The 72,089-nt window shown below is 40.6% G+C and overlaps 1 long non-coding RNA gene and 1 pseudogene across 1 annotated transcript; both read right to left on the bottom strand.

The window, feature by feature from the left end:
* Positions 1-17,131: 17,131 nt before the first annotated feature.
* On the bottom strand, positions 17,132-24,185 carry LOC136333242 (putative N-acetyltransferase 8B; annotated as a pseudogene).
* Positions 24,186-35,327: 11,142 nt separating this feature from the next.
* On the bottom strand, positions 35,328-50,843 carry LOC136333288 (uncharacterized). Its single transcript, XR_010731001.1, has 3 exons — positions 50,729-50,843; positions 48,622-48,682; positions 35,328-35,374 (listed from the first exon to the last, which is right to left on the bottom strand). It is a non-coding gene; the product is annotated as an uncharacterized lncRNA (long non-coding RNA).
* Positions 50,844-72,089: the final 21,246 nt, after the last annotated feature.

Genomic DNA, 72,089 nt, shown 5'->3' with positions numbered 1-72,089 from the left:
TGGAGCTATAGCAGAGCGAGTGACCCTTGCTCAAGCCAGCGACCCCTTGCTCGAGCCAACGACCTTGGGTCCAAGCTAGTGAGTTTTGCTCAAACCAGATGAGCCCGCACTCAAGCTGGCGACCTCGGGGTCTTGAACCTGGTCCTCCACACTCTATCTACTGCACCGCTGCCTGGTCAGGCTAAAATAAAATAATTTTTAAAATAAGCTTTAATTCTTTAAAAGGAAAAAAGAAGTAGCTGTTTAAAAATGTGCCATGTGAGAAAAAATAAAGGTTATGCTATAGAGAAGGGCAGTTGAGGGGAGGGCTGGCTTGTGTGACCTTTCCAGACAGGAGTGTGCATGGCAGGCTGGTTTGTCCTGCTCACCCTTTGTCTCACCAGGCAGTTAAAGTTCAAAGACCTCCAGATTGCCAACATCAGGGCACTAGCTGCCTCTTTGTGCTTCCAAGGAGAAGCCACTCATGTCTTCAGTGGTTGCAGGAAAGGGAATCCCCATGAGGCAACCCAACAGACAACAGACCTCCTCTTCTTTCCCACCCACCTCTCTCCAAATGCCCTATGGTGAGAGCTCTGCTGGTGCCAGTCTTCTTACCTTGAGCCCCAGGCATCTGGCTATGCAGGGCTCCATTCCAGCACCATGGCAGAGTGTTCTGCCTCCTGGTTCCTAGACCCACATGTCTTGGGGATTTCACTGTTATTTGAGATATTTCCACATTGCTTCTTTTTTTATATATATTTTTTTTTCTGAAGCTGGAAATGGGGAGAGACAGTCAGACAGACTCCCGCATGCGCCCGACCAGGATTCACCCGGCACACCCACCAGGGGCACGCTCTGCCCACCAGGGGGCGATGTTCTGCCCCTCCGGGGCGTCGCTCTGCTGTGACCAGAGCCACTCTAGCACCTGGGGAAGAGGCCAAGGAGCCATCCCCAGCGCCCGGGCCATCTTTGCTCCAATGGAGCCTTGGCTGTGGGAGGGGAAGAGAGAGACAGAGAGGAAGGAGAGGGGGAGGGGTGGAGAAGCAGATGGGCGCTTCTCCTATGTGCCCTGGCCGGGAATCGAACCCGGGTCCCCCGCACACCAGGCTGATGCTCTACCGCTCAGCCAACCGACCAGGGCCTCCACATTGCTTCTTTTTTTTTTTTTTTTTTGACCAGAGTAACAGGCTTTATTGAAAGGAAGAAAGGAACCCTGCCGGGCACTCCTCCTGGGGGAGAAGAGCACCGGTTACAGACTAGGGGCGAGTTATATAGTGTTTGGGAGAGCCTGAGGGGATACTGAGGCAAAAGTCCTGGTATTTCTGGAATGCTCCTCCTTGGGGGGCTTCGAGCATGTGGGTGTTGAATCAAAAGTCCTGGTGTGTCCAGAGCCCCTCCTTGGGGTGGCTTCTCAGCTTTTTGGAATTCCTGTCTCAGGGTCAATAGTCCAGTAAGGGTGAGGTCTGACAGATAAGCAGAACATCAAGAGGGCAGTTTGGAATTCACGTATCTATCATTTCTTGACTCGGTGGTTACATATAAAAGAAAGGTAGTTATTAATTTTATAATATATGGTGAGGGGTGATGAGGAGAAAGAGGAGAAACAATTGGAAAATTATTTCTTCTTCTGGAGAGAACTCAAGAAGGGAATCTTGCCAAGCCAAGTCCCTCATCCAGTTAAGGAGGTCGTCAATTTCCATGCTGTAAGGTCTGAACCAGGTGATGTCTCTGAAAACCTGAGTGAGGAAGTAAAAAAAAATTTTGCGGGGTAATAATTGTCAGTTTCTTGCTGCGAGTGCCGAGTGGACAGAGTGACATGGTGATGCATGGTCTCCTGGATGAGCCTCACGAGACATGCTGGTCTGGTTCCTCTCGAATGAGAGGACATGTGGAGATTTTACGAGACAGGAAACTTGTTGGTGTAAGTTTTTTAGAAGGATTGAATATGTGTGGTTAAAAAGGAAGAGGGTTTGGAGAACATTCAGGAGGGAACTTCTCGGGCTGAGGGGCGGCTTCTTCCTGCTGTCATCCCTACCTATTTGATATTTCCTTCATGAAGTTCTCCTTGGGGTACTGGGGAATAGGAGTGTAGGAGCATTTGATTGTAGGTAATCCTAGAGATTTCTCTCATCCCAGCCTGTAGGAACTTAATAAAGAAAGAGGCATGTATTTGGAGATTAGCAATGCAGAGATAAGGAGGGTTGTATAGGGGGGTGTGTGTGTGAAAGTTCTTCCATGGTAAAGTTAGAAATAGTTTTTCCTGGCAGACCTGGAGAGAGCAGTTAGCTTGAGTTAAAATAAATGTTTCATGTCCGTTTGTAGGCTCCAAGAAGACCCAGTGATCTTGTCCTTTTACTATGTGAAGGGAAAAAGACTGAGAAGCGTTAAGAGGTGTTGCTATTTATTCTCCTAGATCTTCAGGAATATGGGAGAGCTTTAGGGTTAGGGGACCTGTAGAGGTTGAAAGATAGAATTTAGGTGCTTTGCTGATACAGGGTTTCAGATTTTTCTGTTTCATGAGGGCAGGTTTCAGGGTTGATGTGTAGGGTTAGGTAGATTTTTCCAGTTGTCTGATTGGCGAAGGTCTGCATGCGGTTCTGAAGAAACTAGTAAACAAATGTAAGAGGCAGGGTTTAAAAGTTAGAAAAGTAAATAGGAGAGTGAGTGGACTAATGAAAGGCAATAGTAAGACGCCCAGTTTGTGTGAAACCACTGATTTCATGTTTACGAATTCACTGGGCTTCAGAGAGAGAGAGAGAGAAAGAGAGAGAGAGAGAGAGAGAGAATAGGAATAAGACAGGGTTAGTGTGGCTAGTCCCCCTGTCCCTAGATCTACTTTTGTAGAGATTTCTAAAGCAATAAGAGGAGAGATTACCTGTATAGCTCGTTTGGTCCTTACATGATGGATAGTGTATTAGGAACTGGAAGAGGCTCATGGGGTGGGATTAGGTTGATATTTAGGGTGAGATAGATTAAGGTACAGGTTTTTGTCTAATTAGTATGGAGACGCAGATAGGTGTTGTTCCCACATGAGTAGAAAGTTCCTGATTTGGTGAGGCAGGCTGAGAGGTGAATAGAGAATAGAAGGACAAGGGGTCGGTTTTGTTTCTCTGTTTCTGAGCTCCAGATGGTCAGGGTGGAGGAATGAATCATCCTAATAAGTGGGGAGGGTAGAGGATTGTTAGCTAGGGTGACTGATTAAACATTCTTTGAAAACCAGTTTTCTGACTGTACAAATTCTTTTTTCTTGGTACAGATCTCCTACAACCTGCACAAACCTTCTACAACTTACATAAACCTTCAACTTTCATGCACTTTCTTATCCAGAAATAACTGGCCTTCATAACAACTTGCTTTTCCTTTTTCTTTCAAAAGTATTTCCATACCTTATACCTTCTATTATCAAAACCATACAGTTCCTTCCTAGTCAGAACTCTTTGATTTAAAAAATTTTAACCTCTAGTGACAATCAAGTTGACTTTCTTTTTATCCTAGTTTCCCTTTTCCCAAAGCCTGAATAAAAGAGTCCTTAGTTTTTTCATATATTTGCCATACATAGACCAACCAGCTTCAGGTTTGTGATTGGAGTAAGGCATTCCGTTTTTCTATTTTAGCAGCAGTGGTAGTTGTCAGGATCATGGTGTGTGGACCTGTCCATGTGAAAGTCAGTCCTTGGGTGATGTAATGCTGGAAGTGCCTCTTGGACAGTGTTTGAACAGTTTGCTGAGTGACCTATAAAACCTGCAAGTACTTAGAGAAAGGGTGTTACATTTCTACACTTTGCAGCTAGAGTTTAAGTCCTAGTGACCACTGCTTCTAGCTGGAATTACCAGCAGGTCCCAGCCTATAATAGGCATGGGGCATTGAGATAGGAGGAACAAAGGAGATACTAAACATTAAATAAAGCAATAAAATCAGACTGTCAATACCCACAGTAGAGATCTTTGAGGGATAAATAAAACTTAAATATTCAGGCAAGGCATAGTAGATGGCCCTTGTGTTTACAAGAAATGAGATAAGTTTATCTGCTACTTGGAAGAAATACCTTAGGCTCGTGAACGATGTCCTTGGGCCGTCAGTGGCAATTCCCAGCATGCTGGGCAAGGTCAGGTCACAGGTAGCTGGAGCAGGGCTAGAAGACACTGAACCCTCCCTCCATGGAGCAAGGGGGCAGCTTACCTTCTCATGTCCCTCTTTCCACAGCACAGGTGTGTCAACCGGTGGGGCCAGGAAGCCTGGCAGGCTTCAGTTCAATGACCTTTCTTTCCACTCTGGAGCAGGGCCTTGATAGAATGCTGTGAAACCCCTTAGGGCGCTGGAGCCAAAAGTTGGTATTTCCTGACTTCTTTTGGGTCTTATTTGCCTTTTCTGTTACTTCCTTGGTCATTATAGACCATAAAAGCCATGCTCAGAAGATCTCACTGAGGGGCTTGACTAAGAGAGCAAAATTGGAAATTCAGTGTTTAAAGAAGCCTATTAGACTGAGGAAAGAAAAGATTTGATCTGTGGTGGTAGGTGGTTGGAGACTGTGGAGGGTCTGAGTTTGATCTAGGGTGAGACTTCAGGTGGTGGGGGTTAAAGTAATGCCTAGATAGACTAGGGACTGAGAATGAAGTTGAGCCTTAGCAGAGAAGACAGGATAACACTTCATAGTGAGGAAGTTAAGAAGGGTGGAGGTGTGTCTCCTTGAGGCAGGCAGGGAGGGGCTGCAGAGGAGTAGGTCATCTACATATTATAAGAGAGTACTAGTTTTGAGATTGCCTGCTACTAAATCCTGAGCTAGTGCCTGCCGAAACAGGTGTGGGCTGTTTTTGATCCCTTGGGGTAAAATAGTCCATGTAAATTGCTGGGCTGCATTAGTGTCTGGGTAAAGGCAAACAGAAAGTAAGAGTCAGGGTGTAGAGGAATGGTAAAGAAGACATTCTTGAGGGCTAGGATTGTGAATGAGTGGTGTTTGAGAAAATGTGTGACAGTAATTTACAGAGATTAGGGACTACTGGATGGAGGGGAATTACTGCCTCATTGATTAGGTATAAGGCTTGTACGAGGTGATAAGCTCCTGAAGGTTTTCGAACAGGAAAGATGGGGGTATTGCAGGGAGATTCCGTGGGGATGAGTAAACCTGGTTTATGAGGTGGGTAATTACTGGTTTAAGACCTTAGAAACAGACACAGTTACACATTAAAGACTTCACATATTATGAATTAAGAAATTTAAATGAGTGCGCTTTACTTGTTTCAATTCACTAGAAATATTTTCTGACAAACAATGAGACAAGACAGATTACATACTCACATAGCTTAATATAATTCTGCTTTTTAAGTTTTTCGAGATAGCAGGGAGTTGCCAGCATAGAGGAGGAAGAGAGAAAGCAGGTGGATGGACACTGTGAGCAGCTGGATGGAAAGAAGGAGGGTCAAAATCTGCAGGAGGAGGAGGAGGAGGTTAAAGTATTGGTGTGGCGCCACATGGTCAGAGGAGTCAAAAGGATTTAGAGCTCTGAGGAGAGAGGGCAAGGAGGAAAGAGGCACAGTAACAGTTTGTAAGGAAGGAGGAAGGGTCGGAGAGGAGACAGAACTGCAGTTTGTAAGGAGGGAAGAGAGGTCAGAGATGAGACAGGCACAGCTTCTAAGGAGGGGGGAGGGGACGAAAAACACAGTGGAGAAGGGAGAGGCCCCTGGCCAGCAGGGGAGGAGAAAGAGACTGGTGAAATGAGAAAACAGGATTCAGTAAAGGGAAGAGCTTTCTGGAGGGAAGAGACTCCAGCAAAAAGATTTGCTGAGAGTCTAGAGAGGGGTCCCGAGAGAGGGGTGTCCCGGCGGTCAGGCAGGAGAAGGAGAGAGTTTGGGAGTCCGCGGAGAAGGAAAGATTAGGAGCAGAGGTTTTTGGTGAGGTTTCTTTGGCCAAAACTGGCCTGCGTGTAGAACAGAAAGTACAGAAATTAAGGACAGGAGAGAAGAGAGAGAAAAAGCTTGCACGTAAGGAACTTCTGATGCCCTCCCCGTCCGGTGGCAGAAATTGTCAAGATGTCTTAGGATATTGTAATCGGATGTCCCATTTTCAGGCCAATGAGAGTCATTGTTTAGTCTGTACTGAGGCCATGCCGTGTTACAGAAGAAGATTAATTTCTTTGGTTTGAGGTCTGAGAGACCGAGTTTGGTGAGGTTTTTGATGAGACATCCTAGAGGTGTCTGGTCGGAAGACTTAGACTCTGAAGAGCCCACAGTGGAGACAGGTGAGCAAGAGGGGGCGTCCCCACCTTTTGTCACTGTCCCAAGAGGAGAGAATCTCCGTGTGGGGGAGTCATCCCTGATAGAGGTCGTCACCACCTGTCAGGGAGTTCCGAGGACGAGAAGTCCGAGAGAGTGGAGAGGTTTGGCTAGGCGCCTAGTCTTCCATGCAGTCCACTGAGACTGAGTCAAACCCCTCAAAACGTGAGGCGTATCAGAGAAAACCGTCCGACCAGAAAGGGGTATTTTTAGAGAGAAATTTAGAGGCCAACCGGGGAAGGGGAAGGGGAAGGGGAAGGGGAAGGGGAAGGGGAAGGGGAAGGGGAAGGGAGAAACTCCTTACCTTCTGGTCCAGCAGGGGTTCAGGACAGGGTTAGACTGCCGGCCAATCAACCTACAATTACATGTCCAAACAGAATCAGGGAGTAAGCCCGGGACAAGCTGCCGCTGCCCATTGCTTCCCTGGTTGTAAGTTTGAACGGCAAAGAGGGATCGTCCAGGCAGTTAGTACCCTGTCCCGGGTTTCGGCACCAAATGTTGGAATCCATGGGATTCCGAAAGACCAGATTAACAGGCTTTATTGAAAGGAAGAAAGGAACCCTGCCGGGCACTCCTCCTGGGGGAGAAGAGCCCACATTGCTTCTTGATTGGCATCCTCACTTGCAATTTTTTTACCTATGGATGGAATGAACATTACTAGGGCACTTAGAATACACTGTTGCCCAGATGAACATTTAAAAAGAGTGAGGAATGTATATTTGCAATTTCCACATTGGGCGGCTGCCCAGGTGCCCACCTTAGATAGAACCCTGGTTACAAGTGCCATTTTAACAACTGGTTCGCCGAACTCACACTCCTGAGCTAAGATTCCTCAGTGGAAGTCATGGGCTGCAGAGTGCAACCTTCAGGTTCTGCTATTTCCTATGGTCCTTTAACCCTGGCCTTAGGGGGTTTGGCTCACAGTGGCAGCGTGCCTGTTCAGTTTCCTCTAATGCTCAAAGTAATTTTCTTACCATTTTGTCCAGTCAGCTACTAGTTTTTTTTTTTTTGTTTTTTTTTTCCTTTTTTTTTTTTTTTTAATATATAAATAAATTTTTATTTTAATGGGGTGACATCAATAAATCAGGGTACATACATTCAAAGAAAACATTTCCAGGTTATCTTGTCATTTAGTTATGTTGCATACCCATCACCCAAAGAGAGATTGTCCTCTGCCACCCTCTATCCAGTTCTCTCTGTACCCCTCCCCCTCCCCTCCCCCTCTCCCTCCTTCCCTCCCCCCACCCCCCATAGCCACCACACTCCTGTTCATGCCTCTCAGTCTCGCTTTTATGTCCCACTAATGTATGGAATCCTGCAGTTCCTGTTTTTTTCTGATTCGCTTATTTCACTCCGCACAATGCTACCAAGACTCCACCCTTCCGCTATAAGTGATCCAATGTCATCATTTCTCCTAGCTGAATAATATACCATGGTGTATATGTGCCCCATCTTCTTCATCTAGTCCTCTATTTTTTTTACAGTGATTAAAAGCCTTTAAGCAAACTCTTGGCCAATACAGCAAGAATCCATAAATGAGTAGTGTCCTTAACATGTTCCCCAAGTCCAAGTTGGCCCCCTCACCATGCCAAATCCCTGAAAAATGCAACCCAACCACAGTTCAGTCTGTTAGGAGCTGTCACAGGGAGCAGGAGTCCAGGAACGTTCCCCACAGGAAAAGTCCGTATGGCACTGGAATTGTTGTCACCATTCTATACTTTGCAGCTCATGTCCAAGTCCCAATGACCGCTGCTTCTAGCTGGTAATGATTCAGGTAGACTGGAAAAAGCCATTTGCAGCATGCGTGGATATGGAGCTTCTGTTCTCCTTTGCCTGGAGAGTTGAGACCAGGTTGCTTTTCCCTGGAGCTCTGTGACTGTGGCCTGGTAAAGAGAACCTTGGGATACACTAAGCTGGGTGGCAAAGGTAAATTCATAATACAAGTTGGCAAAAGGAGGAAAGAGAGCTCTAAATTAAGAGTAGGTCCCAGCCTGAAATATGAGTGGGGCATTGAGGTAGGAGAAATAAAGGAAACACTATATATTAAGCAAAGCAGCAGAAAATAGGACTATCAACACCCACAACAGAGATCTTTGAGGGAAGAATAAAGAACCTGACTATTCAGGCAAAACATAGTTAAGTGGCCCTTGTGCAAATGAGATCAGTTTACCTGCTTCTTGGAAGAAATACCCTAGGCTCGTCCACAGCGTCGTAGATGGGGTCGACGGCCCTGGGCACCTTCAGCCTTCAGTGGCAAACCCCAGCATTCTGGGCAAGGTTAGGTCATAGGTGGCTGGAGCAGGCCTGGAAGAGACTGAACCCTCCCTTAGAGGAGCGAGGGGGAAGCCCACCTTCCAGTGTCCCTGTTTCTTCACAGTAGAGGTGTGTAAGCCTGGCAGGCTTTAGCTCAATGACCTTCCTTTCCACTATTGAAGCAGGACCCAGATGGCATCCTATGAGACCCCTTTGTGGTGCTGGAGCCTTTAAGGGTGTATCCTAAAAGCTGGTAGTTCCCCCTGATCTCTATTGGGCTTTTTCTGCCTCTAGGTATCTTAAAAGCCATTCTCAGAAGATCTCGCTGAGGGGTTTGAGGATCCCCATCCACCTATATAAATCTTTTCCATATATCTGGAGCTATTTGGAAAAAAGACAGAACAGTGTTATTAGCTAGATCTAATAAAGAAGGTAGATTTGGTGTCTCCTGTTCATCAGCTTTCAAAAGAAATGTAAATTTTTTTTTTTAAGTAAAAAGCATGATATGGTAGACCCATCGGAGTCATTGGCCTGGTGTGCAGGATTCCCGGGTTCGATTCCCGGCCAGAGCACACAGGAGAAGCGCCCATCTACCTCTCCACCCCTCCCCCTCTCCCCCCTCCCGGTCCCTCTCCTCCCGCCCACAGCCAAGGCTCCACCGGAGCAAATCCACCCTGGGCACTAAGGATGGCCCCATGGCCTCCGCCCCAGTTGCTAGAATGACTCCGGTTGTAACAGAGCAACATCCCAGATGGGCAGAGCATTCCCCCCGGTAGGCATGCCAGGTGGATCCCAGTCAGGCGCATGCAGGAGTCTGTCTGCTTGCCTCCCCATCCCCATCCTCAGAAATATACAAAAAAATAAATAAATAAAAGAAAAAATACAAAAAAAAAAAAAAAAAAAAAAAAAAAAAAGGGGGGGAGGCATTCCCTTGTGCTAAAGCACCAGGAAGCATGGAGTGAGCTTGAGTATGTCCTATGAAACATGGAGCTCTATGTTTACATATAAGTCTTTGAAGAAGGAGGAACTGCTGAAATAGTTTGTCAGCATTTGTCCCTAAGACAGCAGTCTTTATAGTGGGAACACCATACGTAAATATTTGCTGTCTGTCTATAGATTAAGGGGGGAATATGGCCAATGCTGAAAAGCCATGATCTTTGTGCCCCTCCCCTCCCCCAACCCCCTCCCTCTCCTCCCCCCACCCTGTAACCCCAACACTGTTGTTCATGTCTCTGAGTCTCATCTTTATGTCCCACCTATGTGTGGAAACATATAGTTCTTAGTTTTTTCTGATTTACTTCTTTCACTCAGTATAATGTTATCAAGGCCCATCCATGTTGTTGTAAAAGATCCTATGTCATCATTTCTTATGGCTGAGTAGTATTCCATAGTATATATATACCAAAGCTTTTTAATCCACTCATCCTCTGATGGACACTTGGGCTGTTTCCAAATCTTTGCTATTGTGAACAATGCTGCCATAAACATGGGGGTGCATTTCTTCTTTTCAAACAGTGCTATGGTGTTCTTGGGGTATATTCCTAACAGTGGTATAGCTGGGTCAAAAGGCAGTTCGATTTTTAATTTCTTGAGGTATCTCCATACTGTTTTCCACAGTGGCTGCACCAGTCTGCATTCCCACCAGCAGTGCAGGAGGGTTCCCTTTTCTCCACATCCTCGCCAGCACTTATTCTGTGTTGTTTTATTGATGAGCGCCATTCTGACTGGTGTGAGGTGATATCTCATTGTGGTTTTAATTTGCATTTCTCTAATCATTAATGATGTTGAACATTTTTTCATATGCCTATTGGCCATCTGTGTGTCCTCTTTGGAGAAATGTCTATTCATTTCTTTTGCCCATTTTTGGATTGGATTGTTTGTCTTCCTGGTATTAAGTTTTACAAGTTCTTTATAAATTTTGGTTATTAACCCCTTATCAGACGCTATGTCAAATATATTCTCCCATTGTGTAGTTTGTCTTTTTATTCTGTTCTTATTGTCTTTAGCTGTGCAGAAGCTTTTTAGTTTGATAAAGTCCCATTTGTTTATCCTGTCTTTTATTTCACTTGCCTGTGGAGACAAATCAGCAAATATATTGCTGCGAGAGATATCAGAGAGCTTACTGCCTATGTTTTCTTCTAAAATGCTTATGGTTTCATGGCTTACATTCAAGTCTTTTATCCATTTTGAGTTTATTTTTGTGAGTGGTGTAAGTTGGTGGTCTAGTTTCATTTTTTTGCAGGTAGCTGTCCAGTTTTCCCAACACCATTTGTTGAAGAGGCTGTCTTTACTCCATTGTATTGTCTTACCTCCTTTGTCAAATATCAGTTGTCCATAGAGCTGTGGGTTTATTTCTGAGTTCTCTGTTCTGTTCCATTGATCTATGTGCCTGTTCTTATGCCAGTACCATGCTGTTTTGAGTACAATGGCCTTATAATATAACTTGATATCTGGAAGTGTGATACCTCCCGCTTTTTTCTTCCTTTTCAGAATTGCTGAGGCTATTCGTGTTCTTTTTTGGTTCCATATAAATTTTTGGAATATGTGTTCTATGTCTTTGAAGTAAGTCATTGGTATTTTCATTGGTATTGCATTGAATTTATAAATTGCTTTGGGTAATATAGACATTTTAATGATGTTTATTCTTCCTAACCATGAGCACGGTATATGCCTCCACTTATTCGTATCTTCCCTGATTTCTTTTATCAATGTTTTATAATTTTCTGAGTACAAGTCTTTAATCTCCTTGGTTAGATTTATTCCTAGGTACTTTATTTTTTTGGTTGCAATGGTAAAGGGGATTGATTCCCTGATTTCTCTTTCTGACAGTTCATTATTAGTGTATAAAAATGCCTCTGATTTCTGAGTATTGATTTTATATCCTGCCACCTTGCCAAATTCTTTTATCAGGTCTAGTAGTTTTTTGACTGAAACTTTAGGGTTTTCTATATACAATATCATGTCATCTGCAAATAATGATAGTTTTACTTCTTCTTTTCCAATTTGGATGCCTTTTATTTCTTTTTCTTGTCTGATTGCTGTGGCGAGGACTTCCAGAACTATGTTGAATAAGAGTGGTGAAAGGGGGCAACCCTGCCTTGTTCCTGATCTTAAGGGGATAGCTTTTAATTTTTGCCCATTGAGTATTATGTTGGCTATGGGTTTGTCATAGATGGCCTTTATCATGTTGAGGTATGTTCCCTGTATTCCCACTTTGCTGAGAGTTTTGATCATGAATGGGTGCTGGACTTTATCAAATGCTTTTTCTGCATCTATTGAAATTATCATGTGGTTTTTCTCCTTTCTTTTGTTTATGTGATGAATCACATTGATTGATTTGCGAATATTGTACCAGCCTTGCCTCCCAAGAATAAATCCTACTTGATCATGGTGTATGATTTTTTCCATATATTGCTGGATCCGGTTCGCTAATATTTTATTGAGGATTTTTGCATCTAAGTTCATCAGGGATATTGGCCTATAATTTTCTTTTTTTGTGTTGTCTTTGCCTGGTTTTGGAATCAGAATTATGCTCGCCTCATAAAAGGAGTTTGGAAGTCTTCCTTCCTCTTGAATTTTTTGAAATAGCTTGAGAAGGATAGGAGTTAGTTCTTCTTTGAATATTTGGTAGAATTCACTTGTGAAGCCATCAGGCCCAGGACTTTTCTTTTTTGGGAGTTTTTTGATAGCTGTTTCAATCTCATTTGTTGTAATTGGTCTGTTTAGGTTTTCTGATTCTTCCAGATTGATTTTTGGAAGATTATATGATTCAAGGAATTTGTCCATTTCATCTAGGTTGTCTAGTTTTTTGGCGTACAGTTCTTCATAGTATTTTCTTACAATATTTTGTATTTCTGTTGTGTCAGTTGTTATTTCTCCACTCTCGTTTCTAATTTTATTTATTTGAGTCCTCTCTCTTTTTTTCTTGGTGAGTCTTGTTAAAGGTTCATCGATCTTGTTTACCTTTTCAAAGAACCAGCTCCTGGTTTCATTGATCCTCTGTATTGTTTCTTTAGCCTCTATGTCACTTATTTCTGCTCTGATCTTTATTATTTCCTTCCTTCTACTAGCTCTGGGCTTTACTTGCTGTTCTTTTTCTAGTTCTTTTAGATGCAGGGTTAAGTTGTTAATTTGAGCTTTTTCTAGCTTCTTGAGGTATGCCTGTAATGCTATATACTTCCCTCTCAGGACTGCTTTTGCTGTGTCCCATAAATTTTGAGTTGATGTATGCTCATTATCGTTTGTTTCTAGGAATTTTTTAATTTCTTCTTTGATCTCAATGTTAACCCATTCATTGTTTAATAACGTGCTATTTAGTTTCCAAGTGTTTGAATGTTTTTCAATTTTTCTATTGTGGTTGATTTCTAGTTTAATGCCATTGTGATCAGAGAAAGTGTTCGATATGATTTCAATCTTCTTAAATTTGTTGAGCCCGCTTTTGTGCCCTAACATGTGGTCTATTCTAGAGAATGTCCCATGAGCGCTTGAAAAGAATGTATATTCTGCTCTTTTAGGGTGAAAGGTTCTGAAGATATCTATTAAATCGAGTTCATCTAATATGTCCTTTAAGTCTGCTGTTTCTTTGTTAATTTTCTTTAGCTACTAGTTTTAAAATGTCTGCCACCTGGTCACAAGTCTCTATTTCTTGTATAGTTGTTCCTAAAATAAATTTCTTATGATGGATTGATACTCAGCAAAATCTAAATTGTTATTCCAAGTGTGCAAATCTCAGCATTTCACATTGATTTTTTTTTCAGAAGGTAAATGAGGTTTGTAGTATGTGCAAAAAAGTTATTTATGAACACCATCGCCTCACCATGGCATGATGACTCCTAATTAATAATTAACTATGTCCCTATTTTAGCTTAAATGTAGTTTTTTTTTTCTTGGATGTTTTAAAAAACATCTTTCATCAGCAGATGAATGAATGAACAAAGTATAGTATATACGTACAACAGAATACTACAGAGCCTTCAAAAGTTAATGAAATTCTGACCCATGCTACCACATGGATGAACCTTGAAAACATTATAAATGCAGTAAGCCAGACACAAGAGGACAAATAGTGTATGATTCTACTTAACTGAGGCACCTCAAACAGGCAAATTCTTAGAGACAGAAAGTGGAAGAACAGTGGTCGCCAGGGGCTGTGGAGAGGGTAGAAAGGAAAGTTACTGCTTAGTGGGGATGGACTATTTGCTTCAGGTGTTAAAAATTCTTTGATTGACAACACTGTAATGTAGTTAATGCTACTTAACTATATATTTAACATTTGTTAAAATGGTAAGTTTTATGTATATTTTAGCACAATAAAAAGTACAAGGAGAAAGAGCAGATGAGGCAGAAGGACAGACAGGTAGGCTAAGTGGGCACAGGTGCAGCCCTGGCTGAATGGACCCAGTCCTCACGTGGGCACCCATTAGTGTGCCAGGCAGAGGGCGGTGCGCAAGATGGTAAAAAAAAAAGTCTAGTTTAACCTGTACTCTGCTACATAAAAAGAAACGTCTTTCAGATTTTTTTTTACCAAGTTCATAATAAAACCTCCAAATTGAACATATTACTTATTAACTACAGAAAGTTAAACTCTGGAGTCAGCATTCTAGGTTTTCTCCTTGCTAGGATCAAGTCACTGACCTCCAAAATGATCATGCAACATGCCCCCTCTTACTTACTGTGTTTCTAGAAAACACAGTCTCCTACATCTGCCGAAAGGGGTCCCCTGCACAATCAGAACTGTACGTGGCTGTTCCCTGGGTCCCCTGCCTCATTTTTGTTTGCGACCCACTGCCCGCAGCACTCCCACCAACACGCACACACACCGAGCAACATCCTACCCAGAAGTGGGATTCAAATAATTTAACAACCGGTTTTCTGCCTTAATGACCATTTTAAGTATAAAAAAAGATGTATCAAAAGGTACTTATTATTTCATGTATTTAATACTTAAATAAGAACAATAAAAGAGGTACACAAAAACTAGATAAGTTTTAAAATATTAATAAAAATATTAAATAACACCTGACAAAAACCAATTAAACTGTTATTTAAGATATTTCCACATTGCTTCTTGATTGGCATCCTCACTTGCAATTTTTTTACCTATGGATGGAATGAACATTACTAGGGCACTTAGAATTCACTATTGCCCAGATGAACGTTTAAAAAGAGTGAGGAATGTATATTTGCAATTTCCACATTGGGCGGCTGCCCAGGTGCCCACCTTAGATAGAACCCTGGTTACAAGTGCCATTTTAACAACTGGTTCGCCGAACTCAACAAAAAATTAGGTATCAGTTCTGATGAACCGGTGCGAACTGGCTGAATCCACCACTGATCCTACCTCTTCCCACATTCTGGGCCCATAGGTGCCAACTGACTTCCAGATTCCTCAGGGTCGGGGCTCTTGCCCCACAGCAGAGACACAGGTGCCCTCCGGGCCTCCCCTCCGCGGGCACCCCCTCTCACTTGGCTGCTAAAGGCAGCCTCAGCACCACAGCATCTCCAATAAAAACCTCCCTGCGTCTTTGTTCTCTTTAACCTTTTGTATGTTCTTTGGGATTTTAGAGCCATCTAAACTCTTCCATTCTTTAAAGTTGAATGTCACAAATTATTTTAAAGTGTACAATCAAGTAGTATTTAGTACATTCACCATGTATAGCTGCCTGTTCAGACATTATCATTCCAACCCAATTATCCCTGCGACTCAGCTTGAGTGGAGGAGCTGAAGGAAAAGGATGGGTGGAGGAGGACCTTCCAGACAAAGGGAGCTTCTGTTTATTGAATGACCTAGAGCAGATCAGTGTGGCTGGGCAGTGAGTGCAGGGACTGGAGCAGGTGAGAGACATGCTCATTCCTGGGTTTTTCAGGAGCAGCTCTGGCCTTTCTGGGAAACCCTCCCCAGTGAGAGGGTTTGGTGCCCTCTTGATGTCCTAACATATGGCCAGTCATTCCCCCATGCCCCATTTCTGACAAGGCATCTGCCCTCCCCCCGCGTGGTCTCTCAGACCCTCTGGCCTGGAAGCCCATGGAAGGCACTGACCATGTCTGTCTGGAATCAGTAAAGCCATTTAATCTTTACTTTAAAAACATTTCCAAGCATCAGATTCACTGTGGACTCCCTCATCGGCAGCACCGGTGGTGCCCCTGTGGGTACTGCTCCTGTGGGGCCACCTGACTGGGCCCAGGAGAGCTGATGGGACTGCCTCCTCTGGTCCTCTCTGGGAGGGTGCACCCCAGGCCCACTGTTAAATATTGAAGCTGGAATACAACCTGGGGACAGGCAACAGAAGTTTGGTTTAAAACCCGTTACCTGACCTGTGCTGGTACAGTGGAATGCAGCTTTGACCTGGAATGCTGAGGTGGTTGGTTCGAAATTCTGGGTTGGTCTGGTCAAAGCACATACAGAAGCAAGTTGATGCTTCCTGTACCTTCCCCTTTTTCTCTTTCTAAAATCAATAAATACCTTTAAAACAAAAATAAAACCCAGGAGTAAGGGCACAGCTAAACTAGTGGTTTGGATGGTCACATTTTCTGAGACTCACAGCAGAAGGTGTACCACACAGACCTGGAGGAGGAGGAAGGGCTGGAACCCAAGGCCAGGGAGAAGAGACCTACATGAAGGGACACAGTTGAGGCTGTAGTTTGGGTCAAGAAAAACATGAATTTTGGAGTCACCATATGTTAAAAGTCCCCATGTAGATGTAATGTAATGTACTTGTTACAAGGTGGCAGGATTGGGCCAGAATGTGACCTGGTTGACCCTTCAGAGAAAATAAGTTCTGAGTAGGGGACTGTTGGGTAAGAGAGAGGCCTAGATACTGCTGTTGTCACAACATCCACCTGAAAAGGCACCTAGATTTCCTGGGTCATCAGGGAACTCACGAGCTCCTGAAAATTAGCCTCTGGGTTGGGGGCACCCACTGAACAGCTCCGACCGCATGTGAAACACCCAGGCTGGTGGAGAGCTGGCTGGGAAGGGTAGAGGCAGCGGCACTACCAGCAGGAGGCGTGAGCCCACACCCCATTGATCAAAGGCTCATAGGATGAAGTGGCCTGGCCTGGCCTCAAAATCAGGAGTCTCTGAGCATATGGGGACAGAGGTGGGGTCCTAGGTGTGGCTGATCTGGGAAACTTATCAATCCCTTTTCCTCTTTTAAGATATGAATATCCCAGCCACCCTTCACACATGTTGGGGCCATGTGACAGGGTCTCACGACTTTGAGGTCTAGCCTACATTCTGTTGCCAGCTGCCATTTTCCCCTTCAGCAGAGCACCAGGGGCCAGAGTACTCTGAAGGCATTCCTAGCCCCAATCCTCCTCTCCTGGATCCATCCCACATTCCTTCCAAGCCCCTTGCCCTGGGACTCTGCAGCTCCTCTAACCAAGTAGTGGGTCCCTTTCTTCCTGCTGAGTCGGAGGTTAGCAGATATGAGACCTGCAGAGGATTGAAAAAGCATTTGCTTGTTTCTGCTCTACTTTGGCTGATCTGCAACTCCCTTGAAACCATTTCTGAACAAACTTGCTGAAACAACCCCATGACATGAGAACCAGCCACCCCATAATGTGTGAACAAGCCCAAGACCAAGAGTTGCCCAGCTAAGCCCAATCTGCATTGCTGACCCACACACTCATGAGCCAAGTAAATGTTTATTAATTATTCTTTTGTGATTGATTTTATGCAATACTCTTGAGTCACTGGAGAATGCAAGAGTGGCAACCCAAAAAGATTAAATGAAGCAAAACCAAAACCATCCCCGTGGGGCTTCCATGTTAAGGAACAAAAGCTGTTACTCTGCTGTCACAATGAGATCTCAGGGTTAGCTTGTTACCGCTGCAGAGCCTATTTTGCCCTGACTAATCCACAAGAAAACAGGTCACAAAGCCCCTGTCAGCTGAGGTGCTTGGGCAGCGGGAAGCCAGTAGGTTAACTGAAATATAGGAATAGCGACTAGCCTGCCAATTATGGAAAAGTGCTGGCCAGTCTTCTGCAAGCCCATGTGCTGATAGAGAGCCAAGGCGGAGTGCTGCAGCATGCTGGTACTGAGGACAACTTCACTGTAGCCCTGGTCCCGTGCAAACTGGAGAAGGGTCCTGACCAGGGCTTTCACTATCCCTCCACCCCGGTGCTCCAAGGCCATGCTTAAGTGGAGCAGTTCCAACTGCTCCTTCTTCAGGGTAGGCTTCTCAATGGGCTGAGCTCCCACTGTACCCACCACCTGCCCCCCAGACTCAGCCACCCAGAAGCAGGAGCCGGGCTTGCTGCAGTAGGATTTGGTGATGTCAGACATGTCTGTCTGCAAACTGTAGGCCACATACTGGGTCCAGGGGCATTTGGCAAGTAACCTCAGCGCAGCAAGGAGAGTGAGTCCAGCCATGAGGGCCAGGACCCAGGACCCAGGACCCAGAGACCAGGAAAAGGGCCAGGGCCCCCCCAAGCAAGACCACAACTGTTTGCGGCAGCTTCAGGATGTGGCAGAAGGTGGTGGGGACGTGCTCGAACATGCCCTGGGAGAACAAGTCCAGGACCCTTTGGTGGTCACTCTCCTGGTACTTGCAGATGTGATAAGGAGCCATGGAAGACTTGTGTGTCTGGATCTCCAAGTCCACAGAGCTAGGTTCCCTGCACACCTTTCTGGCAGCCCTGAGGATGAGAAAGGAAGCCATGTGAAAACCCCCATCTCTCCCACCTCCCAGGAACCACAGAGACCCTGCTCAAGGGCTTGTCTTTCTGCTTCTGCCTAGAGGAAGTTGGCCACAGCCCCATGGAGAAGGTATAGGCTCAAGAAGACCTGCATTTGATCCTGAATCCATTCCTGTCTAGCTATGTGACCCTGGGCATGCCACTTAACCTCTCTGAGCCTCTGTTTCTTCATCTGAACAACAGGGTAAAATCAAAACCTGTCTCCTGAGATTGTTTTGAGAATTTGATAAAACAACATACATAAAGTTCTGATACATGAAGGGCCCTCCCCTCTCCCCGTTTTTCCTGGCTGTATGCTCAGCTTCTTGGTACATTGGGGTGACACTGTACAGCAGCCAGAGCATGTGTCCCCCACACTTGTCCCCTCTGCCAGGGTCCACACATTGCAAGGTCCTGTGTCCCCAGCACAGGTGTCAGTACAGGTTCTTCCCCTTGATTGTGCACTCAGGTTGCTGTGGTGACATAGGAGCCAAACTCCAACACTGGCCCTGCCATGTCAGGGCTATGGGCACCCTCAGAGCGCGGTCCTCTCACCTGTGACCACAGTGCCTCCAATGTCCTGGGAAGCCTCAGCTTAGCCTTCTCCCTCATTCTCTCCTCTGTCCTGCATCCAACATTGTGAAGGGCCTGCCCTACCTATGGGGGCCAGGTCCTGGAGGCCACCTCATTAGCTGGTTCTAGACATTTGTTAATCATAAGCCCCAGTGTCAAGGAGCTGGGCCAGAATAGGGCAAGGAGTCTGTTCTCCATCCACCTCTGTGATTTACAGGAGTTTGTGTGTGTCAGTGTGTGTGTAGGGGGAGACAGAGGTTTAGCGCGGTTATGAACAGACTAAAGAAGGCACAGGGATTCTGCTGTCTCTGTAGTTTTGTGTTGGTGGATAGATGTAGGGAAATGCTGGGAAGTAGACTGTGGTCCTGAGACAAGTCTTTGGTGTGGACTCCCAGCAAACACTAATAAGACTGTTTAAAGGAAACAGCTGATCTCTATGGCCTTTTCCCTACATGCCTGAAAAGTATTAGTTAATTACCCTTCTCTGCACCTGAACCCTGGCTCTGCTAATTTGCTTGATGAGCAGAGACCAATAAATATGATGAGGCTGCAGAGATCTGGGCTCTCAGTCCCAGAGGCTGGGAGTCCCCACCACCCATCTTTTCTCTATGTTGTGTCTTGTTTTTTCTTAAGTCCTGCAGCGCCTTCCTCTCATGCACCCTCATTGTTGAGCTGGTCGCAGCAGGTAGAGAATGCGGGATTAAGACCCTTTTCCTGAGGTGACTCAGTGAACACTGGGGAGATGTGGAGCACAGTGATCATCAGGGTGACAGAGCCCCCCCCCCCCCCCATTCCAGAGCACAGGGAGACAGCTTTTTGCTTTAATACTGACTTCGGATCACAACCATGTAGCCTACGAAACTGCATCCCTTCCCTCCCAGCAACAGATGTGCTCTAATAACAGGCTGCTTCTGCTGGAGGAGCATTTGGGCTCTGGAGCTACCTGGTTAATGTAACAGACACTCTTCCTAACTTGGATGAAAACAACTTATTCTAAAAGTCTTGTAGAGCTTATGTTAACTTCTTTCCCAGGAAATGGCATTACTTTTTCCTTCTTATTAGAGATGAGAACACCATCTATAGTTACAGCCTTAAATCCTTTAAAACCACTCTTCATAACATGCAAACTAATAAACATACAAGTCTAACATTGCCAATAGTTTGACATCTCGAAATGGCAAAAATGCTTAAAAGTTAAAAGGCATCACAAACATGGGCATGCTCGTAGTTTGCTATTGGGAGTGCAAATGGCAACTTTCTGGTGTTAAAAGCCTTTAAGGAGTGCCTATCCTCTTCCCCAATAATTACATCGGGATGCTATCCTAAAGAGAGAGAGACACATACCAAGGTTTACTTACAAAAGGGAGGCAAAATTTTCAAAGCAACACAAATGTGTAAGAATAGAATTACATATGACTGTCCCACATGGAGAAGACAAATGCACTTGAGTGATGGCATGGGAGAAGGTGGCCCTGGTCTTGCAGATCTTGGATCAGCATTTTGAGCTCTGGGGGGCGCTTTAACATTATGCTTCAGGGGAAGATGCCTTTATAATGGAAGGCTCTGGGGTGCCACCTGAACCAAGTGATCACTTTGTATCACCAATGAGGGGCCAGCTGACATTACATGCCTCTTCATTACATGCAACAGAGAGGACACAAAATTGATGTACTCGTATTCTCAGAAATATTTGAACTGACTCAAATCATGAACAATTTCTAATTACGGAATTCTTGGAGACATTTAGAGTAATCTTTAAAATAAATATCAACCTAACTTTTTACAAAAAAGATTGCTCTAGGTTATAGGAGACAAAGAGCCACGAGAAACACAATGTGGGGTGAGTGCATGAGCCTGCAACTTTCAAACAGTTTAGAAGAAACGTGTGCATGCGTGTGTGTGTGTATGCTTACATGACCTTCAGACAGTTCCTTGTCACACTCCAAATGTAGCAAATATTAACTACTGGTGAATTCACATGAAAGACACATGGATGTTCATGGTAATATCTGTAAATGTTTTGAATGCTTGCAATTTTTTGAAGTGGAGTTGAGAGACCAAGTTTATTTCTTGCTGGTAAACTCTCCTGGGTTTTAATGAGGAGTAAATGAGGTGGTGCATGTGAACTCCTCTGCACAGCGCACGGCAGAAACGTTAGCTATGTGCTTCTGCACGACATTACTTACGATGGGGAGAAAAATCAGTTTGTTTCCTTAGTATTTCTGCCTCTCCACTCTCTAGCACATAGCAGGATCACACCTCTCCACCCATTTTGAAGCTGGCATGACCAGGACTGACTCTGAACAGTGAAACATGAGATAAATTATATGTCAATTCCACATGGCAGCTTTGAGAACCACCTTGTAATTTATGTTCCTTTTAGCTATGCAGTGATCCAAGGAGCAAATGTAAAGATAAAGCCTTGACAGACAGGGTCCCTAGTCACAGCAATGAGTCTTCTCACTGATTCCCACAGACACTGGAGAGTGAGCAAGACAAACTTTTGTCACGTGAAGCCAGTGAGCATTAGGTCCGGAATTGCAGCCTAATCCACCCCAGCACTCCACTCACCACAGCCCTCGAGTCAGTCCTGCCCATCGTTTATTTGTCTAATAAATTTTACTGGGAAACAGCCACACCCATTATTTACGTATAGTCTGTGGATGCTTCTGTACTACAACAGCAAAAGAGTAGATACCACACTGCCTGCAAAGCTGTAGATATTTACTATCTGGCCCTGCACAGAAAGTTTTCCTGACCTCTGATCCTAATCTACCTTGACTGACACAATCATAATACATAAAGTGAGGAAAACATCAAACCATTTATAAAACATGATTGTACAGTAGCAGTAGGACTTTGGGAAAGGTACTGTGTTATTTTAGTGGTTGTATGTAAAATGGTGTAATAACGGCACTTATCCTATAAAGTGTTATGAGAATGAATAACCAGGAGGCTTTGCAAGGGAGATGCTGGAGTATCCAGAAGTAAGGGCAGGGATATGAGCTGGTACATAGAAAATCACTAAGGCAAAACCTAGCACCTTCTAGACATCCAAGCAATGTTGATAATTACTATCCAAATTATATAAAACCAAAAATTTTTGAATGGAAACAGAAGACAAGAACAAAATAAATGCTATTAACATTGATAATCTTTTAAAATATTAACAAGTAGCCAACACAATAAATTAAAAATTAAAATTAAAAAAATAAAAATAGAATATTAACAGGTAGGATTGAAGGTTTTTTCACTTTTACACTGTTCTGAGTTTCAAAATTTTCTATGATAAAAATACATATATTTTTTATAACCAGAAAAGAAAAATAAACATTTTTTATAAATGCTAAGATTTTTTTTGTGCGTGTGTGTGTGACAGAGACAGAGACAGACAGAGGGCCAGACAGGCAGGAAAGGAGAAGTGAGAAGCATCAATTCTTCATTGTGGCACCTTAGTTGTTCATTGATTGCTTTCTCATATGTGCCTGGATGGGGCGGGGGGGCTACAGCAGAGCTAGTGACTGCTTGCTCAAGCCAGAGACTTCAGGGTTTTGAACCTGGGTCCTCTACATTCCAGTCTGATGCTCTATCCACTGTGCCACTTCCTGGTCAGGTTAAATGCTAAACTTTTTTTTATTTTTTTTTAAATGCTAAACTTTTTAATACGTATGTCATTTCATAAAATATCTTTTGTTGACATTCTACAAATGACAATATCCAATAATGTCCCAATACTTTCTTCTTGTGAAGATAGTTTATATATCTATAAAATTAAAACACAAATTATAACATGATAATTATTCATGTAGTACTACTAACTTACACAAACACATATAAGTGAAATTTATTATCATTCAATTACTGGGAAATGGTATGAAATTACAAATGTGATTAAAATAATGCACAGTAGATGGCAATTTGTTACTTATGTTAAAAGTGTCCTTTAAATTTCAGTTATGATAGTAATTCTCTAAACACAGAAACCCAGTCTCTACCTGTTTTAAAAGCATGTCTAGACATTAACGTCATACTTCACTTATTTGTATTATATTACAAATGTACTATGCAAGCTTGATATTTAGTTGACTCTTTCTTAACTAGAGAATGATTTTGTCAACTAAGTTTTTAATATTTTGCATTTAATTACACTTTAATTGTATTTTGCATAAAAAGCATCTTCCAAGTTGTTGGAAAATAATGCTCCAAGATAATGTTGAGTTGTACACTTCAAGCCTGTATGGTTTTGTAAGCTAATGTCACCCCAATGAACTAAAAAATAAAAAGAAGGCAAAACACAACCACCTAAAGGGCTCAAGGATAGAGGCCATCGGGCCACCAGGAGAGATGGTAAAAGCCTGCGGGCAGGTGGAGACTGCAGGCAGCTCTGCTCAGGTATGTGTATCTTTTCCTTTCCCTTTCCTTCTTTTAGAGTGGGGGGGAGGAAGGGGAAGAGATGAGACGCATCAACTCATAGGCACTTTTAGTTGTTCATTGATTGCTTCCCATACGTTCCTTGATGGGGGTGGAGGGAGGGTGTTCCTGCCAAGCTAGCAATTCCTTGATCAAGCCAGGGATCTTGGGTTCAAGCCAGAGACCGTGGGATCACAGCCATGATCTTATGCTCAAACCTGCAAACCAGTCGTTCAGGCAGGTGACCCTGGGGTTTCAAACCTGGGATATCAGTGTCCCAGGTGGATGTTCTATCCATTGTGCCACCATAGGTCAGGCTTCTCTTTTTCTCTCTTTTTATCTTCTTCTCTAAACATGTACAGGACGGAATCTCCCATCTGTTCTCCTCCTCAGCCAAAAAACAAGAAACATGGAACACATGTTGCAATGAAGCCTTGAGAAAACTGGGTCCCTAAGTCACAGCAACGAGTCTTCCCACTGATTCACACCGGCACTGTAGAGCGAGCAAGACAAACTTTTGTCATGTGAACCCAGTAAGCATTAGAGACTGGAATTGCAGCCTAATCTACCCCAGAACTCCACAAATCGGATTCTATGACCTGGACCTTCCTCCTCTTCTGCTGCCAAGCACACCTCTGCCTGACCCCGCTCTTCCGGCTGTGGCCGCCATGGGCTTCTCAGCTTCAAGTCACCGAATTTCTCCCACATTCTGCCCTCTCGGGCAGGTAGTTGTCCTGACTCGATTCTTGCCTTCCTCCAACTCGCTGCTATGAGTCCATTTACCAGAGCACCCAGGGCCCCGGGGGCAGTCCCTATTACACGGGCTCCTTAGCCCCTGTTACAACGTGACATGAGCGTACAGTCCTAGGGGAGGCTTCCGTGCTGCCCTCCCAGGGCCTGGCCTCGGGAGGCGCTGGATAAACAAGAGTGGAGGGAATGCCAGGCGTCATCCCTAACACTCCGGTTACAGAAGCCTACATTGCTCCTCCACTCACCCACCTCCAGCACTCCTCCTTCCGGCCTGGCTCTGGCACTGGTAGGAGTCACCGTTTTCCACTCTCGCCAACGCAGATGACCTTCCCCTAGGAAACAAAGAACTGAACTTCCGGAAGCCCTTGTTCTGTAGTCTGCACCTACTTTCAGGATCACCGCGAAGGAAGGTTCCTGGCCTCAGTCCCACCGGCTCGTCTTCCGCAGATCCCTCTTTCCCTGGTGGAGGCCTGTTAGCGGGCGCGAAGGAGAACCGAGGTTACCTCCGTCACTTCCGGCGAGCAAGGTTGAAAGATTCGTGGATCGGAAGCTGAGGTCTGGGTGCGAGTGTCAGCCTTGCCCCTAACCCTTGTTGGGATCAGACGAGACATCCTCACTTTATTCCTTAGCAAATATTGGCCAAGATTACCTCTACACGTGTCTCTAGGTTGAAATTCAACAGTTCTTTTTTGGGGCAGGCGGGACTCAGTGTCCTTGCTCTCAGTGCTGTCATTTTAGGAGGATCTGCTAGAGGGGACCACACTCGGAGATTTGCTCTGGATAAGAAGAGACTCGTGACTACATTAATGAAATCATCCTCTTCGTCTGCCAGGCTCAGAAATTTGGTTTGTCATCCTGAGTGTGTCACCTCCAGGAGAAGAGTAATCCCCTAAATTTCCATGGTCTTTACGGTTGGGGCCATCTTGTTCAAGACTATTTTTTACACAGGAAGACGTAAACAGTAAAAATAGCTGTCCTATGGATATGTGCCATGGAGGGGGAGAGGGTGGAAATTCCTCTTTTAAATAGGATGTTTAAGAAATATCTCACCAAAAAGAGCAATTTGAACAGTGACTGGAGGAAGCCTGGACACAAACTGTGTATCTGAGAGAGTGGCATTCCAGGCAACAAAGAGAATTCAGAGGCACTAAAGACACATAAGGCCTTAACCTGTTAAGGAATAGCAAAGCAAAATGTGTGGCTTGAACACAATGGGAATATATATATTTAGAAAAAATATTCTGACAATAATCTGGTATGCAGATTATATAAAGAACTCCTACAACTCAAAAATAATAAGAAACAGCCTAATTAAGAATGGGTGACATTTGAACACACATGTCACAAAAGATATATGAAAGGTCAATAAGCACATGAAAAGACTCTCAGCATCATTAGCCATTAGGAAATGCAAATTAAAGACACAGTTGGATACTACTATACACCCATATTATGACTAAAATTGAAAAGACATAGATCAACTTTTGTGTAACATGCAGAACAATTGGAACTCTCATATATTGCTGGTCTGAATATAGGCACTTTAGAAGAGTTTGGCAGTTACTTTAAAAATCACTTTTAATTGAATAATTAAAAGTTATTTATGAAATATACTTACCATACTCAGAAATTTTACTACTGTTATATAGCCAGAGGTGAATATGTGTTCACACAAAGGCTTACACATAAATGTTTATAACAAATTTACTCATGATAGCCACAAACAAAGCACCCCAACACCCAACAACACATTAATGGATAAACAGATTGTCGTAAATTCATATAATGATGCTCAGTAATAAAAAAGAATAAACTACTGATACTTGCATCATGGATAAATCTAAAAACCATGCTCAGCAAAAACATTTTTTTTAAAAAGCAAGAATCTAAAATTATGTTACTGTATGATTTCATTTCTACAAAACACTATAAATTACAATTCGTTCTAGAACGACTAAAAGCAAAGTAATGGTTGCTAGGAATGGGGGAATGTGATACATTGACTGGAAAGGAGCCCGAGGCAACCTCTGCAGTGACATGGATGAATCTCAAAAGCATTACGCTAAACAAAAGACACAATCAAAAGGCTATATGTACTGTCTGATTTCATTTACATGACTTTCTAGAAAAGGCAAACACACTTGGGCTGAAAGCAGATCACTTGTTGCCCGGGTCTGAGGTTGGTGGGAGCAGTTGGTTACAAAGTGACGTGACAGAGTGATGAAACTGTTTTTAATTATAGCTACAGAACTGAAAGCCTTTGACAAAACTAATAGAACTGTACACTAAAAAAGGATGAATTTTACTGTTTTTCAAAAAGTCATTCCAGAAGTAAAAATTTTTTTTTTACCTATAGCTGCAGAGGAATAGAGATCATTATGCATCATAAAATTAATTCAAAAACTGACCTGATGAAGGGTTAACAGAGATCTTTCATAAGAATATCAACCCTGTTTTTTCTTGGCTATACATAGACTGGCATAAATGTGTGCAGCAGCCTGTGCAGGGAAGCAAAGACCTGAGAAGGGCGACAGAGGATTAATGAAAACACAGAGACAAAGAGAGTTTGGGCAGGTGGGACACAGTGCTTGGATAGAGACACAATGGACCTGAGCCTGGAAAACCCATTTTTTTTATGCTTAAACAAAAGGGTATTGTGCTGGGGTGGAGGTAGTAATCTGAAATCTAAAACAATGTAACACTATCCTACAAGCCTATCAGAACACTCTGAGCCTGTGGCGCACTATGTACCCCTCCCCCCCTCCTGCTTCTGGTGTCAATACTACATACAGCTTCCAAGTTGTTTTCATGACCCTGCCCTGCCAGGTCACCCCTGGACGAGCAGGGCCTGTCCTCTGCTCTCAGCTGCACCTAGGCTGGACACATTCAGATGCAGTGGCTCTCTATAAATGTGCATAACTGTTAAAGTGAATCTAACCTTGGGAGTGTTATCGAAAGAAATGGGCCATGAAAGACATCCAGACTCCAGAACCTACTGCTCTCATGTAAAAATAACTTGTAGTTCTTGAAAAACTATTACTTTGGATATAACTGACATTTCTGTATTCAAAAGGTATAAATATTTGTAGGATCTCAATGTCTAATCAGTGGAAGAGCTCTGGTACTTCCCACTCTCATAAACATGGTCGAATGATTAAAACTATGACAGCCATATTCAATAAGAAATGGGGGGCAGAGCCTGAAGCAGTTATTAAATTGCTGGGTTTTTATATGGGTGGTGAGGATGAGGAAAAAAGGGAAGGAAAGCAAAAGATGTAAAACATTATGTCATAATGGGTTATCTCATGGCAGACTTCACACTGAGCCAGAGCCAAGACACATGGCTTGTATGGTGTGTGTTCACTCAGCAGGTGGACTCACTCTGGAAAGAAAAATCATCCTGAGTGGTCCACAGAAGAGTGAAAAGGGTTAGGTGTGTGTGTGGGGGGGGGAGAGAATTAGCCTGCTAGGCTCCTCCCATAGGCTTCTCCCATTATTGTATTCCATTAATAAAGTCTCCCCATCATGGGAACTGACTCCTCCACACTACTGATCATCTCTATCTTCAGTATCCACTCAGAAAACCAGATTCTGTGGCCTGTAGTGTGACATTTACCTCTAAAGTGAAGGTGTGACTGAGAAGAGAGGGTTTGATGTGGAATTTCAAGGCAATGCAGGTCCAGTTTAACCTAGGCTCTAGTCAACTCAGGGAGTGCTATGTGCTTTGCTGCTAAGGCAAAAAAAAGAGTGTCATCCAGGTGGCAGAAGACACATTCAGGGAGGAGGAGGGGGTTGAAGGAATCTGAAACCACACTAAGAACCTGTTTCATGTAACAGGAGATAAATATGAGATAAATGCTAAGCAGTGACACAGGTACTTTTTAGAAAAAGAAAGAAATCTGTGGGGGAGTATTCCTGGGGAGTAATCTTAACTGAAAAGGTAGGGCTTCAAAAGCAAGCATGATTTGCTCAGAGACAGCACCAGGAGCCATTTCAGCAAAGCAAGCAACCTGAATGGTGAAGACACAGCAGCATAAATGCACACAATACAATGGACTCAGGAAATGGCTGGCAGACTGAAGAATGTAGTGGAATATAGCAGAGGCTTTAAAAAATCAGCTGGAAAGCATTCACAGAAGGCCTCGATGATTAGTTAGGGGTAGATTCTTAAGACCCTTAGCTATTCAAGATTTCCAAAAGGGAAATAACATGAAAGCTTGTTACTAGGACCTAATTCTGGGGCAGTTATTGGAAGTATATGAGAAAGGTGGTTCAACAGAATCCTGGATGGGTTTTGCATCCACAGTAGGAGTGTGTGTGGTCAACATTGAAGGACCAAATCATGGCTCAGGGCATTCAATGGCTACATCCAGGAAACAACGCATAAAAATTAAGCTTACCAGACTGAAGATAAACCTAAAACTCAATTTCATTTGGCTTATTTGCAGTCTCAAGACACTGACTGGATTGAACTCATGCCTATATCTCTACTCCCTACCCAAAATGATGGTAAAAGAATTTTTGCAGATTAAAAATGCACAAGAGTGCACTGACCAGCTGGTGGCGAAGTGGATAGAGCATTGGCCTGGGATGCTGAGGACCCAAGTTTGAAACCCTGAGGTTGCTGTCTTGAGCGCAGGCTCACCTGCTTGAATGTGGGGTCACTGACTTGAGCACAAAGGTTGCTTTCTTGAAGCCCAAGGTTGCTGGCTTGAGTCCAAGGTTGCTGACTTGAGCAAGGGGTCACTCACTCTGCTGGAGCCTCCCAGTCAAGGCACATATGAGAAAGTATCAGACAACAACTAAGGGCCCTGGCTGGTTGGCTCAGTGGTAGAGTGTCAGCCCAGCGTGTAGAAGTCCCCAAGTTTGATTCCTGGCCAGGGCACACAGGAGAAGCACCCATCTGCATCTGCACCATTCCCTTTCTCCTTCCTCTCTGTCTCTCTTCTCCCCTCCCACAGCCAAGGCTCCATTGGAGCAAAGTTGGCCCAGGCGCTGAGGATGGCTCATGGCCTCCACCTCAGGCACTAGAATGGCTCCAGTTGCAACAGAACAACATCCCAGGTGGGCAAAGCATTGCACCCTAGTGGGCTTGCTGGGTGGATCTCGGTTGTGCATGCAAGAATCTGTCTCTCGGCCTCCCTGTTTCTCACTTCAGAAAAATACAAAACAAATAAACAAAGGAACCGCAATAAAGAATTGATGCTTCTCATCCTTCCTGTCTGTCCCACTCTCTCTCTCACAAAAAACAAACAAAACAAACAAAAAAACTCAAGAGAATGAGAGAACTGATAAATGGTAGATGAGACAACAATATAATTTATCAAAGATGGTAACAGAATAAAGAAAAATGAAACCTAAATGTGTAGAGCAAGGGGAAAGTAAACAACAAGCAAGCCGACCACTTTATTACAAATCTACCATGACACAAACAGGGCTCCCATCAGCTTTGAGTGGCTCACTCCTAAGTACAGAATGGTGAGCAGAGGTTACCAGATATTTCAATGACATCTCCCGCATGAGAGGCATCAACAAACAAGACAGCCTGACAGGCGGTGGCGCAGTGGATAGAGCATCGGACTGGGATGCGGAAGGACCCAGGTTCGAGACCCTGTGGTCGCCAGCTTGAGCGCAGGCTCATCTGGCTTGAGCAAAAGCTCACCAGCTTGGACCCAAGGTCACTGGCTCCAGCAAGGGGTTACTTGGTCTGCTGAAGGCCCACGGTCAAGGCACATATGAGAAAGCAATCAATGAACAACTAAGGTGTTGCAACGTGCAATGAAAAACTGATGATTGATGCTTCTCATCTCTCTCCATTCCTGTCTGTCTGTCCTTGTCTATCCCTCTCTCTGACTCTCTCTCTGTCTCTGTAAAACAACAACAACAACAACAAAACCAAACAGACATAAAAAGGGAAATAACTGATGCAGGGAATGGAAGAAACCTGGAAATTGGTAACTTTAGAGAAAGAAAATACATTCATTAAATAAAGAGAATCAATTTACAGGTATGTGTTCCAATAGTATGTACACCATTAGCCTTATATATCTTCCCTCAAAAAAGAATTAATCAGTTGAACTTCAAAGAATTTCTTAGAATACAGAAAAACTGGGATGAGGACTATGATAGGAATTAGGGGTATCAATGGGTACTTGTTACATTTAGTGGTAATAATCACACCATGGGGTCATGTCTATGATCCTAAGCTCAAGCCAGATGAGCCTGTGCTCAAGCTGATAACCTAGGAGTTTTGAACCTGGGTCCTCAGTATCCCAGGCCAATGCTCTATCCACTGTGCTACCACCTGGTCAGGCTGAAAAAAATAAATTTCTATTGTTTTAGCCTCCAGTCTGTTATGGCAGCCCTAGCAAACTAATATAGCACCCAACATGGAAAGCATCAAGAGGGTTCCAGGAAAGCTTTCAAACAAAAAAGAATCTAATGTGTTTCTCCTATCTACATAGGATAAATGTTACAGTGGTGTTAGAGACTTGGGGATGAATTAGTGCTTGGTCCATAGGAAAAGTGGCAAACAAATGAGGCAAGAATGAGGGGAAAAAGTGATACAAGAAACAATCATGGTATACTATGGCTCAGAGGTGAGTGGTATTTACCTAGTAAATAACTTGCAATTAGCATATGGATTTAACCGAAAGGTGGAAATTAACTGTACTGAAAAACTGAGGTAACAGAAAGTGTATGTGGGTAGATGATGAAAAAAGGCTAAATCCTAATCTTCCACAGTAAGAAGTCAATAGATAATGTCAAATTGAAAAATTAAGAAGTAGCAATATAAGCATAGTATTTAAGTAAGGAAGCAAATACTAGAAGATAATGCAAAAATACTTAGTGACTGCCTTTGGGGAGTGAGAATTGGGTATGGCAGAAGTGGTGGCTGAACTGTTTTATTTTTTTAAATAAATATAAATTGTAAAAGCTGAAATAGAACACTGAAGACCTTTTTTTAAAAAGGTCCCTTTAGCACAAAACACAATGGTGTGGTGTGAGAAGACAGAAGTATAATGTGTTGAAGAATAAACAAGACACAAGATGGTAAATGGAGCCTAGTGTTTAACAGGCTATGCTGGTAAGTGAAATAGAAGAGGAAGGGGACAGAGGGAACAATAGGGTAAAGAAAGGTTTTCTGAGGATGGCAGTGTTGATACAATAGCACTTCTACTGGCAATGTCCTCCTTAGAAACTGCTTACCTAAGAACTCTTTAGAACTATAAGAGGCCCTAGCCAGTGGGTCAGTGGGTAACTAGACTTCCCGGGTTTGATTCCTGGTCAGAGTACACAGGAGAAACAACTGTCTGTTCCTCCCTCCTATCCTCTCGCCCTTTTCTCCATCTGTCTCTTTTCCCCTCTCATGGCCAGTGGCTCGATTGGTTCTAGCGTTGGCCCCGGGTGCTGAGGATAGCTCAGTTGATTCGAGCACTGGCCCCCCGATAGGGGTTGCTGGGTGGATCCTGGTCAGGGAGCATGAAAGAGTATGCCTGAATATCTCCCCTCCTCTCACCTAAAAATAAAACATCACCACTATTAGAGTAGTTGGATTTCCATACGTACCCTGCTTGTCCTTTTTTGCCTCACCAGTTGTCTTGCTTCCATTTCTTTTTCTTCTTCTTTTCTTTAACCAATGAAAAGCAGGGAGGTAGAGACACAGACTCCCACACTTGAAAAATAGCTTACATTTCTAACAGTGAAGAATAGCTATGCAAATTATGTCCATACTATGACATTTTATAAAGCCATGAAAAGTGATAACTCACTTATGGTAAGTAGAATAATTGGTTATGATTTAACAGTAAAAAAAAAATAGAAAAGATGCTAGGGAGAAAAGATAAAAAAAAGGATGTATTAACCAGGGAAATTAGATTAGGTAAGATTGAGAGGTATAGGAGTGGTGGTGGGTATATTTTCTCAGATTTCAGGGTTTTTTTGTATGATTATATTAGATTTACAAATCTTGCTTTTGAGACGAATTTAAATTTTCCGAATTTGTTGCACATACCATGGTTTTAATTTCTATTATTTATAATTATTTATATGTGTATATATTTATAAAGTGATAGTAGCATTATTTATTCAGAAATAAGTAGCTTATTCTGCCTCATGTCAACTTGCCAGACCAGGAAAGAAAGTTACTGATTAGAACAGTGCAGGCATTTCCCTCCATAGTGAAGGGTGGAAAGGCTCCTGGGAATCTACTGTGTGCTGAGACATTATGGTATGTAACTTAACTGCATTGTCTAAATTTACCTCCAGAACACTGATGAAGAGGGAAGGTGTTATTAGGTCCATTTTATAAAGAACTAAGAAATGCAAAGATTAAGCAATATATCTGCTAAGGGCACACAGGGAGAAAATGGTAGAACCAGAGTATCTATGTCTTATTTTACAAATCTTATATATTTTGTAAAACTAATAGTAGTTTAGTTTATTACTTTTTGTTTTAAGAAAATTTTCAAAGAATCTAATGAACAAAGTGAACTGAGGATCAGAATAGAACACAGGCAGGGTCACAGGGACCAGAGGTACAGCTGTCAGAGAGAAGAGGGATGAGAGGATGGGATCAGAGAAGGTGAAAGGATTACTGAAATTATATATACATAACACAGAGATACAGATAACAGGACAGCAAATCCGAGAGGGAAGGAAGAATGGAGTTTGGAGGAGGGAGGCATAGGGATATATATACATAGAAACGTGTGTGTGTGTGTGTGTGTGTGTGTGTGTGTGTGTGTGGTTGTTATATTCAGCGAGACACTTGAATCCATGTAAACACAATACATTAAAATTAATAAAGCCTGACCAGGAGGTGGCGCAGTGGATAGAGCGTAGGACTGGGATGTGGAGGACCCAGGTTAAAGATCCCGAGGTTGCCAGCTTGAGCATTGGCTCATCTGGTTTGAGCAAAGCTCACCAGCTTGGACCCAAGGTCGCAGGCTTGAGCAAGGGATTACTTGGTCTGCTGAAGGCCCATGGTCAATGCACATATGAGAAAGCGATCAATGAACAACTAAGGTGTCACAACGACAAACTGATGATTGATGCTTCTCATCTCTCTCCGTTCCTGTCTGTCCCTATCTATGACTCTCTCTGTCTCTGTTAAAAAAATAATAATAAAGATTAAAAAAATAAAAGAAATGTAAGCTACTGCCTGAGCAGGTGGTGGCACAGTGGATTGGGCATTGGCCTGAGACATGGAAGACCCAGGTTTGAACCTCCAAGGTTGCCAGCTTGAGGGTGGGCTCATGGGGCTTGAGCATGAGTTCACCAGCTTCAGCATGGGATCATAGACATGACTTCATGGTCACTGGCTTGAAGAAGGGTTCACTGGCTTGGCTCTAGTCCCCAGGGTCAAGGCACATATGAGAAAGCAATCAATGAACTAAGGTGCCGCAATGAAGAACTGATGCTTTTTGCGGTGGCGGGCGGGGGGGGGGGAGCGGCTGGGGAGGCACGGGGGAGCGAAGGGCCAGCCACTGCGAGAGGAGCATGCTGGGGTGAGGGGCGGGAGAAGGAGGGCGAGGATGCTTTTCATCTCTCTCCCTTCCTGTCTGTCCCTATCTGTCTGGCTCTGTCTCTCACACTAAAAAAGAAAAAAGATAAGAAAGAAATGTAAGTTACTACATGCTTTTTCACTATAACATCTCAGAACATAAACTACTGTATCCGGCGCACCTAGTCAAGTGTCTGCTATGTAGTAGGGATGTTTGAAAAATGTGCTGAAATGATTACATGAATATAACTTTTCCATATTTTAAAATATCTTTAGTCTCAATGTGGAATTATAAGGTAGAAGCATTTTTTATGGCTTTAAAGTACTGTTTCAAAAGGACCATACCAATTTTCAGTGCCATTGTCAACATAAGCAGCATTTACAAAAAAAGGTTAACATCTTCTAAAAATGATGACATCTATTTGAACGGTTGATCTGGAGATAAAGTATTTTTTTTACTTCACATAATAGTCAAAAACAATCTCTACAAGGTAGGTATTATTAAAATTTCCATCTGACTGATAAGAAAAGAGAAATTTAGAAATCTTACCCCAGATCACACAGTGAGTGATGGCAGGAATGCTGTGCAAATCCAGGTCCAGCCTGCCAACCACTATGCTGACTGCTTTATCAAAAACTTGCTAAATTAATAGGCAAAGAACAGAACCTTGCTATTGTAACTGTACTGAGATTTTTTTTCTATTTCCCAAGTGAAAATACTTTTGTGATTTAACTGTTCAAATCCCTTTCAAGTTTCTCGACTGGAATTCTTACTACTTTCCCTATAAGTTGTATTTACTCTTTAAATAACTTCTTTATTCTGAAAACTATACCACTCTTACCGCAGCCAAAGAATGCAAAAAATCTCTCTGGTAGTGACATCAAATTGTTGGCTTAACCTGAGTTTAGAAGCAATAATAATTTCTAAGTCCCCTTCCCAACTGCCTCTGAAAAGTCACATATTTTCCATCCCACACTTGATTTTCCAGCCAGAAATGCAAAATACGAAGAAACAATATCTTCTGGTTAACAATGATTAGCAAGAAAATGTCAGTTCCTCGCCATTATCATAATGTGTTTGCACTAACTTTTAATGCTATTGACTTCTCTTTCAATTCTAGAAACAGGGAAAGCAGAGATACCTTACTGACTGCTGCAGACCTTGGGTCTGGGTGTGGAAATGCCAAGATGGTGTTGCGTAACCTTGGCTCTGACACATGCTATTCCTAGGTCCTCGGTGAACAGCCTTATTAGCAGTGTGGACTGGTTCCATCAAATACTTTGAGTATTCAAAACCACTTGATCTGGAGGCCCTGGAATCTCGATCCCTCAAAGAGAATGGTTTTTACACATAATATTAACTGGTTTCTAAAGTCAGTAGCCAATCTAGTATATATATTTTGGCCCATAAAAATAACAATCCCACCCTCTCCCCATTCCTATCTGTATAGGTTTCCCTGAGCAAGTAAACAAGCTACAAGAAGAATGGGTATGTGCAACTTAAATGACATAAAAATGGATCTCCCTAACCACAAACCTCACACGAAAAATGCAACTTACTTTCTGAAGTGACCATTCCTCAGATCTTCAATGCAGTAGTTCTGTCTTTCTATGCAATGTCCCCAGCATCTATTGAATAGTGAGGAGTGGAAGAACTGTTAGACATAACTATAAAAAGCACTTCTCTCCCAGAGAATGCAGATCAGAGCTAAAATCCACTGACTATTCAGGTTGTTATATCTCCATTATTTACAGATACATCCTGACATAATGTTTTGCCTAAAGATAATTTCGTGTCAGAAGAAATAAATTACACACTTTTCTTTTCTTCCAGAAATTGAGAATTTCATCTACATTTCTACCTCAACTTCTATAAAAAGGGAAGAACATTAATAACCCTCATACTTACATTCAATTGCAACATCTGGCCTCATGCCTTCTACATCAATCAAATATCTAACAAAACAACATAAATTTGAGTCATTTATATACAGCTAGTGCTCGACTTACAACCACGATTTGTTCCGACAGACCAGTCGTAACATGATTTGGTAGTAAGTTGAGTAGGCTATATGTACAGTACTGTGAAATGATGTTATAAAAATCTTTAAGTCATATTTTATAATTTTCTTTCATTATTGTTATATATCATAATTTTCTTTGTTCATTTTATGCCATTTGTATCATCTCTACACCATTTTGTTTATTTTTACATTTGTCAGGTTTAAGTAAAACACTGCATTACCAGTACAACTGGTTTAATATTTGCAAAACATACAAAATTACAAAATACAGGTGCATACAAAAATACAAAATACAGGTGTAAAAATACCATAGGAAACATTTTCCCAATTGCAAAACATATCAAAATATATAAACATGTACGAAACATTTTATTGGCCGCTGTTGCTTGGCTGCGGATCGTTGATGTCGTCATCTGAGGCAGCAGTTGGGGTTACTGGAGTTGATTTTTTCATAAACATGGTGAGCTTTGTCTGAATTGTATGTTTCTTTTTTTCTTCATAAATTTGACGATATGGACGAAACACATCGTGTGCCATCCTTTCAATCCTTGCAAATCGTTCTATGTTTGGGTCCATTGCTTCAAAATGTATAAGAAGTTTATTCAGTAAAGATAAACCTTCTGATAATCCCTTAGTGGTGAACTTTCTTCTGGCTTCTCCTCTTCTTTCTCTGCTAGATATCCCTCATCTGTAATTAATTCATCCAGACTTGTATCAACAAACTTACGTGCTCCTTCCTCATCCACACTCGCTGCGTCTCCAGTCACTCAAACACTATGCATTTGGAATCTTTTCTTGAATCTCTGGAACCAGCCAGTGCTTGCTACAAATTCTTGACTGTAATCTTCTCCAGCATGCTTCTTCGGAGTCTGAAATAGACTTCTCGCCTTCATCTGCACAGTAAAAAGACTTAATTGTGTCCGTTTTTGAATCTGATCTTCCATCCAAATATACAGCAATTTCTCCATTTCGTGGATGGGTCCACTTCATTGTTTTGTTATAACTGTTGATTGCATGGGTGCAGAACCTTTCACAGCTTCATGAATTCTTTATCTTTCAAAATCGTCAACACAGTCGAGTGTGATAACTTCATATCCCGTACGATCACATTCACTTTCTTTCCTCCTTCTTACTGCTTAATTACCTTCATTTTCGTGTTGAGATCGATGGCCTTTCTTTCCTTCTTGGCAGGCTGAGGCATAGACAAAGACAATTTCCTTTTAGTAGACATCTTGGGAGGGGTTTGATGAAAAAAATCCAAGACACAAAACACAAATTGCTGTACAAAGTCTGGGATAACAGTTGAAATGGTGCACGTGGAGATGGTAGTGCTGCCGGAAGCTGGTCCGCACTGTCATACGCTCAGCTGGGCAACGCTTGTGCTGGCAGAAGTGGAGCAGTCGTGGCTAGCAAATGTGGTCGTAAAGTCGAATGGTCGTAAGTTGCATGGGTTGTAAGTCAATCAATACCTGTATTTAAAAAGCAACTTTTTCAGAAAATGTCTAATTTCACTTACCAATATGGTATAAAAAATCTTAAGAAAATATTAGCACATCTGATCCAATAATTATTAAAGATAATTAAGAATGATATACCACAATCACAAAAAGGCTTTACTCCAAGGATGAGACAAATTTTAAAATCTATTAATAAAATTTCTTACTTTAATGTAAAAACTTAATAAATAAAAGAGTAGAAAATACCAAACAAAATTGGCAGATATTAAAAATGTACTTGATAAAATCCAAGTAATTTTTAAAATCAAAATATGACCATATTTACCAGGAAATGAACATATAGCAAAAGAGAAATTAAGGGAAAATATTAATAGCATACCTAAAAAATATTATTTAACCAAGTGATGGGTCAGAAGATTACAAGTCACCATTACTTCATTTTTTCCTTACAATCACTTTCAACCCACCACGAGTCCTAACAATGACATCACCTAAATAGCTCTAGAATGTCCACATCTTTCCCCCAAAATAAACACCAAACCCAGGACCAAGCCACCACTAAGCCTCAATGTCCACAAAAGCCTCCAAACTTGTCTATGTGCTTTCTCTCTGTGCCTCTGAGTGTATTCTCCACTCAGTACCAAACAGAGAGGTTGAAAATGCAAATGATCATGTTCTACACTAATTCACCCGCAATGAAAAAGATCAATGGTTTTCTATTACTCTTAAGTGTAGCGGAATAACCCATTGCATGGCCTTGGATGGGAACACAGCTAACAAGAAATGAATGTTTTGCCAAGAAAATTGTTTTGTGACTTGAAGGCTGGTCACTGAAACAGGTCTATGTGACTGAAGGCAGTTGCTGGACTTTTCTCAGTAAAACATTCTCATAAGATTTCTGTACTTTCCAAGGTTATCCCTTAAGATAAGGAGAGGAATGTTATGGGATCCATAGAAGCAATAGCAATTAATGCCTTCTGATATTATGTTGTTACTAAGCTATCTTGCAGGTGCACTCTATGTATCTTTAAGTAAAAGTTACTCTTGATGTTATGCCAATTTCTCAGTAAACAAGCTTTTTGAAGTCTTGTGAATAAAATTAGAACACAGCGTGAACTCCGGGCCATTTGCCTGAGCGAGTGGTGGTACTTTGCTAGTCCTTAATGATTTTGTCTGCTGATCTCTCTCTCTCTGAGCCCCCGACTCACAACAACATTTGGCGCCCAACGTGGGACCTTAAGAAGAGGTTGGGAACAGATGGAACCCCAAAAGAGTAAGTTGGACACGCTGTGTACGTGAAACTTTCGGATAACTAGCAAAGTCATGGGAAATTCCCATTCATACGTGACAATTATGTACAAATTTTGAAATCTCTTTTAAAAGGGTCTGGGATTCAGATAAAAGACAAGGTTTTGTTACGTCTTTTAAATGCTATTCAGAAACATTGTTATTGGTATACTCCTGAGCATCGTAATCAATTGAATTTGAATGTTTGGCAACAAGTAGGAAAATCTTTACGCTGTGCTCATCAGCACGGAGATCCACTTGATGCTGAAATGTGGGCTGCTTATAATCTTATTGCTACAGCCCTTAACCCTTTGCAATCAGATGGAGATTCTGTTAAAGACTTGAGTGAGGTTATTTATAATGAGCCTGAAGGACTTGATTCAGCACAGAATGAACAGAATAATGATTTGGACAATACTGTCTACGCTTCTGAAGTTACTGATAATGTTAATGAAATTCAGCCATCCACAGGCTTTCATCCCTCTTCCTTAAAAAATTAGGGAGCCCCTATGGATGATGTTGCCTGTCTAAAACATTTATTAAATAAATTACAACTTACACTGGAACAACAGGAGATTAGAAATCAGTATACTGCTTATCCTGTTCAAAAGCAAAATACATGTCAGCCTACAGCTCTTCCAATTCAAGGTCAAGAAGTAATTGGTACTGGCAAGGGAAGGACTTTTCAATTCCCTAAAATTTCTGAAATGCAACAGGTGCTTATGCATCATGAGGACTTAGAATTTAATTCTAGTAATTTTTCTGCATCTATCTTTCCAATTATACGACAGCCTTTCCCTCCTAATGATCAACATCCTGGGGGAGGGTATAATGTTCAGTTCGACCAAATTGAATTTGCTTTCTTAAAGTTAGTCAAACAATCTGTTGCTACATATGGACCTCAGTCCCCATATGTTCAAGGTCTTATCTCTTCCTATTCTAATGATCATTTGATGAATACTTTGGATTGGGATTTACTTGCTAGTACAGTTTTGGAACCCGGACAATATTTACAATTCAAATCTTAGTGGAGAAAGGAGGCTCTTTGAATATCTCGTAATGCCAGAAATAATCCTCTGGGAGTTACTTTTGAAATACTCATAGGCGCTGGCACTTATGCAGCTGTGGAACAGCAAGCTGGTTATACTGATACCATTATAGCTCAGGTTAGATCTGCTTATCTTAAAGCCTGGATGCAGATCACTGGAGTTGGAGAAGCGGGAGAAAAGTCATTTATAAAAATTAGACAGAGGAATGATGAACAGTATACTGACTCCTATCAAGATTACAGGCAGCTATTCGCTGTGCTATTTCTAATGAACAAGCTCAGGATGTTCTTATACAGACTTTGGCTTTTGAAAATGCAAATGTTGATTGTCAAAAGATTTTATTACCCTTAAAACAAAGTGGAAAGGCACTAGAGGAGTACATTAAGGCATGCAGGGATATTGGCTCACAGACTTTTCAAGCTAATATTCTAGATTCTGCGCTAAAGGCTGGTCTTCCTAATAATCGTCCTAAATGTTATAACTATGGTAAGTTAGGTCACGTAAAAAAGGATTGTAGAAAAGAACAACAGCAATTTAATAATTCATCCAAAAGATCATTTCCAGGATTATGTCGTAGATGCAAAAAGGGCAAACATTGGGTCAGTGAATGTAAATCTTTTAAAGACAAAGATGGCAATATTTTGCCGGGAAACTACCCAGAGGGCCAGGTTCAGGGCCCAGAACAGATACCGAATCAGCAGCACTTACAGTTTCCAGTCAGCAATGGAGTCGAGCACAAACAGCTGGAACAACAAAATGGCTTTCAGCATTGATACGTGAAGACACATGTAGCCCCATGTTCATTGCAGCACTGTTCACAGTGGCCAAGACATGGAAACAACCAAAAAGCCCTTCAATAGAAGACTGGATAAAGAAGATGTGGCACATATACACTATGGAATACTACTCAGCCATAAGAAATGATGACATCAGATCATTTACAGCAAAATGGTGGGATCTTGATAACATTATAAGGAGTGAAATAAGTAAATCAGAAAAAAACAAGAACTACATGATTCCATACATTGGTGGAACATAAAAATGAGACTAAGAGACATGGACAAGAGTGTGGTGGTTACCAGGGGTGGGGGGAGGGAGGACATGGGAGGGAGGGAGGGAGAGAGTTAGGGGGAGGGGGAGGGGCACAGAGAACTAGATAGAGGGTGGTGGAGGACAATCTGACTTTGGGCAAGGGGTACGCAACATAATTTAATGACAAAATAACCTAGACATGTTTTCTTTGAATATATGTACCCTGATTTATTAATGTCATCCCATTACCGTTAATAAAAATTTATTAAAAAATAAATAAAAATAAAAAAAAAAACCAAAAAAAAAAAACGGCTTTCAGTCACGGATTTAATGCATGCCACTAAAGGCAGTGCTGCATTAGATATTCCCAGCCCAGGCAATTTTGAAATTAATGTACCCAATACTATCATTAAAGTTCCTACAGGAATATATGGACCATTGCCTAAGGGTACGATAGGACTTTTGTTAGGAAGAAGTAGCTTAACTAGTAAAGGAATAATTGTTCATACAGGTGTTATAGATGCTGATTATACTGGAGAAATCCAGATTATGATGTCTTCTCCCACACCTGTTACTCTTACTAAGGATCAGCGTATAGCTAAAATTCTACTTCTACCTTATATGTCTCAGAAAGCTTCTCCAAATAATCGAACTGGAGGATTTGGCAGTACTGATCATCACGTCTTTTGGTATACTTTAATTAATGATTCTCGTCCCCAATTAACTGTGATGTTTGAAAATGGAATATCCATAACAGGACTTGCTGACACTGGTGCTGATGTTTCAATAATAGCTGCCAAACAATAGCCTCACTCATGGCCTTATGAAACTGTGCAGGCTACTTTTATTGGTCTTGGCACATTAAATCAAATAGCTCAGAGTACAAATCAATTACAATGCAGGGGACTGGAAGGTCAACCTGCTACTCTGAAACCTTATATGGCTGATGTTATTATGACTTTATGGGGACGAGATTTACTACAATAGTGGGGAGCTACAATGTCTATTCCCACCATATCTCAAAATGCCAAAAATATTATGTTCTCTATAGGCTATAATCCTTTAACAGATACATCCAGTGATATGATTCAAGAAGTTAGGCAGCATTCTGACAAAAGAGGGATAGGATTTGCTGATATAGAATCAAATTTTTAGCAGGGGTTACTGTTGAGCGCTTCACTTCCAAACTCTCTTGGAAATCAGAAAAACCTATTTGGATAGAACAGTGGCCCCTTACTATGGAAAAATTAGAAGTGCTAAAATATTTAGTAGAAGAACAGTTACAAGCAGGCCACATAGAACCTAGTAATAGCCCTTGGAATTCTCCAGTATTTGTTATTAAAAAGAAATCTGGTAAATGGAGAATGCTTACAGACTTAAGAAAAATAAATGACAATATTGTACCTATGGGAGCTTTACAACCAGGAGTCCCAAATCCTGCCTTGATCCCCCGCCACTGGTATATTGTCATTATTGATTTGAAAGACTGTTTCTTTACAATTAAATTGAATCCTGATGATTGTGCTAAATTTGCTTTTACTATTCCATCTCTTAATGATCAAGGGCCTACAAAAAGATATCAATGGAAAGTTTTACCACAGGGCATGCTAAACAGTCCAACTATGTGTCAAGAATTTGTTGCTCAACCTTTAGACATTATTAGACAAAAATATCCAGCACTGTTATGTTACCATTATATGGATAATATTTTGTTTGCTCATGAGGATATGCAACAGTTACAAAAGATTTTTACATTTAGTAAAAAACTTTGTAATGATTATGGCTTACAAATAGCTGAGGAAAAAGTGCAAAAGACCTCACCTTGGAAATATTTGGGACAAAAATTACAGGATACTTTTATTGTTCCTCATAAAGTGTAAATTAGAAGAGATTCTCTTAAAACACTTAATGATTTTCAGAAATTGTTGGGAGACATTAATTGGTTTCGACCTTCATTAGGTATTCCTACATATCAATTGACTAATTTGTTTAAGACCCTAGAGGGAGATTCCAATCTCAGCAGTCCTCGGACTTTACCACCTGAAGCCGAAGCTGAATTAAATTGGATTGAACAACAAGTGCATAAGGCACAGTTGTCTCGTATCACATTAGGACAACCTATTTCATTACTGATTATTAATACTACGCATTCCCCTACAAGCATGATAGCACAACAAGAGAGAATAATTGAATGGGTTTTTCTGCCACATAAATCTGTCAAAAAATTAGAGACTTATATACAAAAAGTCACACATCTTATCATTAAGGCCCGTATTCGTTTAAGGCAATTGTGTGCACAGGATCCCTCTGAAACTGTAGTTCCTTTCACATAAAAACAAATCCAAGAATTATAGATGCTTAATGAAGATTGGCAATGTGCCTTCTCTGATTATCTAGGAAAAATTTCAAATCATATCCTACTATTACACTTTTTCAGTTTTTGAAACGGACTCAATGGATATTGCCAAAAACTATTGTTAATCAACCTATCTTTTTTTTTTTTTTTTTTTTTTTTTCTGAAGCTAGAAACCGGGAGAGACAGTCAGACAGACTCCCGCATGCGCCCGACTGGGATCCACCTGACACGCCCACCAGGGGGCGATGCTCTGCCTACCAGGGGGCGATGCTCTGCCCCTCCTGGGTGTCGCTCTGCAGCGACCAGAGCCACTCTAGCGCCTGAGGCAGAGGCCAAGGAGCCATCCCCAGCGCCCGGGCCATCTTTGCTCCAATGGAGCCTCGGCTGCAGGAGGGGAAGAGAGAGACAGAGAGGAAGGAGAGGGGGAGGGTTGGAGAAGCAGATGGGCGCTTCTCCTATGTGCCCTGGCCGGGAATTGAACCCGGGACCTCTAAATGCCAGGCCGACGCTCTACCACTGAGCCAACCGGCCAGGGCTTGTTAATCAACCTATTTTTAATGCTACTACTGTTTTTTACTAATGCTAATGGAGCTAGAATGGCTGGTTTTACTGATTCTGTAACATCTAAAGTAGTACAAAGTCCTTATCACTCTGTCCAAAAGGCTGAATTATATGCAATTTATTTAGCAGTTGAACATTTTCACTCAGTACCCCTCAATGTTGTTACAGACTCTCAGTATGCTGAATTTACAGTAAAAAACATAGAAACTGCCACCATTCCTTATTCTCAAGATGAATTATATCAACTATTTCTAAAACTACAAATGTCCATCAGACACAGAAAACATCCTTTATTTATTACACATATTAGGGCTCATACACTATTACCTGGTCCATTGGTCAATGCTAATTCCATTATTGATGCACTAGTAGGAAGTGTACAAGCTGCTACACAAGAACATGCATTACATCATTCTAATGTCAAAGCTTTATGGCCCTGGCCGGTTGGCTCAGTGGTAGAGCATCGGTCTGGCGTGCAGGAGTCCCAGGTTCGATTCCCGGCCAGGGCACAAAGGAGAAGCACCCATCTGCTTCTCCACCCCCCCTCTCCTTCCTCTCTGTCTCTCTCTTCCTCTCCTGCAGCTGAGGCTCCACTGGAGCAAAGTTGGCCCGGGCGATGAGGATGGCTCTGTGGCCTCTGCCTCAGGTGCTAGAATGGCTCTATTGCAACAGAGCAACGCCCCAGATGGGCAGAGCATCGCCTCCTGGTGGGCATGCCGGGTGGATCCCAGTCAGGCACATGCGGGAGTCTGTCTGACTGCCTCCCTGTTTCCAACTTCAGAAAAAAAAAATAAAAATAAATAAATAAATAAATAAATAAAAGTTTAAAACACTTGACAAATTATCTTTTTTTTAAAGTTTAAAAATTATTTATTTAATGTCAAAGCTTTAAAAGCTACACATAATATAACTTGGGCTGAAGCACGTAATATTGTAAAAACTTGTCCTACATGCCAATTAATCAATGTTCCAATGTTCTCTCCTGGAGTTAATCCTAGAGGAACTCAAAGTAATGAATTATGGCAAATGGATGTTACTCATTACACAGCATTTGGAAAATTAAAATATGTTCATCATTCTGTAGATACATTTTCTGGCTTTGCTTGGGCCACTCCTCACAGCTCAGAAAAGGCTGATGCAGTAATTTCTCATCTCTTACATTGTTTTTCTGTTATAAGAATACCGAAAACAATCAAAACTGATAATGCTACTGCTTATTTATCACACAAGTGTCAACGATTTTTCTGTAGATATAACATAAAACACCTAACAGGCATACCTGGTAAGAGTATGGGCCAGGCCATTATTGAGAGAAAAAATTGTACTCTGAAAGACAGGCTGTTTAAACAAAAAGAGAAAATACTGTGTAGCCCTCGAGACAGATTAATGAAAGCCTTGTTTACTCTTAATTTTTTGAATTTGGATGATGATAATTTAACAGCTGCTCAAAAACATTGGAGCTTGAATAAAACTGATGATTATTATCAACAACCTATATATTATAAAAATGAAATTACTAATGCTTGGTCACCAGCTACCATAGTGCGCTGGGGTCGAGGTTATGCTTATATTTCTACAGGTGCAGAGAAATTGTGGGTTCCTGCGAAAAACATCAAAGCCCGAGAATTAAGATGAAACACACCTTTACAATGGCCAATCTGGAGGACAAGATGCAGGAGATGACATTAAGTGGAAAAGGACAACAGTACACTGTTCCTTTGGACTCCACATTGGCTACAAAACCTCCAACTTGGGGGCAAATTAAAAAGTTAACTAATGAAGGAAAAGCCCCTGTTAATCGCCAAGGGGCTCCACTGAATGCATCATCATCATTTCTAGCTATTCTTGCTATTGTAACCACAAAGGTAAATGCTGATAAATATATATATTGGGCTTACATTCCTAACCCACCCTTACTAAGAGAGGTCTCTTGGACTGATGGACCAGTTCCTATCATTACTAACGATTCCTGTTTGATGCCCGGACCCTATGATTCTAGAGGGTCAATAGTTCCAAGCGAAGAAGGGACTAAAATGAATTTTTATGAAACTGGAGTCACTGGTCTTCCTATCTGTGTAGGTTCCAGTAATCACTATTTAAAATTACAATTGGAGGCATGGTTGGCTATATATACCAATGTTACTAAAACACCAAATCATAAAATATTAATGATCTTATCTACCAATGGTTTTAAAGGAAATATTTCTGATAAAATAGTAGAGGGAGGTTATGATTATCCTCCGTGCCATACTCCTGTTTTAACTCATTTGGTTGAAAGGCTGTTGTGGATTAACTGCAATGGAGAAAAGGCATGTGTGTTGCTTAATACTTCCTATGGAAGTGTCATAGATTGGAGTCCTATGGGCTCTGCACGCACAGCACATAGTGGGAAAGATCTTAGGTGACATAAAGCAAAGAATAGTATATCTACATCAGCAAATCAAACTATTCAGTAGCATGGAGGTGGTTTTTCTCCCCCCAATCTTTTCATACTAGGATACTTTAAACATCAACACATATGGAAGATAGGAGCTGCTTTGAAACCTTTAAGAACTTGGTATGGGCATATGGTTAATCATAGTGGGATTTTTAACCTTTCTTTTACTGTTAATAGAACTTTTTATATACAAGCTTGTGTTCCTTTGCCTTATGCCATGTTAGTTGGGGAAATAGTCTGGAATAATAGCAATGGAGCTATTTTTGTCATAATTGTTCTTTGTACACATGTATTAATAAACCTTTCTCATTAAACTTTAGCAGAGACAGTATCTACCTTCTAAGACCCAGGACTGGTTTATGGATTCCTATACAAATGAATCGATTCTGGCAAGATAGTCCTGCTACATCAGTATTGGATTTGGTAGCTAAACAATTATTAAAAAGAGGCAAAAGGCTAGTAGGATTAATAATAGCCATTGTTATGGGATTGATTGCTATCACTGCCACTGCTGCAGCAGCTGGGACAGCGTTACAACAGTCTGTTCAGACAGCTGAATTTGTAAATACCTGGCATGAAAATTCTGAAAAGTTATGGTCTTCTCAATGTCAAATTGATACTGAAATACAAAATGAACTCACTGATTTGAGAGAAACTGTGATCATGCTAGGAGATCAATTATCTAGCTTAAAAAATCAAATTAAATTAAAGTGTGATTGGAATCAAAGTAGTTTTTGTAAAACACCCATAGAATATAATCAAACAGCTTTTCTATAGGAACATGTTGAGACATTTGTTAAACCACGATAACATGACTAAAGAAATCATTGAATTACAAAAACTTATTCATGAAGCTTTTCAAAGAAAATTAGAAATTTTGACAGGTCAACCTATATTGAAGGGGTTAATGGATAATTTATCTCAATTAAATCCTATTGAATATATTAAAGGATTTTTGGGATTCACTGTAGGACTTTCTATAATAGTATTAATTCTATGTTTTCTTTTATATGTAGTCTGTCGACGAATCAAAGCATGAGAAATAAGGGATGAATGACAGAAGGCTGTGTTTTCTGTGATGCTTCATAACATTCAGTATAAACAAAAAGGGGGAAATGTAGCGGAATAACCCATTGCATGGCCTTGGATGGGAACACAGCCAACAAGAAATGAATGCTTTGCCAAGAAAATTATTTTGTGACTTGAAGACCGGTCACTGAAACAGGTCTATGTGACTGAAGGCAGTTGCTGGGCTTTTCTCAGTAAAGCATTCTTATAAGATTTCTGTACTTTCCAAGGTTATCCCTTAAGATAAGGAGAGGAATGTTGTGGGATCCATAGAAGCAGTAGCAATTAATGCCTTCTGATATTATGTTGTTACTAAGCTATCTTGCAGGTGCACTCTATGTATCTTTAAGTAAAAGTTACTCTTGATGTTATGCCAATTTCTCAGTAAACAAGATTTTTGAAGTCTTGTGAATAAAATTAGGACACTGCATGAACTCTGGGCCATTTGCCTGAGCGAGTGGTGGTCCTTTGCTAGTCCTTGATGATTTCATCTGCTGATCTCTCTCTCTGTGCCCCCGACTCACAACAACACTTAAGATAAAGTAAAAAACCTTAAGTATAAGCCTGCATGATCTAGATCCTACTGATATTTCCAGTTCTTTTTTAATGCCATATTTCCACCGCAGCCTACCCTTCCTGGCCAGTCCCCGTTATAGGGTCTTTACTTTTCCTTATACCCATAATTCTCTCCCCAATGCCCCTGTCTTCTTAATATTTACTATTCCTTCAGAGAGCAGATCAAACCTCCCCACAAAAAGCTTCTCTAATCTCCACAGAGAGGTCAAATCTTCCCCATTAATATGCATCTTAATACCATGTCCCCCTCTTCCTTGGCACTTGTCAAAGTTTAATTCTATATGCATTTCTGTGATTCGTGAATAGCTATTCTCTCTCTAGACTGTTGGGTTACCAAAGGGCCGGTCAAGTGTATTTGCTCACAAACTCACAAGTCTTTTTGCTAGCACCCTGCACTGTGCTTACAAAAACCAATGCTCAATAAATATTTTCTGAAAAAACAAACACAAATCAGGATACTGAAGCAACAACCACAGAAAAGAATATAAGCATCAAGTTTTTCATTAAGAAATTCTCTCTTGACTGACCAGGTGGTAACACAGTGGCTAGAGCAATGGCCTGGGATGCTGAGGACCCAAGTTCAAAACCCTGAGGTTGCTGGCTTATGCACAGGCTCATCCAGCTTGAGCGCAGGATCACCTGCCTGAGCTTGCGGTAGCCGGCTTGAGTATAAAAATCACAGACATTATCCCATGATCGCTGGCTTGAGCAAGGGGTCACTGGCTCGACTGTAACCCCCTGGTCAAGGCACATATGAGAAAGCCATCAATGACCAACTAAAGTGCTGCAACTATAAGTTGATGCTTCTCATCTCTCTCCCTTCCTGTCTGTCTGTCCTTGACTGTGTATGTGTCCCTCTCTCTCTCTCTCAAAAAAAAATTCCCTCTCAGTGAAAAATTAGCTGAGACAATAGCATATATAGTTGAAGATGTTCATAGAAGAATGTTCATTATTTCAATGTTTTATAATATCAAAATCTTCTGATTTTATCTTCATCAGTAAACAAAGGAACAATGCAGCCTTTAAAAGGAATGAGGTCACCGGATCTTCCATAGGAAGATGTTTGCCATACATTAAATTATAAAACTAAATACCTATATTTTCATACCATTAAATTACATGCATATGTTAATATCTGTATTTTCCAAGTGTGAAAAAAATATGCACTAATATATATACATTTTTAAAGTCTGAAAAAATATGATCTAAATTACTACTGGTGATAATCTCTGGGTGGTGGACAATATTGCTTTCTACTCCATACATTTCTATAATGATTGCATTTTTTTGCAAATAATTGATATCAGCATTGAAACAAAACTTAGATGTGATCTGCCTGTAGTGGTTATCACTCACCTACAGATGAGGTAGCCAGTCCTGTTTAAACCATGGGTGCAGTGGACACCAATAAGTCTGTCTATAAAACAGAGAATGTAGAGTTAAATAATTGAGCACATACCCTAGAAAAAGTTATACAATTTTCAGAGTAACATTTCTGAGTTACCAAAACACGACTGCAACCTGAGAATAAATAAGTGTGAAGAGAACTGTGTTTTCTTAGGAACACACTATAAAGAATTATCTAATATAAAATCAAAATTCATTGTCTCTGTGAAATTGTGCATAGTCTCCAATTAGATGCAATAGTGGAACCTAGGGAAGGCCTGCTCAGGTACTTACATTAAAATAAATCTTTACTGAAAAAAATCATTTGTCTCATCAGTAACTGATTACATCTAGAAAAAGGGAATTAAAAAAAAAAAAAACAAGCTGTAAGAAGAATGAAATTCTTTCTCCCTTCCTGTCTGTCTGTCCCTATCTATCTCTCCCCATAAAAAAAAGAAAAAAAGAAAGAAAAAAAAAGACAGTTTCTGTAGTATTCCTGAGTTCCCAAGACACAACCATAACTTCCCTCATTTTCTGCCCATCACCTGCCATGGCTTCATGATCCCTGTGAGGTATGCCCTCCTGTAAACAGCCCTGGTGGTAGTTTACAATAAAAAAGCAAGACTTGGAGATGTAAGTGCAGGCTACGCAGCAGGCAAACAGAACAAACACAAGAATCACTTCTAAGACTTTTCTCCCACTATGCCATAGGATTTATTAGCCTGTCATTTTTAAAATTATGTGAGAAATTACAAACAATAGCAAGCAACTGATTTCTGCAAAACATGTTCCTGTGAGTAGGTGCTGTCTGGTAGAAAGATACTCAGCATCTCCAGTCTGGATTACTACTTCCCCACTGATAATCTCTTCTGATTCATGATCCTCCATATAGAAGATGTCATCTTTCTAACATAGACACTTGGATGGGTTTTTCCCTTGTTGAAAGAATAAAACCCAAATGCAGAGCATAGTATTTAGACTCTTAATAAACAGATATCAATTTGCCTTTCCAACTGAACTGTAAGTCCACAATGATTTGAACTATGAATTAGAAGGACCTACATGAGCCACCTCCCTCCTGGCCATTGCCATCATCTCTGATCCCATTTTGTATTGCTCTGATCTCATTCACTCTCCCCATTCCAATGACACTGGCCTCCTCGCTATTCCTCAAACGTGCCAAGGAGAGTCGTGCCTCAGGGACTCTGCACTAACTATTCCCTCTGCTTTAGAACACTACCTACCCTGCTTTCTCCAGATATCCAATGGCTTGGTTCCTTCCTTCCATTAAGGTGCTGCTAAATGACATCATAATAGATCAATTTCTGGTCATCTGCCACATTGTCTCACCTCTTTATTCTGTTCTGTTATTCTCCAGAACACTTAACACCATCTGACATTCCACACATTCACTCATTTATTTGTCTCTCTGCCACTATTATATGAAATACAGAAGGACAAGAAGAACTTTTTTCTGTTCCTATCTCCTAGAACAGTGATGTCACTCACCTTTGATGGAGTTATATAAATATTTGTTGAAAATGAATACATGAATTCTATGCCCTTTCACACTACCCTCTGGTGGCACCAGAGACTGACCCTCCACGACACATGTTCAAGCCCTTCTTTTGTACCTGTTCCCAATACCTGAGCTGTCCTTTCCTCAATTTGGTCAAATCCTGTTCCCTGCAGCGCAGCCCAAACACTGACTCCTCAGTAAGGCCTTCCTCAATCTCTCTAAATTCCCAGTGCACTTAATTTATTCTTTTATTATAATTAACTCACTGACTTATATTTACTGCTTATTTATGTTCCTAGATAAGTGTCAATTTCTAATGAACAAAGACTGTTAAATACTTTTAAAATGATATGAGCAAATTCAGTTCATGTTATTCACTAAATTCTCTTTCCAAACTAAATTGTTTATTTGTAGCTATAAAAAGACAAACATTTTATTACTACCACCTGATATGTACACATCATCAAATACAACAAGCCTAATGTAGGAAGTATTAAAAATCCATAGCCCCACTAAAAATGCATACCAAAGTGCAGGTAAGAAAGATAATGAACTCACTATTATCTTCATTTTCCTTCAAGAAGCCCTTAACAGCACATATGAATTTAGAAATAGTGTCACCATCAGGCACCTGATGACCGATTGTATAAATCTTTAAGTAAGGAATAGTTTCTGGTAAGTCTATGAAGCAAAACCATAAAAATGAATATTATTAATTTGCAGGGAGAGAATTAAAAAATTAATTAAATTGGCCAGAATGTAAACCAAGAGAGTATAAGAAATTTCATATGTCAGTAATTCTGATAAAAGAGCCATTTTTTTCCCAAAGCTGCTTCAACCAGGAAGTGTCACTTAATTTCTATTAAATTGATAGAATGGATAGTAAATAGATATATAAAACTGAAAGCAAAATTCATGTGAATGAATGCATATGTAACTAAAAACTGTATAAATAATTCTACCCAGTATTTTACATTTCAAGGTCCATAAGGCAGCTGTGATATAAGTATAATAGAGTCGGAAGAACTATGGTTTCCCATTGTGAGATACAGCAAACTTCAGGCACTGGTGAGAACTGCTATTCTTATCAGGGGAGGGAGGGGAAAAAGCAGGTATTGATAAAAGCCAGAAGAATTAAATGAAAATCCTTAGTTTTGAATTTAATGGAAAAGTATCAGTAGGAATTATGATGTATTGTGTATTAATAACAAATGAACAAAAACATCTGCTAACTGTTACCACTGAAAAAGCATAGAAACAACTGATATCATGACATAAGGATTCAGGAGCCAAATTGAGAAGCTCCAATTGGGCAAACATAGGACCTCGATTGGTGCTTCAATAAGAGTGATAACTGCAATCAAGTCCCTAAAGCTACAAAAAATAAATAAAATTAAATGTAACCTGTCATCCCTGGAGGGTATTAGTGAATCAGTTCACTATTTTGAAAAATGTTAAACTAAAGAATCATGCCTCTCTAACTTGGCAATCAAATAGGTAATGAGGGGAAGCTTCTTTGGGTAGAAATATACCCAGGTAATCAATAAATAAAGAATGATAGAATTCATCATTTTTGAAGTTCAAACTGAATTAATGATGTAGATATCAATAATCAATGACAGCTAATATTTCAGAAAGAGGCAACCAGTTATATCTCCATGGAAGAACACATCATCACCTACAAAACTGTCCTGCAAAAAGGAAAAAAATCAAGACTGATTCTAATCAAGCCTAGAGGTTGCACTATCTATGTACAATAAAAGGAGTGAAAATAGGTTACAACACGTGGGGATGCAATCATCAAAATCATATGGAAAGAAAAACCACGTAATAATATCAATAAATGCAGAAAAAGCATTTGATAAAATCCAGCACCCATTTAAGATAAAAATTCTCAGCAAAGGAATATAGGAAACATACCTCAACATGATAAATGCCATCTATGACAAACCCACAGCCAATATCACACTCAATGGGCAAAAATTAAAAGCAATCCCCTTAAGATCAGGAACAAGACAGGGGTGCTCCCTTTCACCACTCTTATTCAACATAGTTCTGGAAGTCCTAGCCACAGCAATCAGACAAGAAAAAGAAATAAAAGGCATCCAAATTGGAAAAGAAGAATTAAGACTATCATTATTTGTTGATGATATGATATTGTACATAGAAAACCCTATAGTCTCAGTCAAAAAGCTACTGGACCTGATAAAGGAATTCAGAAAGGTGACAGAATATAAAATTAATATTCAGAAATCAGAGGCATTTTTATACACCAACAATGAACAGTCAGAAAGAGAAATTAAGGAAACAATCCCCTTCACTATTGCAACAACAACAAAAGTACCTAGGAATAAATTTAACCAAGGAGGTTAAAGACTTGTACCCAAAAAATTATAAAACATTGATAAAAGAAATCAAGAAAGATACAAACAAGTGGAAGCACAGATCGTGTTCATGGATAGGAAGAATAAACATCATTAAAATGTCTATATTACCCAAAGCAATTTATAAATTCAATGCAATTCCCATTAAAATACCAATGACATACTTCAAAGATATAGAACAAATATTCCAAAAATGCCAATGGAACCAAATAAGAACATGAATAGCTTCAGCAATCCTGAAAAAGAAGAATAAACTGGGTGGTATCACACTTCTTGGTATCAAGTTACACTACAAGGCCATTGTACTCAAAACAGCCTGGTACTGGCGTAAGAACAAGCAGATAGATCAATGGAACAGAACAGAGAATGCAGAAATAAACCCACATCTTTGTGGACAATTGATATTTGGCAAAGGAGGTAAGAGCATACAATGGAGTAAAGACAATTTCTTTAACAAATGGGTGTTGGGAAAATTGGACAGCTACCTGCAAAAAAATGAAACTAGAACACCAACTTACACCATTCACAAAAATAAACTCAGAATAGATAAAAGACTTAACTGTAAGTTGTGAAACCATAAGCATCTTAGAAGAAAACATAGGCAGTAAGCTCTCTGATATTTCTCGCAGCAATATATTTGCTGATTTATCTCCATGGGCAAGTGAAATAAAGGACAGGATAAACAAATGGGACTATATCAAACTAAAAAGCTTTTGCACAGCTAAAGACAACAAGAACAGAATAAAAAGACAAACTACACAATGGGAGAACATATTTGACAATACGTCTGATAAGGGGTTAATAACCAAAATTTATAAAGAACTCGTAAATCTCAACACCAGGAAGACAAACAATCCAATCCAAAAATGGGCAAAAGAAATGAATAGACACTTTTCCAAAGAGGACATACAGATGGCCAATAGGCAGATGAAAAATGTTCAATGTCACTAATCATTAGAGAAATGCAAATTAAAACCACAATGAGATATCACCTCACACCAGTCAGAATGGCGCTCATTAACAAAACAACACAGAATAAGTGCTGGCGAGGATGTGGAGAAAAGGAAACCCTCCTGCACTGCTGGTGGGAATGCAGACTAGTGCAGCCTCTGTGGAAAACAGTATGGAGATTCCTCAAAAAATTAAAAACAAAACTGCCTTTGACCCAGCCATCCAACTTTTAAGAATATATCCCAAAAACCACATTACTGATTCAAAAAAAGAAATGCACCCCCATGTTTATGGCAGCATTGTTCACAATAGCGAAGATCTGGAAACAGCCCAAGTGTCCCTCAGTGGCCAAGTAGATTAAAAAGCAGTGGTATATATACCCAATGGAGTACTATGGGGCCATGAAAAAGAAGGAAATCTTACCTTTTGCGACAACATGGATGGACTTGGAAACTATTATGTTAAGTGAAATAAGCCAGGCAGAGAAAGAAAAATATCATATGACCTCACTCATTTGAGAAATCCAATGAACAATGTGAACTGAGGAACGTAATAGAGACAGAGGAGGAATCAAAGGGACCAGAGGGAACGCAGACAGAGGGAAAGGGGATGATAGGATGGGATCAGAGAAGGAAAAGAGATTGGTGAAATTATATACACATAACACAGCGTTATAGAGAGCAGAAAAGCAAATTCTGAAGGGAAGGGGGGAGAGCACTGCAGGGGGGGCAAGGAGGATGTTGAGGGGAACACGAGGTTAGGGCGTTGCATTTAGGGGGACATTAGAATCCATGTAAACAATAAATTTAAATAAAATTTTTAAAAAATCATATGGAACAAACTACCTTATTTCTTCAAAAAATAAAACTGAAGAAATTAGAGAGACATGGAGGGAAAACCTATAGATTAAATAAGACTTCAGAGACATGACAATCAAATGCAAAGTGTGGACCTTATTTGGACCTAATTCCAACTCTTAAAAACAATTTTTAAATAAGATTTAGAGACAACTGTAAATCTGCATGCTGACTGGATATTTAATATTAAAGAATGATATTAAGGAATAAAGTTCTATGTTTTAAGAATACACCCTAAAAATATACAGGTAAAATGATATAACTGATATCTGGGGTCCATTTCAAAATAATATGAAATGGGTGACACAGGGAGAAGTACAGTGCATAGATGAAACAAGGTATCAGCTGATAAATATTAAAGCTGGATGAGTTTATGGCTGTTCAACAAAACCCAGGGTATTATGTCCACTTTTATTTTTATCTGAGTGTGAATAAGGTAAATTTAATACTGTTTATTAACTGAATTTATTGGGATGACACTGCTACACAAACCATACAGGTTCCAAGTGAAACCTCAGTAAAACTCCCTTTTCCTCTGCCCAAGCAGTCTCTTTTGGTCCCCTTCGCCCCCGCCCTTTGCCCAACTCCACTAAGCCCATACCACCTTCCTCTGGCTAACACCCACTGTTGTCACATAGAAAATAAGCTCCTGTTATACTGATTTCTGTGTTTGTTTCATGTTGGTCTCCCAATGAGACTATAAACTCCCAGAAGGCAGGGACCTCCAACTGAAGTGCCTATAAACAGGCACACATAAATACTGATTAAATATGTGTACACACACACACGAAGAATGGCTTTTATTGCTAAATGTTCTTTAGGTGTTTGGCTTATTTGTGTACTCTGTTATATTGATCTTATTAGTTATTTCAGAGCCAACAACATATATATTTTTTAATGAATACAGTCGTTTTCAGAGCACTTTTAGGTTCACAATCAAATCTTAAAAAAAAAAAAAAAAAGGAAAGTTATATCCCACGCCCCAGTTCCTGTGTGGTCCTTCTAGATAATTTCCAAGTGCTTACATTCACATTCATTGTATAGTGCATATAAATATTTATTTGTACAACTACAGATATTCTCTCTTTTATATAAAACCCCATACTGCACATAGTCTACAGTATGTGCCCCAGGGCAGCACAGCTCATAATTCCAAGTCTTCAGAGAGAATGGTGCGGAATTTAAAAAAAATTGACTTATTGAGAAAACAGAATGGGATTGGGAGGCCTCTTCAATGCTGATGGCAATATCCCAGTGCCCCATAGCACCAGTTTGTTTTATTAGATAGCCATATGCAAATAAGGAAGTCTTGGATACAAAGTTAAACATCTGAGGCAAAAACAGGAACTCTCCAAGGCATAAACAGGAATCCTCCTACCATGCATAAGCAAAATTAACCAACAGTAGAATAAAGAGTGAGAGGAAAGACATATAAATTGTTTCCAGTAACTTAAGCAAGCAAGTGAAATGGGTGCAAATACTCAGCATCATAGCCAATATGGAGGTGGAGGGGGGAGTACTTAGCCTTTTGCTATGCTTTGAATTTACAAAGGCTTTTATTTAGCCACTTGTAGTCTACAACAGTATGGCTATAAAAATTTTATAAGTTTCCCAGTCAATTTAAGTGTACATCCATTCTATTGTTTTTAATGGTAACATAGTATCCCATTGGTAAGCACCAAAATTTATAGAACCAGTTCATTATTGATGGACTTTTGTTTTTAGTTTTTTTGTTTTGGTCCTCTGTTACAGATAGGCTGCAATGTAACATCCTTAAACATGTATACAAGTATATCTAAAGTCCTAGAAGTAGAATTTCTAAAATGAAGGATACACAAACTCAACATTTTGAAAAATACAGTATTACCTTCCGAAAATATTGTGTTAATGTATACTTCCACTCACAATGAACTTTTTATTTGGTTCCTTTCATGTGTCAAGTAGTATGCATTTAGATTTTAGAAATACCAAAAAGTAACTGAGGCAAAGGTAGATGTCAGGTCTAAGATTTCCACAAAGTATCCGATATAGGGAAAATCTATTAATTTTGCTATGACTGAAACGGCAAAGGACTGCAAGTCCTACATTGGTCCAAAGGCAGAATGGAATACCAAATTTCAGGTTAAAATGTAGATAATTATAATAATAAATGCATTTAGTTTTTTTATTTTTAGTTTCAAATTTCTGAATGTATCCTATCCACACTGTTAATAATAATCTCCACAAACATTTCAGATCTGGGTAAACTGAGGGCCATAAAGGTCAATTATTGAATAAATGAATGAATAAATGGGTCAAATGATCATTAGTTTTAACATTCCTGCACAAATCATATTCTAACCAAGTTTATATCCATAAGCATTTGCAATTCTGAAAACTTCCATGTAATTAAAAATGAGTTACTATTAGTAAATTGCTATTTAGAAAAAAATATCCAAGTTAGTACAGCACAATTTGAAAACTTACAACTAGGCATATTCAAATTTGGTCCTAAATCATAAAATAGTCATTTGGAATTTAGGCGTGTAATGGTGAAAAAATACTATTGGTACAAATATCTGTAGACATGAAAAAATACAAAATGTAACATAAAATTATCTGAAACTAGAAAAACAGCATTGGTCTTATGCTTCTAATTTTCTAAAAGACACAAGCTTGAGATGGGAAGAAACTAAGTTATAGTTGACACAAGAAAAATCTCATAACCATTATAAATATCTACGCACCTAATATAGGAGCACCTAAATATATAAAGCAGACTTTGATAGACTTAAAGGGTGAGATCAACAGCAATACTATAATAGTAGGAGATTTCAATACCCCATTAACATCATTAGATAGGTCCTCAAGAAAGAAAATTAACAAAGAAACAGCAGACTTAAAGGACATATTAGATGAACTCGATTTAATAGATATCTTCAGAACCTTTCACCCTAAAAGAGCAGAATATACATTCTTTTCAAGCGCTCATGGGACATTCTCTAGAATAGACCACATGTTAGGGCACAAAAGCGGTCTCAACAAATTTAAGAAGATTGAAATCATATCGAGCACTTTCTCTGATCACAATGGTATTAAACTAGAAATCAACCACAATAGAAAAATTGAAAAACATTCAAACACTTGGAAACTAAATAGCACGTTATTAAATAACGAATGGGTTAAGATTGAGATCAAAGAAGAAATTAAAAAATTCCTAGAAACAAACGATAATGAGCATACATCAACTCAAAATTTATGGGACACAGCAAAAGCAGTCCTGAGAGGGAAGTTTATAGCATTACAGGCATACCTCAAGAAGCTAGAAAAAGCTCAAATTAACAACTTAACCCTGCATCTAAAAGAACTAGAAAAAGAACAGCAAGTAAAGCCCAGAGCTAGTAGAAGGAAGGAAATAATAAAGATCAGAGCAGAAATAAGTGACATAGAGGCTAAAGAAACAATACAGAGGATCAATGAAACCAGGAGCTGGTTCTTTGAAAAGGTAAACAAGATCGATGAACCTTTAACAAGACTCACCAAGAAAAAAAGAGAGAGGACTCAAATAAATAAAATTAGAAACGAGAGTGGAGAAATAACAACTGACACAACAGAAATACAAAATATTATAAGAAAATACTATGAAGAACTGTACGCCAAAAAACTAGACAACCTAGATGAAATGGACAAATTCCTTGAATCATATAATCTTCCAAAAATCAATCTGGAAGAATCAGAAAACCTAAACAGACCAATTACAACAAATGAGATTGAAACAGCTATCAAAAAACTCCCAAAAAAGAAAAGTCCTGGGCCTGATGGCTTCACAAGTGAATTCTACCAAATATTCAAAGAAGAACTAACTCCTATCCTTCTCAAGCTATTTCAAAAAATTCAAGAGGAAGGAAGACTTCCAAACTCCTTTTATGAGGCGAGCATAATTCTGATTCCAAAACCAGGCAAAGACAACACAAAAAAAGAAAATTATAGGCCAATATCCCTGATGAACTTAGATGCAAAAATCCTCAATAAAATATTAGCAAACCGGATCCAGCAATATATGGAAAAAATCATACACCATGATCAAGTAGGATTTATTCTTGGGAGGCAAGGCTGGTACAATATTCGCAAATCAATCAATGTGATTCATCACATAAACAAAAGAAAGGAAAAAAACCACATGATAATTTCAATAGATGCAGAAAAAGCATTTGATAAAGTCCAGCACCCATTCATGATCAAAACTCGCAGCAAAGTGGGAATACAGGGAACATACCTCAACATGATAAAGGCCATCTATGACAAACCCACAGCCAACATAATGCTCAATGGGCAAAAATTAAAAGCTATCCCCTTAAGATCAGGAACAAGGCAGGGTTGCCCCCTTTCACCACTCTTATTCAACATAGTTCTGGAAGTCCTTGCCACAGCAATCAGACAAGAAAAAGAAATAAAAGGCATCCAAATTGGAAAAGAAGAAGTAAAAATATCATTATTTGCAGATGACATGATATTGTATATAGAAAACCCTAAAGTTTCAGTCAAAAAACTACTAGACCTGATAAAAGAATTTGGCAAGGTGGCAGGATATAAAATCAATACTCAGAAATCAGAGGCATTTTTATACACTAATAATGAACTGTCAGAAAGAGAAATCAGGGAATCAATCCCCTTTACCATTGCAACCAAAAAGTAAAGTACCTAGGAATAAATCTAACCAAGGAGATTAAAGACTTGTACTCAGAAAATTATAAAACATTGATAAAAGAAATCAGGGAAGATACGAATAAGTGGAGGCATATACCGTGCTCATGGTTAGGAAGAATAAACATCATTAAAATGTCTATATTACCCAAAGCAATTTATAAATTCAATGCAATACCAATGAAAATACCAATGACTTACTTCAAAGACACAGAACACATATTCCAAAAATTTATATGGAACCAAAAAAGAACACGAATAGCCTCAGCAATCCTGAAAAGGAAGAAAAAAGCGGGAGGTATCACACTTCCAGATATCAAGTTATATTATAAGGCCATTGTACTCAAAACAGCATGGTACTGGCATAAGAACAGGCACATAGATCAATGGAACAGAACAGAGAACTCAGAAATAAACCCACAGCTCTATGGACAACTGATATTTGACAAAGGAGGTAAGACAATACAATGGAGTAAAGACAGCCTCTTCAACAAATGGTGTTGGGAAAACTGGACAGCTACCTGCAAAAAAATGAAACTAGACCACCAACTTACACCACTCACAAAAATAAACTCAAAATGGATAAAAGACTTGAATGTAAGCCATGAAACCATAAGCATTTTAGAAGAAAACATAGGCAGTAAGCTCTCTGACATCTCTCGCAGCAATATATTTGCTGATTTGTCTCCACAGGCAAGTGAAATAAAAGACAGGATAAACAAATGGGACTTTATCAAACTAAAAAGCTTCTGCACAGCTAAAGACAATAAGAACAGAATAAAAAGACAAATTACACAATGGGAGAATATATTTGACATAGCGTCTGATAAGGGGTTAATAACCAAAATTTATAAAGAACTTGTAAAACTTAATACCAGGAAGACAAACAATCCAATCCAAAAATGGGCAAAAGAAATGAATAGACATTTCTCCAAAGAGGACACACAGATGGCCAATAGGCATATGAAAAAATGTTCAACATCATTAATGATTAGAGAAATGCAAATTAAAACCACAATGAGATATCACCTCACACCAGTCAGAATGGCGCTCATCAATAAAACAACACAGAATAAGTGCTGGCGAGGATGTGGAGAAAAGGGAACCCTCCTGCACTGCTGGTGGGAATGCAGACTGGTGCAGCCACTGTGGAAAACAGTATGGAGATACCTCAAGAAATTAAAAATCGAACTGCCTTTTGACCCAGCTATACCACTGTTAGGAATATACCCCAAGAACACCATAGCACTGTTTGAAAAGAAGAAATGCACCCCCATGTTTATGGCAGCATTGTTCACAATAGCAAAGATTTGGAAACAGCCCAAGTGTCCATCAGAGGATGAGTGGATTAAAAAGCTTTGGTATATATATACTATGGAATACTACTCAGCCATAAGAAATGATGACATAGGATCTTTTACAACAACATGGATGGGCCTTGATAACATTATACTGAGTGAAAGAAGTAAATCAGAAAAAACTAAGAACTATATGTTTCCACACATAGGTGGGACATAAAGATGAGACTCAGAGACATGAACAACAGTGTTGGGGTTACAGGGTGGGGGGAGAGGGAGGGGGTTGGGGGAGGGGAGGGGCACAAAGATCATGGCTTTTCAGCATTGGCCATATTCCCCCCTTAATCTATAGACAGACAGCAAATATTTACGTATGGTGTTCCCACTATAAAGACTGCTGTCTTAGGGACAAATGCTGACAAACTATTTCAGCAGTTCCTCCTTCTTCAAAGACTTATATGTAAACATAGAGCTCCATGTTTCATAGGACATACTCAAGCTCACTCCATGCTTCCTGGTGCTTTAGCACAAGGAAATGCCCCCCCCCCTTTTTTTTTTTTTGTTTTTTTGTATTTTTTCTTTTATTTATTTATTTTTTTGTATATTTCTGAGGATGGGGATGGGGAGGCAAGCAGACAGACTCCTGCATGCGCCTGACTGGGATCCACCTGGCATGCCTACCGGGGGGAATGCTCTGCCCATCTGGGATGTTGCTCTGTTACAACCGGAGTCATTCTAGCAACTGGGGCGGAGGCCATGGGGCCATCCTTAGTGCCCAGGGTGGATTTGCTCCGGTGGAGCCTTGGCTGTGGGCGGGAGGAGAGGGACCAGGAGGGGGGAGAGGGGGAGGGGTGGAGAGGTAGATGGGCGCTTCTCCTGTGTGCTCTGGCCGGGAATCCAACCCAGGAATCCTGCACACCAGGCCAATGACTCCGACGGGTCTACCATATCATGCTTTTTACTTAAAAAAAAAAAAATTTACATTTCTTTTGAAAGCTGATGAACAGGAGACACCAAATCTACCTTCTTTATTAGATCTAGCTAATAACACTGTTCTGTCTTTTTTCCAAATAGCTCCAGATATATGGAAAAGATTTATATAGGCGGATGGGGATCCTCAAACCCCTCAGCGAGACCTTCTGAGAATGGCTTTTAAGATACCTAGAGGCAGAAAAAGCCCAATAGAGATCAGGGGGAACTACCAGCTTTTAGGATACACCCTTAAAGGCTCCAGCACCCCAAAGGGGTCTCATAGGATGCCATCTGGGTCCTGCTTCAATAGTGGAAAGGAAGGTCATTGAGCTAAAGCCTGCCAGGCTTACACACCTCTGCTGTGAGGAAACAGGGACACTGGAAGGTGGGCTTCCCCCTCGCTCCTCTAAGGGAGGGTTCAGTCTCTTCCAGCCCTGCTCCAGCCACCTATGACCTAACCTTGCCCAGAATGCTGGGGTTTGCCACTGAAGGCTGAAGGTGCCCAGGGCCGTCGACCCCATCTACGACACTGTCGATGAGCCTAGGGTATTTCTTCCAAGAAGCAGGTAAACTGATCTCATTTGCACAAGGGCCACTTAACTATGTTTTGCCTGAATAGTCAGGTTCTTTATTCTTCCCTCAAAGATCTCTGTTGTGGGTGTTGATAGTCCTATTTTCTGCTGCTTTGCTTAGTATATAGTGTTTCCTTTATTCCTCCTACCTCAATGCCCCACTCATATTTCAGGCTGGGACCTACTCTTAATTTAGAGCTCTCTTTCCTCCTTTTGCCAACTTGTATTATGAATTTACCTTTGCCACCCAGCTTAGTGTATCCCAAGGTTCTCTTTACCAGGCCACAGTCGCAGAGCTCCAGGGAAAAGCAACCTGGTCTCAACTCTCCAGGCAGAGGAGAACAGAAGTTCCATATCCACGCATGCTGCAAATGGCTTTTTCCAGTCTACCTGAATCATTACCAGCTAGAAGCAGCGGTCATTGGGACTTGGACATGAGCTGCAAAGTATAGAATGGTGACAACAATTCCAGTGCCATACGGACTTTTCCTGTGGGGAACTTTCCTGGACTCCTGCTCCCTGTGACAGCTCCTAACAGACTGAACTGTGGTTGGGTTGCATTTTTCAGGGATTTGGCATGGTGAGGGGGCCAACTTGGACTTGGGGAACATGTTAAGGACACTACTCATTTATGGATTCTTGCTGTATTGGCCAAGAGTTTGCTTAAAGGCTTTTAATCACTGTAAAAAAAATAGAGGACTAGATGAAGAAGATGGGGCACATATACACCATGGTATATTATTCAGATAGGAGAAATGGTGACATTGGATCACTTATAGCGGAATGGTGGAGTCTTGGTAGCATTGTGCGGAGTGAAATAAGCGAATCAGAAAAAAACAGGAACTGCAGGATTCCATACATTAGTGGGACATAAAAGCGAGACTGAGAGGCATGAACAGGAGTGTGGTGGCTATGGGGGGTGGGGGGAGGGAAGGAGGGAGAGGGGGAGGGGAGGGGGAGGGGTACAGAGAGAACTGGATAGAGGGTGGCAGAGGACAATCTCTCTTTGGGTGATGGGTATGCAACATAACTAAATGACAAGATAACCTGGAAATGTTTTCTTTGAATGTATGTACCCTGATTTATTGATGTCACCCCATTAAAATAAAAATTTATTTATATATATAAAAAAAAAAAAAGAAAAATCTCTTCTAGGCACAATAGGGTTTCCAAAAAGAATGAGAATTAGCAAAGAGTGGGCCTTTGGATGGGAGTAAATCCAACATGAGGTAATATAATGCCTTAATATATAGATGGTACACTGGACAAAAAAAATAAGAGCAAGGGATTTTTGGAGCTCCAAACAGCTAAGTATCAATAGTTGCCACTCTAAAATCTAGCAAAATCTGGTAGAGCCTCATGTACCAACCAGAGTGTTTCCAGTCTTTAATGATTCAAAAGTGAGAATAACAAATAGTCAAGAGGTGGATGAACTGGGTATGATTCATCAAGACAAATCCTAGTTATTATCCCATTGGATAAAAAATGCAGGTAGTTAGTCCATGGGACAAGACAAAACCCTAAATGTAAAAAGAAGGCTGTCTTTAGGTCAGGGTAGAGCTTGATTCTAAGTTTCAGTGTGTTGGACTAAACTTCTTTAGTTTCCTCCTCTGGCATTTAATATTTTTGTAGAGGTTAAGATGATGGTGAGCCAGGAAGTAAAGTTAAATGGCTGGAACTATAGAGAGAAAATAGCTATGGAGGCGGTGGGCCAGAAAATCCTAATTAAGTGTTTGTTAATAGAATTGAATGTTGGAACTGAGTATTTTAACATGTATACATTTTATTGCTACCAGACTTTATGTTACCACATTTACGCCAATCTTACACCACCCATCCTAAGTTGCAGTCGTGACTGACTATGCATCCCCTTGATTTCTCAGGGAACACATTAAAGAAGACAGTGGCATGGCTTGCAGATATTAAGCACAGATTATTAACCTCATGTTACAAACTGGTATCTTGGAACCTGAATGAAGCTAAGAAGAAAAACTTTTTTAAAAAACTTGTAAGTTTAAGCTATATCTCTATGCTGCAACACCCCTCACAATTTCTCATATAAGCATCATACATCATCTTTGAAAGGACTCATAGAAAAGTAGGTCTATAGATGAAATATGTTTCTCTGAAGATCCTATCAATGAGTTCTGTGGGGTCTTGGCACTTATATCATAATCTTCCCAATCACTGGTACTAAAAAAGACCCCAAGTAGATTGATCTAGGTTTCCCTGAAAGCTTACTGTAAAGAAAAATTACAAGTGCCCTAGCCAACGGCAAAGTGGAAATAGCACTGTCCTAGAGTGTTGTTTGTGGTCACGGGATCAAGCCCTTAGGGTGCTAGTTCTGAAAAAAATGATTTGATGCTTCTCTCTCACTCTGTCTTAAAAACAAACAAAAACAAAGAAAATGACCTAGATCCATAGATTTCTTCCCCAAAACCAACTTACTCTATATATGGGGGTGAGGGGGACTACAAAAGTAGGTTTACAGCTGTTAGTACTCAAAATAGAGTTTATTCTTCTATTTTTAATTACTGTACTTTTTTCTATGCAACTACCATACACCTACTTTTGCCCCACCCTGTATAAGTCATTAGCCCTCACTCACAGTCACAACAGTGGTTAGTAAAAAAAGGATTGAACAGGGGAAAGAAAAACAGACACAATCCAGGCCACGCCAGGCTAACTGCACACATCTGTTCTTGTGCTTGGGTGCACAATGTAACTCCACAATGGCTGATTCTCCACAACATCCATCAGGTCAAGTTAGACCATGATACTTCTAAGTAAAGTCATCAAGAAAAAACATGCAGATCTCATCAGTTGGCACAGAGTTTAGAGCACCGACCTGGGACATTAAGGACCTACATTTGAAATCCCGAGGTCACCAGTTTGAGCTTGGGGTAACTGACTTGAGCATGGGATCATAGACTTGATGCCATGGTCACTGGCTTCAGTCCAAAAGTTGTTGGTTTGAATGCCAATGGTGCTGGCTTGAGCCAAAGGACACTGGTTTGAGCAAGGGGTCACTGACTTGGCTGGAGCCTCAGAGTAAAGGCACATGTGAGAAAGCAATCAATTACCAACTAAGGTGCAACAACTATGAGTTGAGGCTTCTGTTCTATCTCCCTTCCTGTCTGTCTCTGTCTCTCTTATAAAAAACAAACAAACCAAGAAAACCTTTTTTAAATTTAAAAAATAAATCCACATGTATCTTTTTTTCCTGTCCACTTTCACCTTCCCTGTTCCTATTCCTCACGAATGTCCTTGTCTTTGTCTAAGGATTCTCTTCTTTCTACCAGGCCAGGCACCAGCATGGCTGACAGAGAACCCTAGAGGTATAAAGTTCTACAGCGCCTGTTGGCTAGAGGGCAGAAGACTACAGTAGCTGCCACACAGGATAGAGTTTAGGTGAGAATGAGAAAGGCAAATCTTGTGAATGCTTCACATGTGAGAGAGCAAAATGGCAGGGTGACTACATAACCCAAGGAACCAGATGTAGAAAATTACAGGCAGAGGAACTGCAACCAAAGGCTGCAGGAGGAAAGGCTTGCCATCAGTTGACCTCTAGCTTTTTGGTATTGTGTTTGCTTTTTTGTGTGTGTAACAGAGACAGAGAGAGACAGAGAGAGGGACAATAGGGACAGACAGAAAGAAAGAAGCATCAACTTGTAATTGTGACACTTTAGTTGTTCATTGATTGCTTTCTCATATGTGCCTTTACTCTGGGGCTCCAGCCAAGCCAGTGACCCCTTGCTGAAGCCAGCGACCTTGGGCTCAAGTTGGTGAGCCTTGCTCAAACCAGATGAGCCTGTACTCAAGCCGGTGACCTCTGGGTTTCAAACCTGTGTCCTCCGAGTCCCAGTTTAATGCTGTATTCACTGCTCCACTGCCTGGTCAGGCTTTTATTTGCTTTCAATGGGCAGAGTCCATTCGGGGAAGCACTGGACACTGAAAAGAAGATGCCTGCTGCTGGAAGCTGGCAGGAAGCAACATCCATGAGTGTAAGAATGCACGATCAAAGCTGCTCTCAGAAACAATGCCTAAATGAAGAAGAAGAAAACAGTGAGCAGAAGGCCGATGCAAGCCCAGCCCAGCCCAAGAAAAGGAGCAGTCAAGAACAAACTAAAAGAGCCTTGGACCACATCATTCTCCACAAAACACACTCTCAAACTTCAGTTGACTCTAACAAATTGACAAAAATAATTCCTGAATGCAATTCCTTTGCTCCTCAAATGTTGCTGCAAATTCACTAAATACGGACTGATGTCATTTCAGGACAAATGTAATTGTGCAACCTAGATGTCCCATTTCTTTCTAAAGATATTAATAATATAATATATATAATGATAAATATATATTTTAGACACTATATTACAGAGATTATAATTATTTACTAATTAATTATGTTAATGAATATCATTAAGGAATAATGAGACTATTTCCCTAACATAAGAGCCTGGGGAACATGAGATAATTACACATGTCTCATTGACGATCACGTCAAACTCCAGAGCTCAGTCATAAAGGTGTTGGTTTAGTTCCCCTACTGCTCTTTCCATCCATTCCTGTTTTCTTGTTGGCAATCTGACCAACCTATTAGCTCTCTCAGCCCTTTAAACTTTACTGACTGCTTTGTGACATCATTCTCCACCAAACCAACCACCACCTGTGAGAATCATGGGGTTTCCATGGATTTGTAAATACATTTGGATCACTGCAACTGACCAGTACCATTAACCAGTGACCAGTGACTAGTGACAGTGGCCAGTGTCACCAGTAACCTTTATACTGGACACATGTGCTCTTTGGCTCTAGCTAGTCAGACATATAGTATTGTCTTCTCATCCAATGAATTTATTACTGATATATTGACCTCTTCTTTAATCATGTCAGGTAAGGAAAAAGACTTTCTAACGTTTTATTAGATATTTCCCCCCTAAATTTAGCAGTAGAGCCAAAAATAGCATGGAATAATGGTGGAAAGTACTAATCTAGAAATTGGAAGAACTGATTTGTTTTGATTTTGATATTTACTGGCTATGTGACCAAGGACAAGTCAGTGACTCTCACAAAATATGTTTTTCCCTCATCTATTAAATCACCATTTTGATTGGTTATTCTCGCTAATCCCTAACTTTTCTAACACAGTGTCTTAAAAGAGCACCTATGTAGAAAATGAAATAAACACTTCTTGAGATGTTTTAAGAGAAGCAGAGAAAACTGGGGTGGTGGAGAAAACTAGCACTATATATACCAGATGTCTCGTGTAATCGTCTATCATGAGTAATGGTTCAACGTCAGTATTTTCAGTGTAGTGCTGTTTACACTATAATATTCACCTGATTTTGGAGTTTTCTATCCAAACTAGGTGAGAAGAGAAAACAGAGAGAGAAGATGGAGAGTAATGGGCTATAGGGAGGCAAGCATTTAAGTGTAAGAAACTTGAGGATTGTGTTCATCAGCACAGGTCAACAGGCACCAGGAGGGATGGGAAGCAGAAGAATGAAGGATGGCCCTGGCCAGTTGGCTCAGCGGTAGAGCGTCGGCCTGGCATGCGGGGGACCCGGGTTTGATTCCTGGCCAGGGCACATAGGAGAATCGCCCATTTGCTTCTCCACCCCACCCCTCCTTCCTCTCTGTCTCTCTCTTCCCCTCCAGCAGCTAAGGCTCCATTGGAGCAAAGATGGCCCGGGCGCTGGGAATGACTCCTTGGCCTCTGCCCCAGGCGCTAGAGTGGCTCTGGTCATGGCAGAGCGACGCTCCAGAGGGGCAGAGCATCGCCCCCTGGTGGGCGTGCCAGGTGGATCCTGGTCAGGCGCATGCGGGAGTCTGTCTGACTGTCTCTCCCGTTTCCAGCTTCAGAAAAATACAAAAAAAAAAAAAAAAAGAATGAAGGAGTGGAAGCTGAACGGATGAAGAAGAGAGCTTGGAGGAGCTCTCAAGAGCCAAAAAGGTGGTTGAAATAGAATGTTGAGGGGAACCAAAGATTTTCAATTGTAGCAGAAGAAGAGTGTAGGGCAGGGGTCCCCAAACTTTTTACACAGGGGGCCAGTTCACTGTCCCTCAGACCGTTGGATGGCCGGACTATAAAAAAAAACTATGAACAAATCCCTATGCACACTGCACATATCTTATTTTAAAGTAAAAAAACAAAACGGGAACAAATGCAATATTTAAAATAAAGAACAAGTAAATTTAAATCAACAAACTGACCAGCATTTCAATGGGGACTATGCTCCTCTCACTGACCACCAATGAAAGAAGTGCCCCTTCTGGAAGTGTGGTGGGAGCTGGATAAATGGCCTCAGGGGGCCGCATGCGGCCCGCGGGCCATAGTTTCGGGACCCCTGGTGTAGGGTCTAGTCTGCTCAGCAGACAGAACAATTAAGTTGATTTTAGCAAATGCTTATGTGACTAGACTAGGAGGGAAAGTAAGACCAAAATAAGGTATCACTAGGAAAAGCAATTTACAAAAAAAAATACTCAGCTGTTCTTGTCTATAACTCTTTGAACACACATGGCACATGACAGTTTTGAACATAAACATTTAAAAAATATTTTTAGAAATAATGTTTCCTATAAAGAGGAAACTCACAAAGGTGGCTATCCAGGGGTTGGAGGAAACAGAAGATTGTGTTTCATTTCATGCCTATTTTTAATCAATGTCTATGCTTTGTCTATTAAACATAAAATTGAGATTTTTTTTAACAATGATATGTCCTAACTTGAATAAGAAAGAGTAATTCCTGTGTCTGATAAGGATGTTTCCATGTCAAAGTTGCTGTTCATCCTCACAGTTATTGTCTTCCTAACACACACAGCACACTGATAAACAGCCACCACCTCTTTGTAGATCTTAGTTCTCTAAGAAGAAAATGAAAATTCAAGTTTCACATCTCTGAGTTTATTTATCTAAACCAGTTCTATGGAGACTCTTGGGGATTCAATAATTAAATTTTCTTAAAATTGGATTTTCGCAATACTTGTTTTCTTAGGTTTTCAGTATGACAGTTTCCAGGATGTTGAAGATGATTAAAGTCTATATTTTAAGATAACCACAAAAACCTTCATTATACTTTTTAATAATTATTTTCTGTTTGTTCTGTGTTTATATTAATTAAAATACATATTTCTATTAGACTTTTTTTTATTAGTTTCCAGGTAATATTTAGAAAATCATGAATGATTGCAATAATGGAATTCCTATACACTTAATTTACTTACTCTCTGTTTTATACCAGTTTTTACTGAAATATTTGTCTACACCGGGGATAGTCAACCTTTTTACACTTATCGCCCACTTTTGTATCTCTGTTAGTAGTAAAATTTTCTAACCTCCCACTGGTTCCACAGTAATGGTGATTTATAAAGTAGGGAACTAACTTTACTTTATAAAATTTATAAAGCAGAGTTACAGCAAGTTAAATCATATAATAATAATTACTTACCAAGTACTTTATGTCATATTTTCGCTACGTTTGGTAGAATAAATCTTTATAAAACAACTTACTATAGTTAAATCTATCTTTTTATTTATACTTTGGTTGCTCCGCTACCACCCACCATGAAAGCTGAAATGCCCACTAGTGGGTGGTAGTGACCAGATTGACTACCACTGGTCTACAACATTGGGGCTGCCTACGCACCCACATTTACTGCATTTTGCTGCTTGTTGGGCATATTTTACTGAATATCTTCTCTGTTCGTATGTACTGCCTAGGAATTCATTCAGTGTTAACTGCCATTGTCAGCTGATTTTTGGTTTATAGTATTCACTAAAATAAAATAACCAATATTCAATTTTAAAATGTTATATGTATAAAACAGAACATCATTTATTAGTGAATTATTGTTCTTTGGTGCTTGCTGCATGCCTGTGCTCTCATTTATATCTATATTTTTACTTCCAATTCTGTGATTTTTTTCATGATTTTTCTCTTTGTCTTTCCAGTACTTATAATATCTCCACCTGTATAAAATTAGATGTAATTCATCACTTATTGATGTCTGAATTATTACTGCTATTATAACCATTTGATAGATGAGTAAGTCACAGCTCAGAGAGTTTATATAACACTTCCTTTCTAAATTCACTTCTTGGGCCTAACCTAGGAGTGGCACAGTGCATATAGCATCAGCCTGGAATACTGAGGAACCAGGTTAAACATTCTGAGATCTCTAGCTAGAGCATGGGCTTAGCACCTTGAGTGTGTGGTAGCCAGATAGAGTGTGGGGTCATAGATATGACCCTATGGTTGCTGGGTTGAGCTCAAAGGTCACTGGCTTAAAGCCTGGGGTCACTGGCTTGAAGCCAAAGATGCTGGCTTGACCAAGAGGTCACTGGCTCGGCTGGAATACCTACGGTCAAGGCACATATGAGAAAGCAGTCAATGAACAAATAATGAGCTGCAACAAAGAATTGATATTTCTCATCTCCCTTCCTGTTTGTCTGTCCCTCTCTCATTCTTTCTCTTATTACAAAAATGAATAAATAAAATTGAATTAAATTAAAAAAATAAAACAGATGCCCTTCTGGAGAACCTGAGTCTTAGATAGTCATTTGAAGTAGGGACAGAAACTAGACTCTAAGAGAGAAAGAATAACTCTTTAAATTTACAAACTAAACTCAGCTATATGTGAATTCTAGCAAATAGCATTTGTACTGTTCAGGCAAAACAAAAAGCTGAATATTACATGGGTTAAAGCTGCATTTTTCTAAGGGACAAAAAAGTACCTGTATTAGAAGTTCTATTGCACTCAGATTTTGTCTCAGAGCAGAGTCCTGGCAGGAAAGTCGGATCCTTAGGTTATAGAACCTGGTGATAATACTAACATAATGAAAGAATATGAACAAGTCTATTTGACCTATCTGATCCTAACTCATAGGATGAAAATGTTAGAACAGAGACTCTCTGCAACTGCTGTTTCTAAAATTCTTTGATTTTAGGAAAGAACAGACACATCAATACAAGTGCAGGATCAAGGGAAAGACAGAACAGGCAGTGAGCGCTTGCATCTGGTCTATGGGACACTGTGGAAACTAAAACACTTGGGTATTTTGCACATTTCTGCCCACGATGGGAGCACAGGCAGTTAATACAGAAGAGCAGCAATGTGTGTCATCACTCAGAGCCATCATAAACTTTTTGAGCTTTGCTATCTCAGGGAGGATTGTGATTAGAGGTTTTCTGATAGCACCAACCTTAAGATAATGCCGTCCTTCAAACATAGTGAGAATTTATGCATCTTACTGATCTTTTTTCCCCCATTACCCTCTTGTTTCCTATACAGAATGGCCAATATCCACCGTTACCTGGAACTTAAAATTCTCTGACGCTCTCACTTCCTGTAATGAGCAATGGAGCCTCCCTGACAACTAGTGTCTGCAATTTCTCCAAGGTCTCCGTTCCAACTGGCAGCTTGGCATGGTTGCTGCCATCAGCTTCAGGCACCTCTTTCCAGACACTCATGGGTAGTGCCTAACTTTCTCAGCATTCTAGCACAACTATTTTGTCTGAAGTTGCTGGCCAAGATATTGTCTGAGCCAGTATACTAAAAATAGGTCTAGTTTATGTACTTCATCAGGAAGAGCTCCCTTCCTTTCCTAGTCCACGGTGTCAAGTGTTCATCTTCACGTAGGAGAGTGAAGAATTAAAGGGATTCCACTTGAGAATGCTAGCCTTGTAAAATACTTTAAAAATCACCCTAACGTTTTATTTGACTTACAACAACCATGTGAAGTGAAAGAAAATCATAAAACAATGACATCAAATGCTGATCAGTAACAATGAGAACACTTGCCTCCTATCTCTTAGTGTAGGACACTCTCCTGATCCTTAAGAGGAGCTAGTAGAAATGCCTTTCCCATTGTTGGAAGGTGCATGATTGCTGCATTGGTGGTATGGGCAGTATTACATTTACACAAACTGACTGACTTCTCCTTGATTCCTTCATAGTGATGGAGATTTCCCTGAGATTGCAACCTCCAAGCCAAACATTTTGTCTACCACCAACTCCAGAATTCCCTATCTGCTGCAGTAGTAGAAATGTCCAGATGCTGGAAAGTAATCCATCATCTGAGCTAGGGGACATTTCAGTGTAAGCTCTAGTCCAGGGCTGTAGTGATCTCCTGCCACTACCTCCAGCTCAATGCCAGGAACAAAAGGAGAATAAGATTTGGGATTACATCAAAACCAAGC

This window comes from Saccopteryx bilineata, chromosome 4 (assembly GCF_036850765.1).
Source record: "Saccopteryx bilineata isolate mSacBil1 chromosome 4, mSacBil1_pri_phased_curated, whole genome shotgun sequence".
Taxonomy (NCBI): Eukaryota; Metazoa; Chordata; class Mammalia; order Chiroptera; family Emballonuridae; genus Saccopteryx; species Saccopteryx bilineata.
The sequence above is the reverse complement of the archived record's forward strand: the minus strand, read 5'-3'. Positions and strand labels throughout refer to the sequence as shown.